Below are 72,033 nucleotides of genomic sequence, written 5' to 3'. Positions count from 1 at the left end.
GAGTGGAGGCGGGGAGGGAAGTTAGAGGTCATTTGTGAAGTTTCACCGAACTGGTCACTATTTAAATCGGTTTCCTTGCGAGCAGTGGATTACAAGTTGTTTTTGGTGATGACCCCTTTTTTCAGCTGCGTTTCCCTGCACCGAGGCAGCACCTTGACAATAGCCTGTTTTTGGAAAGCAGAGATTGTGACGTGCAGCCGCACATACTGGATCCTGGCCCTGTTGCTGGCTCCGAGGAAATTACCCTGGACATTCAAACTTTCTCATCCTCAGAACAAGTTGGAAAGATCCAACTCAGTGAAGTTTCATAGTTACCTGGGAAATGTTAGAGGATTTGAAATCCTCCTTCACCATGTCCCTAGCTGCATTTCCCAAATGGCTGACAACCCCTGAGCGGACCTGCAGGACCTGGACCCATCTCCACTGCCCCCTTCCCCCAGGGCCTGATGTGTCCACTGACCCCCTGTGCACCAGATCAACCCCCAAACCACCAACACCCAACAAACCAACCACCATCCCTCCACCTAAACATTCATTCACCATCCCCACGTTTGATTTGTTTTATTCTTGTTACATGTGCTGAGATACAGTGAAAAGTATTGTTCTGCATGCTGAACAGTCAAATCATACCTTACATAAGTAAATCAGGGTTTTAGAACCGATGTGGAATATAGTGTTACAGCTACAGAGAAGGTGCAGAGAAAGATCAACTTTAATACGTGAGGTCCATTAAAAAATCTGATAACAGTGAGGAAGAAGCTGTTTTTGAATCTGCTTGCACGTGTTTTCAGATTTTTGTATCTTCTGCCCAATGGAAGAGAGTGTAACCAGAGTGGGAGGGGGTCTTTGATTATGTTGGCTGCTTTCCTGAGGCAGCGGAAAGTCTAGATGGAGTCAATGGATGGGAGGCTGGTTAGTGTAATGGACTGGGCTGCATTCACAAGTCTCTGTAATTTCTTGCGGTCTTGGGCAGAACAGTTGCCATACCATGCTGTCATGCATCCAGGTAGGATGCCTTCTATGGTGCATCTATAGAAATTGGTAAGAGTCCTTGCAGACATGATGAATTTCCTTCACCTCCTGCAGAAGTAGAGGCGTTGTTGTGCTTTCTTGACGTTGTATCGATGTGGGCGGACCAGGACAGATTGTTGGCGATTGTCACTCATAGCAACATGATTCTCTGGACTATCTCCGCCTCAGCACTGTTGATGCAGACAGGGGCATACCTGCAGCTCTGATTCCTGAAGGCAATAACGTATGTATTTTGCTGACATTGAAGGAAAGATTGTTGTCTTTATGCCTTGCCACTAATCTGTCTACCTCCTTCCTTGTCGCTATCTCACTGTTGTTTGAAATCTGACCCACTATGGTGGTATCATCAGGAAATTTGTAAATAGAGTTAGAGCTGAATTTGGCCATACAGGCATGAGTATAGTAAGGGGCTGAAAACACAGCCTTGCAGGGCACCAGTGTTGCGGATTATTGTAGAGGAGTTGTTGTCACCTATCTTACTGATTGCAGTCTGCAGGTCAGGAAATCAAGGATCCAGTTACAGAAGGGCGAGCAGAGACTAAGGTTTTGGAGTTTGGAGATGAATTTTGTTGGAATTATGGCATTGAAGGTTGAGCTAAAGTCAATAAATAGGAAAGTCTGACTTAGGTGTCCTTATTATCCAGATGTTGCAGGGATGAGTGTAGGACCAGGGAAATGGTGTCTGCCATGGATCTGTTATGACAGTTAGTGAATTGTAGTGGATCAAGGTAATCTGGGAGGCTGGAGTTGATGTGTGCTATTACTAACCCCTCGAAGCACTTCATAATGGTGAATGTCAGAGCCACTGGGTGGTAGCCATTAAGGCACGCTGCCTGATTATTCTTTGATACCAGGATGATAGTGATCTTCGTGAAGCACGTGAGTACCTCACATTGCAGTAAGGAGAGGTTAAAGATGTCTGCAAATACACCCATCAGCTGGTCCGCACAGGATCTGAGTGCGTGGCTGGACACTCCATGTGGGCCAGTCACTTTCCATGGGTTCACCCTCAGGAAGGTCAATCTGACATCTGTGGCGGTGACTGTGGGTACAGGTGCAACTCGGGCTATTTAGGCAGGTGACATCATTTCACTGACTTTCTGTTCAAAATGAGCATAGAACGCATTGAGTACATTGGGTAGGGATGCATTGTTGTCAGCGATACTACTTAGATTCACTTGGTAGACTCTTGTATCATGTAAGCCGAGCCACAGTCAACGTGTGTTTGTGTGGTTCATCTGGGACTCTGGTTTAGTCTGGTATTGTCCCTTGCTACCCCTGATGACTTTGTGAAGATTGTACCTTGATTTCCTGTAAAGGTCAGGGAACCGGACTTGAACACTTCAGACCTGGACTTCAGTAGAGAGTGGATCTTCCAGTACATCTGTGGTTTCTGGTTGGGAAACAGTCAGCTTAATTTCTTTGGCATGCAGTCCTCTGCACACATGGCACTCTATATAACCCTTTACTCACTTGCCACTCAACCTCCACAATCAGATTATAGACTTACCCTTCCACTGGAGCTGTCAAAGTGATTGTCTGTGCTGCTGCACATCTAGTCATAGAAGAGGATACAGTGACTGCTGGGCTATGGACTCTTCCAATGCTGGTTACAAAGTTTGCTGAACAGGTCTTCTTTGTTTCCAAACACGATGCTCCTGTCTGGGAATTTCCAGCGTAGAAGTCACCTAAATATTATCTGTTTCAATGTTTTTGTTTGATCTCAGGGTCCCAGAAAAGGATTTCTGACCCTGGTTGGTATTTCTGGACCTTCAAGGGGTCTAAACCTGGTTGTAAATGTCCCTCAAGTTTTTGTCACATCACTTCCAACCACCCTGATCAACATAAATAGTCTTTCTTTTCATAGAATCCCTACAGTGGGGAAGTAGGCAGTTCAGCCCACTGGGTCCACACTGACCCTCCTACCCCTGTAATCCTGCATTTCCCATGACTAACCCACCTAAACTGCACATCGCTAGACACTATGGGCAATTTAGCGTGGCCAATCCACCAAACCTGCATAACTTTGGACTGTGGAAGGAAACCAGAGCAAATCCACACAGACACAGGGAGACTGTGCAGACTCCACACAGACAGATGCTTGAGGTTGGAATCAAACCTGCGTCCCTGGCACTAACTACTGAGCTACTGTGCCACCTGATCATCTTTCCCCAGGATTTTAAAACTTCACTGAAAAAAAGTTTCATTTTTCACCTGTGTTGTTAGGCTGTGGATTAATTAGTAATCCATGAAGATATCAGGACACTCCCAGAGGTTGGCAATGTTATTTAACCACCCTTCCCATTTTACCACTATTCATGGAGCAGAAATTGGAGGTGTGGGGGAGTTGTGTGAAGGTTCTGTGCAATTAAATGTAGTTCTTAAACTGAAGGTTATATGAATGACTCATTGCTTCTGAAATGCTTCTTTTGCACATTTTTAATTCAAGAAACACCAATAATTTTGGTGAAGAAATGTCTGTAACCTTTCTACGTGACAGTTTTGTAAGTGGAGTGGAGGTATGATACAACTGAGCCATTCATTGTTGAATAGAAGATCAGCTTAAGATGGTAAGTGTCAACTCTATCCCTAGACCATTAGTGTTCAATACAGTAGTTAAGAACATCAGAAATAGGAGCAGAAGTAGGCAATTTGGCCCCTCAAGCCTGTTGTGCCATTCAATAGTAACATGGCTGATCTGACATTCATCATGTCCACTCTCCTGTCCTGTCCCCATGACTATTTATCCCCTGACTGATCAAGAATCTCTCTATCTCACCCTGAAATATACACAAGAACTCTGTCTCCACATGCCTCTGTGGCAAGGAGTTCCAAAGACCTACGACCCTCTGAGAGAAGGAATTCCTTCTCTTCTGAGTCTTAAATTGATGCAACTTTATTTTGAGACCATACCCTCTGAATCCAGACTTCTCCATGAGTGGAAACATCCTCTCAATGTTTACCCTGTCAAGACCCTTGAGAATATTATAATAAATGCTTTTATTAACATGAATCAAATTCAAGTCACTGGTTATTGTCATGCAATCTGCTACCATGCACTGAAATTGTGTCAGCTGGAATATTGAATTTTGCATTGGTTCAATGGTCATAGTACCACCAAGAATGATTCTAGTTTTGTGTCATTCATTGCACACTGTCTTCTTCCATGTTCGCAAGAGGCCATGACAAACTGATTTTGGAACAAGTCTTACAAACTACCAGAGATCCCAGGTTCGATCCCAACTTCACACAGCTGGGACGGCAGACGGTACAGTGTTTGGCTTCAATGCTTATACTCAGCGGTTGAGAAATTGGCAAGGTTTCCTACTCTTAAAATCTATCCTGAGAGTCTAATTGGGAAGTGCATCTAGAAACGTCACTGTTCCTCACTGCCTAGTAGCCTGCCAACATTGCCAGTCTGCTACCTTACACATGAACTGTCAGTTGAGTACAGAACTAGATGACTGACTACCACCTGAACAACTTGATCCCTGCAGGATGCATCTTCTAGAACTGAAGAGTGTAAATTTGTAATACTTTTTGTATAAGTCTCAAAACAGGTATGACACTGACAAAAAAAAATTACCCTCTGCTAAGCAGTTTCTATTTTAATACTTGTGTTGCCACAAACATGCCTGAGTGAAACATTTAAGTAACCCCCTTAAATCATAATAGAACAACTTCCTACATGTTGCCATTTTATAAGCGGGCAACTAGTAGTGAGTGGTATGTTTGCCAGTTTGGTAAGTCAGGGAGTTTAAAAGTTAAGCAGCAGCTGGAGACACTGTCGAACATCCTACGAGGGTGAGAGTTACATGGATAGCATGTTTAGCAAGGTGGTCACACCACAGCTCAAGGGACAGGAGGAAACAAGGGAATGGGTGATGATCAGGCAGTCAACAAGAATCAGAGAGGTACTGCAGGAGTTCACTGGGGTCCTGCTTACAAAGCAGTTTTCTATTTTGGAAACTGATGCATGGGCCTTGAAAAAGGACATCATCACAAAAAGACATATAAAGGTGATGTCCCTTTATCTCTTATTTTATCTATGCACAACCTGACCTGGTCAAATGGTTGGGTGAAGAGCTACAACCAGTTTCAATCAAATTTTCCATTTATACAGTTGGATGTAGCTGCTAGACTGGGTCTGCAGCAGGTGGTGAGAGAACCAACAAGAGGGAAAAACATACTTGACCTCATCCTTACCAATCTGTGAGCTGCAGATGCATCTGTCTATGATGGTATCAGTAAGAGTGACCATTGCACAGTACTTGTGGAGATGAAGCCCCACCTTCACACTGAGAATAACTTCCATCATATTGTGTGGCGCGACCACCATGCTAAATGGGAGACTTTGCACAGATCTAACAACTCAAGACTGGGCATCCATGAGACACTGTGGGCCATCAACAGCAGCAGAATTGTACTCCAGCACAATCTGTAACCTCATGGCCCAACATATCCCCCACTCAACCATTACCATCAAGCTAGGGGATCAACGCTGTTTCAATGGAGAGTGCAGGAGGGCATGCCAGGAGCAGCACCAGGCATACCTGAAGATGAGGTGTCAACCTGGTGAAGCCACCAAACAGGACTACTTGCACGGCAAACAGTGAAAGCAACAAGTGATAGACAGGGCTAAGTGATCCAACAACCAACAGATCAGATCTAAGCTCTGCAGTCCTGCCACATCCAGTCATTAATGGTGTTGGACAATTAAACAACTCACGAGGAGGAGGCTTCACAAATATCCCCATCCTCAATGATGGAAGAGCCTAGCACGTCAGTGCAAAAGATAAGACTGAAGCATTCGCAGCAATCTTCAGCCAGAAGTGCCAAGTGGATGATCCATCTCATCCTCCTCCAGTGGTACCCACCATTAAAGATACCAGTCTTCAGCCAATTCGATTCACTCCACGTGATATCAAGAAATGGTTGGAGACACTGGATATTTCAAAGGCTGTGGGCCCTGACAACATTCCAGCAATAGTACTGAAGACTTGTGCTCCAGAACTTGCCACTCCCCTAACCAAGCTGTTCCAGTACAGTTACAACGCTGGTATCTACCCAGCAATGTGGAAAATTGCATAAGTATGTTTTGTACACAAAAAGCAGGACAAATCCAACCCAGCCAATTACCGTCCCATCAGTCTACTCTCGATCATCTGTTAAGTGATGGATGTTGTCACCAATAGTGCTGTCAAGCAGCACCTGCTCAGCAATAACCTGCTCAGTTTGGGTCCCACCAGGGCCACTCAGCTCCTGACCTCATTACAGCTCTTGACATCAAGACTGCATTCAACTGAATGTAGCATCAAGTAGCCCTAGCAAAACTGGAATCAATGGGTATTGGGGTGGGGTGGGAGTGTGCAAACTCTCGAGTGGTTGGAGTCATACCTGACACATAGGAACATGGTTGTGGTTGTTGGAGGTCAATCATCTCAGCTCTAGGACATCTCTGCAGGAGTTCCTGAGGGTAGTGTCCTTGGCTCAACCATCTTTAGCTGCTTCCTCAATGACCTTCCCTCCATCATGAGGTCCAAAGTGGGGATGTTTGCCGATGATTGCACAATGTTCAGCACCATTCATGACTTTTCAGATACTGAAGCAGTCCATGTTCAAATGCAACAAGGTCTGGACAATATCCAGGTTTGGGCTGACAAATGGCAAGTGACATTCGTGCCACACAAATGCCAAGCTATGACCATCACCAATAAGAGACAATCTAACCACCATCCCTTGACATTCAATGGTGTTACTATCACTGAATCCCCCACTATCAACATCCTGGGAGTTATCATTGACCAGAAACTCAGCTAGACTCACCACAGTGACCACAAGAGCTGGTCAGAAGCTAGGAATACTGCGATGAGTAACTCACCTCCTGACTCCTCAAATCCTGTCCACCATTTACAAGATAGAAGTCAGGAGTGTGATGGAATACTCCCCACTTGCCTGGACGAGTGCAGCTGCGACAATGCTCAAGAAACTTGACCATCCAGGACAAAGCATCCCACTTGATTGGCACTACATCCACCAGCATCCACTCCCTCCACCACTGATGCTCAGCAGCAGCAGTGTGTAGCAAATCCTTAGATAACAAAGATCCAAACCCATGATCACATTCACCTTGAAGGACAAAGGCAGGAGACATATGGGAACATCACCATCTTCAAGATCCCCTCTAAGTCACTCACCATCCTGACTTGGAAAAATATCACCGTTCCTTCACTGTCACTTGGTCAAAATCCTGGAATTGCCTCCTTAATGGCATTGTGGATCAACCCACAGCAGGAAGACTGCAGCGGTTCAAGAAGGCAGCTCACCACCGCCTTCTCATTGGCAACTAGGAATGGGCAAGAAATGCTAGCCAATCAGCAACGCCCACATCCCACAAATGTGTTTTTTTTAATTCCTTCACATTTGTGAAGACCATATAGGGCTTCACATATTATAGGAATTTGGCATCCTTGTGCTCATTTAACAATCCTGACCTGTTCACCAATGTACCACTCAAAGAGTCAACAGATATTTGCACTGCAGCAATCTAGACCTGCCACATTTTGTGAATCAGTATTCATTAAACATATGAACTCAGTAACCTGTACAGTTGAGTTCAGTTTTAATGACACCATCTATGCCCAAATAGCTGGTTTTGCTATGGGTTCCCAGCTCCTGCAAACATCTTTTTTGGATTCCATGAGAATTGTACGTTCAATGAAATCCCATGTAACCTTCTTCTCTATGCATATTTCTGATTTTAAATTAGATGTTTGTAATACAGGAGTCTGCAGCTGTATGCAAGAATTTCCACATGTATCCTGGATGGGCTCCATCCTGCACTCAAATCCAAAATTGAAATGTAACAAGTGAGCTCCCTTTTCTTGACACCTTAAGTTGAGATATTGGCCAAGTGTTCTCTACTACTGTTTACCAAAAACCTACTTTCACTGGCCCGTATACACATTGGGATTCCTACAGTGCTTCACATTATAAAATTGGCCTTTTACTTAACAACCTTGTAGATAAGGTTTGAGCCATTTGTTGAACATGCAAGCTTGATGCTGAAAATAGAGCACATCAAGGCCATGCTATGGGATAACAGCTATCCTGATCAGATCATTGTTCTCTGTATATCACATAAAACTCATGAACAGCCCTAAGGCTGTCATTTTGGACCTGCAAAGTACCCAGTCTTCCAGGGTACATTATCTGAAAGGTTTGAGCAGCAGTTGAAGCTCAATGAGTCATGCTGCTATGATGCTGTAGTCATGAGTGGTGTTTGTTTATAACAAGATCCTGCCATCAAGCCAAAAAGATATCTATCTACCACACAAATGCGTATTATGGTATGTTAGTTTCAGTACCAATATGATGCCAGCTACATAGGCTGTACTTCCCAAAGATTGGCAGACTATATCAAACAGCATGACCTTTCAGCTGGTTACAACAAGCAGGCACTGACAATTCCTATCCAGCCCATGCATTCAGTAGTGTCCAATATTAGATGTAAATCTCCAACTGAACAACAAATGGTTTTTAATTCTAAGTGTACAAAGAATTATACTGTCAACCAATTTAGAATTATTAGGTGGGCTTATTGTGGCACATTTGTGAGAACTGGAAGCTGCATACATTAACATACAAAGAAAGAACATCAAACACACTCAAAGTCCCTGCTTCAGCTCAACACAATAGGTGCAGCCATTATCTGGTTTATTACTCTGGTCAAGATATTGTCCTATCATAGTAAGCCTGCCTGGTTTAGAATTTAAACAAAGCTTATGAGTTAACTGTCAGTCATCATTGACATCAGCAATCAACACTCTGTTTTCCCTTTACTTTGGTATTTCTTGTCAATTGTCCTCATGAGTATAAGATGAAAGCCTTTGACAAAATGTTTTTTTTCTCAATATTCAAGTTCTGTGCTGCCAAACAACTGTCTAACAATTAAATTGATACATAAAATATATCTTGGGAGGAGGGGAGGTCTCATAATTCAACAAATGTGCATTTGCAAAGTATAGTTTGACACTAAGGATTCTGTTATAGCTTGCACTTTTTAAGAACTTGATCAGTTGGGTTTAAGAGGAACATTCTATACATGAGTAGAGTCCTGAGAGCTCCTCAAGGCTGCTTGGCAATTCCAATTGGATGTAACTCAACTGCCTTTCCCTGTCACAGAAAGCTGAACACTAATCAGTGCAAAGCTCAGTGTTTAAGAGACAACAAGGTGCGGGGCTGGATGAAATCTTCTGATGAAGGGTCTAGGCCCGAAACGTCAGCCTCTCTGCTCCTATGATGCTGCTTGGCCTGCTGTGTTCATCCAGCCCTGCACCTTGTTGTCTCGGATTCTCCAGCATCTGCAGTTCCTATTATCTCTGATTCAGTGTTTAAGAGACGCGTTTTCACCAGCATAACCTCTACAGATTTCAGATGTCACCCACGCTGCAATCTCAGGGGGATTTCCGGATAAACGAGGAGAAGGGTAAACTAAAGGGGTCAGAGTCATCAATGTTTGTTTGATACACTGAACAAACCAACCTCCAGGCACCATCCTTCACAATCACCGAAATATTGACTCCAGGGAGATAAAGCCACGGCAAAAAAGAACAAACCAATTTCAGGGAAAACATTTTCTCAAGAGATTCTTGTGACTCAGTTCCTGATGGGAGACATTTGGGTACATATTTATTATAAAGGCGGTGATGTAGTTAAAATGCAAGTCTAGTACACGCTTAGATACAGGGAAGCCTCAATAAATTGTATAACATCTAAAGAACTCCAAAGCCATTTGTCAGACAAATGTGGGAAGTGGCAAATGATACTATTGTCCAAGATTGAAGCTTTTGCCAGTTGTTAAGCTACAGACCCAGGATGTAATTGTTGTTTATTTCCGATTCTCGTTCTCAAATCATATTTCAGATGGTGGAAGCTGTTTTCCCTGAATGAGTGGATTTAAAAACCTCAAAAATAACTCTGCGACACAGGGTCAGGATTTGACAGCGAGATTGAGTACTCTTGTCTAATTGCAGTTTATTTCTTTTCTAAATGGATGAACCCATGTTTTGTGTCAGAAATATATCTGAATACATGTATTCACACATGTTCCACAATAAATACTGCTACAAATACATACCGATATTTAAAACATATTAAAAAGAAAACTTCCCCCAAACTGTTTATGGTGGGTTGGGAATTTCCGAAAGGCAATGACTGTTATGGTAAATGCAACATACAGTGTGCGGATCTGAATTTCTTTTAAGCTTTGGAGCTAGTCGGAGGGGCTCTTATGGCATAATGGTAGCGTCCCTACCTCGGAGCCCGAAGGCCCAGGTTCAAGTTCTCACCTGCTCTAAGGATGCGTAATAACATCTCTGAATAGGTTGATTAGAAAATATCTTGAAACTAGTTGTGGCTGTGTATTTGAAACAGAAATTGCTGGAAAATCTCAGCAGGTCTGGCAGCATCTGTGGTCACTGCCAATTCTGAGGAAGGGCCAGTGGACCCGAAAAGTTAACTCTAAGTTTCTCTTCACAGATGTTGCCAGACCTGCTGAGTTTTTCCAGCAATTTCTGTTTTTGTTTCAGGTTTCCAGCATCGGCAGTTCTTTCTTTTTATTTTTGTGGCTGTGTATTTAAGGTGTTAATGTTTCATCTGCCGTTGTGAGAGCACTTACAATCATTCACAACAGTGAGATCTGCTAACGTGGCCCCTTTTCCAACCGAGGTGAATCAAACAATCATTGTTCGAAAACAGCCTCACGACAGTGAGTGCTGAGAACGGTGTCGATGGTGCAGTATTACCAGGAGGTTAGCTGTGAGAGAGCAAAGCTATCATCAGCGCAGTTCACAGTCATAATCATAACCCCATCAATGACTCACTATTAATGGTGAGTGGACTTATTCACGCCCTGTTGTTCTGCTAAGTAAATTTAAAGAAAGCACAAAACGCTCAGCAGGCATCTGGAAGAGAATGAAATGTTAATGTCCAGGCCACGACAAGCTTCCCGTGTCTCTAGTTCCCCGATTGAAACCCTGAATATTTCAGCATTTCCTGAAAGCAAAATCCCGCGGCTGCTGGAAATCTGAGATGGAAACAGGAGGTGTATGTGGAGGGAGAGAAACAGGCAGAATGTTTGGACTAGACTGGGACTTATGCAGAACTGCAAGGGGCTCGTTTTCAGTTCGAAATTAACTTTGTTTCAGATGCTGCCAGACCTGCTGCGTTTCTCCAGCAATTCCTGTTTCTGTTTCAGATTTCCAGCATCCGCAGTTTTTTTTTTTATTTTAGCAATTTCTGCTTTCATTTCCGATTTCAGGATTTTGAAGTTAAAGTTGTGAATCAATCTTCTTTACATTTTATTTTTCTGTTTTAAGAAACCCCTGATAATGAGCCTCCCTCTTTAAACAGCATAAACGAAACCGTCCAAAATAAACCACCCATACCCCTGCCTCAAGCGGCTGCTTTGTGGGTAAATTTGTTTCCTCTCCTTCCCACTTCACACATGTTCTGGTGGTGCGTCCATACAAGTTTCCCATGGGTTTTGGGGCATACGCGGCAGAGAGATGAGAAGGAGAGTGATTCCCCCGATGAACAGGATGACAAAGGCAGAGATGGCACAAGTGAATGACCAGGAATAGTGATACTGAATCCAAATGGTCTCCTCGCTATCAATCATCCGTTTGACCGACTGCCGCATGACCTCCACGGAGATGATGATGCACAGGCCTGGAACACAGGGAGGTGCAGTGAGTCAGCAGGGAGCTGTAGGTGGGAGACACACGCGGGGTCACTCTCTTGGCACCGAGTGGCCCCATTGTATTGTCTGATAGACCTTGCAAATGAAAGCATTGCGGCACTGGGAGAAAAAGAAAAGTGCCATTGTCATTGTTTCTTCACCCCAACTTTTGTTTTAGGTTCAAGAATGTGTAAAGTGTTTTAGCTATCCCTCTGAATAAACCCCCAAATTGACCAAGGGGACAACTCATTCTGGACATAAGTGATTCAGCCTAATGCTCTGTGGAGAAGGAAATCTGCCATCCTTACCTGGTCTGGCCTACATGTAACTCCAGACCCACAATAATATGGTTGACTCTTAACTGTGCTCTGGACAACTAGGAATGGGGAATAAATGATTGTCAAGGGGATCAAGGGTTACGGGGAGAAAGTGGGAGAATGGGGTTGAGAACCTTATCAGCCATGATTGAATGGCGGAGCAGACTCGATGGGCTGAATGGCCTAATTTCTGTTCCTATGTCTTATGGTCTTAAATGCTGGCCAAGCCACATCCAGTGACTGAATATTTAAAAACCTACATGTTGAAGGGAGGGGTTTGTCTTGTCCTTTCCTCCAGAGCCCGACCAGCAACCACAGTGAGAAAGACAAGAGCATTGATAGGGTGAATAGCTAAGGTCTTTTTCCCAGGGTGAGGGAGTCCAAAACAAGAGGGTATATATTTAAGTTGAGAAGGAAAATCTTTAAAAGGGGCCTATAGGGACAGCTTTTTCACACAGAGGGTGGTGCGTATATGGAATGAACTGCTAGAGGAAGTGGTAGAGGCTGGTACAATTACAACATTTAAGAGGCATCTGGATGGGCATATGAATAGGAAGGGTTGAGAGGGATATGTAACAAATGCTGACAAATGAGACTAGATTAATTTACGATATCTGGTCAGCATGGCCAAGTTGGACTGAAGGGTCTATTTCTATGCTGAACAGCTCTATGACTCTAACTGTCCTTGTCCCATACCCACTGCATCTACTTTAAAGGAAACATAACTACTGGTCCAGACTGAGGTCCCATCTGGTGTGGAGTTCCCTGAAGGAAACCACTTGGTAAACTGATCACCTGGTTCAAATGGGTTGAGGAAGCCATTGCAGAGACTGAAGCAGGAACCAGCTGAGACTTGCACTGGCTCCTTCCCTGGAGTTCCTTTTATTACAACTACCAAGTGAGTCGTGAATATAACCAACATCAGCGAACCAAGTGGTTCCAAGATGAGGTACAATCACAAATGAGCCCCATAATTAGATGCACGGTTGCAACTGTCCTCCAACAGCACCTTCCAAATCCACCACCACCTGGAAGGATAGGGGCAACAGATACATGGGAGCACCACCTCCTACAAGTTCCCCTCCAAGTCATTCACCATTCTGACCTGGAAATATATCACCGTTCCTTCAGTGTCACTGGGTCAAAATTATAGTCTCTAATGGCAGTGTGAGAATCCCTACATTGGAGGTACTGCAGCAGTTCAGCAAGGCAGCTCACCACCACCTTCTCCAGGTATCTTGAGCTGGGCAATGAATACTGGCTCAGGCATAAGCACACATGCATGAATGAACAAAAATAATATTGAAGTGTTGCCACCCTCACCTGGTAACTGAGGAACAACTTCCTGGTAACTATGGAACAACATCCTGCTGAGATTAAGGGTCAGATTAGACTTGTTCATGTAACTTTATTTAAAAGATGTTGCTCACAAAGGGACTGGAAAGTGAACTTCTAAAGTGTGATGAGGACAACAGAGTAAAGGAATAACTAAAAAGGAGGGTAAAATTAAGTCAGCTTGAAATTAGTAAAGAAAGAGAAACAAAAGAAGGAAAATAAATTAAGGAATATAAATGAGACAAAAGTTAAAGCATCGTTATGTGAAGGACCTCTTGTGGCACAGTGGTCGTGTCCCTATCTCTGAGCCAGGAGGCCTGGGTTCCAGTCCCCTCTGCTCCTGAGGTGTGTAATAACATCTCTCAGCAGTTGACTAGAAAATATCTAAAAGCATAATTATACATGTAAAGTCACCATTGATTCATTCATTATGCCAATGAGATCCAGCTCCTTCCTGTTGCAATGACACCCCTGTGGGTCAATACTAGAGACAGGAACACACCGCACAAACACCAGGTAAGACCCTTTAGCAGCATTGCCTAGTATTTGAACTGAACTCCGGTCTTCCGCATGACAGGTGGGATTGATATCCACCCTTTACCCCTGAGCGAGAGGGCCTTGGTTCAATCCCACCTGCTGTAGGAGTATGTGTCATATTATCGCCAAACAGCTTCGTGAGAAAATATCTACTTCACACTTTCTTTAAGCACCATAAGTGAGCACTAAGCCCTTTTTAAGAACATATTGACTATAAACTGTTCCTTTAAAAACAGTCAGTATGTTGAATCACTCTGTTTGGACACGGAATGATACATCTTCAGTGCAAGTGGAATTTTCTGGTCCAAGCAGATACATTAACTCCTATATGTTGTCTAATATATTTTCTAATCAACCAGTTCAGAGATGTTGTGTGACCCGGAGAAAGTGGGACTTTCTGGATCTCCTGGCTCAGAGGGAGGGACACTACCACTGTGCCACAAACGGCCCTATGCTCTGCTTCTTTGTATTGTCAGTCTTAACACAGCGCAGTGTGAAGCATGAAGAATATTTTGTTGAGGGAGCCTCACCGATTTGCCTACCTATTCGCTCAGAGAAAAAAAGGCTTTAATAAAACCAGATGACTTATAGGGCCCACACTCCAAGCCGACGGCAGTGCAGCTGTTAACTGTCTGAGCCCTGCACTGTGGACCTACCTGAAAAGATGAAGAACATGCCAGCTGGTTTCAGGAAATAATCCATCCTCTTGTTGAAAGAGAGCAGCAGACAGATTGTACCGAGCACCATGAAACCGATGCTGATAATAGCGATCGCTGCTGCTGAAATACTGTATTCTGCAGAGAAACAGATGCTGAGAAACTTAGAAATGTGCCCGCAGATTCACTCACTTATAACTAAGCTCCTGTCTTGTATTCATTTGAGAAAGATAACTAACTGGGTTATCCAATACCTAAAAAGGCAGCGCCAGTTTGAAAACACAACTCTCTCCAATATAGTTCTTCTTTCACAATAATCTATGAAATTTAAACAGTGTCAGCAACATCCGGGGCCACCCACTTTTCCAAACAGGGCCTCAAAGAGACATTTAACCCTCTACTTTAGTAGGAAAAGGGTCAGCCTACCCTTTCACATAACACCCTTCCCTGCCTCTTGCTGCATGAACACAGACTGAAGCCCCGCACCATATTGATTCCTTAGATGCCCAGTGTGAGGCTGAGAAACATATGTGGCACCAAGAGATATTTTACAGAGTACGGGGCACAGTCTATGTAGTTGGGTAAACATGGCATCAGACTTGGTGGCTCAGTGTTCAAAAACTTTTCCAGTACAGTGCTGAACCATAATGATTGCAAGAGCCTGAGTTTAAATCCAATGGGCAGCTGAGTAAATGGATTGGAGTTGGTCTTCAGGGCTTTGCCAAGATCTGTGTTCCTGACCAACTTCAGATCTGAATAAAACAAAGAGCTGCAGTTCTGAAGTAGGGTCACTGGACATGACACATTAACTCTGTTTCTCCCTCCACAGATACTGCCAGACCTGCTGAGTTTCTCCAGCAATCTCTATTTTTGTTTCAGATCTAAATGTCAGCTCCACTCCCCCCACTCTACTAGATTAACTCTCACATATTTAGAAAGTTTAAATTTTTAAAAATACATAGCAGTTTTTGTGACAATTAGTAGCAGAAATTGCTTGGTACTCTTCTATTCTTTCAAAAAGTTCTGATTTCTTGTCACTTTCTATATAAGCGAAACATTGTTAAAAGGGGCCAAACATCAATTTTAGCCCACATGAGCTGAATGGCCTCCTTCTGTGCTGTATCTTTGTATAGTTCAATAAACAAAAGAACAAATCAAACACTCTAATATTAGCTCATAGTCTTCAACTTCAGGAACCATGTTTCACAAAATCATCATTTTAATTAAAATCTAACATACATGAAATACCCCAATTGGACATGTAACCACAGACTAGAATGGGCTTAGGTTTAATCCTGGGTTTGTACCTGGGTGTACATGATCACAGCTAGGCATTCTGTAAATGTCAGAGTGTGACACAGTAAATATCTTGGCTGTGTGGGCAAATGGAAGACACTTGCTTCTGCTGTTAGGGGACTTCTGATTGCAAACTGCAAGTGGATGTGAACTGAGCTAGGGATCAGGTTCAACTGTAACCCCACTCCTGATGGAACGGCCCTTTCGGCTCACACATACACACGCGAAGACTGGCCCCGTCAGTGACATACCCTGTAAACTGTTGATACTGTTGGGGAAGATGCAGGGAACAAGGGGGATGTAGGTTATCAATGAATGAGGGCCCTCTCCATCTAACAACTCTCCTTGTTAACTTGTGAGGCTAACTCCATCACTTTTTCAGTCACTGTTCTAAACTGTGCTCTATGTTTATCATTCTTTCTAATAACATTGGATAACAAATTGAGTTGATCCCACAACTGAGCAAGAACTGATAGATTTCAGTCACTTACCTTTCTGAGTAGTAACTTGGAAAATTTCTGCATTTTCTCCTGATGTGAAATGCTTGAAATATGTGCAGTTATATTCTGGACAAAAATGAAATAATAGACATGAGCAAAGTGAAATGGGACATCATTACTGGTGAGTTTGAATTGAACAAGTACACTTTGACCTTTCCAGTCCATTCCCTATGGAACTACAGTCCAGTTTCCCTTTGACATGAGACCTTCTGAAACATCTGAGACTATTGACTACATACTGGTTACACATTCAGGGCAAAATTACAAATTAAATATTGGCCCAATTCTTATGAATACTCAAATGAAACAATTAATGTTGGTCTAATCAATAAGCAATTAATTCGGACCTAATCATCATAGAATTCCTACAGTGCAGAAAAGGCCATTTGGCCTATCACATCAGCACCAGCCCTCCAAAGAGCATCCCACACAGACCCAGCATCTCTTCATCCCCTATTGGGCCTTGATGGAATTCTATAACCATTAGGTCAGAATTAATTGCCTTTGATTAAACCAACATAAATTGCTTATGGATTAGATCAGCATTAATTGCCTATTGTTTAGACTGATATTAATTGCCTATTGATTAGGTCAAAATTAATTGCTTATTGATTAGAACAACATTAATTGTCTACTGATTAGTCCAGCATGAATTGTCTCTTCATTGAAACAGCATTAATTGTCTTGTGCTAACTATAGAAGTTAGTGCTGTGACCCATTCTTGAACTTCTGCTGTTCATGTAGCTTAGGTACACCTGCTTTTCAGGTTTGAGTCCCAGGATTTTGACTGATGACAGAAAACTCAGAATGGTGAGTGACTTGGAGAGGATGATGTTTCTCTGCATCTGCTGCCCTTGTCTTTCTAGGTGGTAGAGGTCATAGGTTTGGAAAGAGCTGTGCAGAAGCTTTCATGAGTTCCTGCAGTGCACCTTGTGCATGGTACCCACTGCAGGCACTGTGTGGTGTTGATACTGAAGGAATGAATAGACAAGATAATGTACGGAAAGCCAATCAAGTGAGCTGCTTTGTCCTGGATGGCACAAGCATCCTGAAGCTGTTGTTGAAGCTGCACTCATTCAAACAAACGGGGAGTATTCATTATAGTGCAGACATTTTTTTTTCTCTATTCATTTGTGGGATGTGGGTGTCACTGGCTGGCCAGCATTTCTTGCCCATCCCTGGTTGCCCTTGAGAAGGTGATGATGGTGATCTGCCTTCTTGAACCACTGCAGAACTCCTGCTGTGGGTTAACCCACAATGCTATTAGGGAGGGAAATCCAGGATTTTGACCCAGCGACAGTGAAGGAATGGTGATATATTTCCAAGTCAGGATGGTGAGTGACTTGGAGGGGAACTTGGAGGTGGTGGTGTTCCCATATATCTGCTGCCTTTGTCCTTCTAGATGGAAGTGGTCACGGGTTTGAAAGGTGCTACTTATTTACTTATGCCTTGTAGATGGGGGACAGACATCAGGAGAGTTCTCAGCCTCTGACCAGCTCTTGTCAGCCACAGTACTTTTCTGGATGGTCCGATGGGGAGGCAACGGGTCAGTGGTATTATTGCTAAGCTATTAATTCAGAGACCTAAGTAATACATTGGGAACCTGGGTTCCATGGCAGATGGTGGAATTTGAATTAAATAAAAATCTGCAATTAGGAGACCAATGACCATGAAACTGTTGTCAATTGTCAGAAAACCCATCTGGTTCACTAATGCCCTTTAGGGAAGGAATCTGCCATCTTTACTAAGTCTGGCCTACATGTAACTCCAGACCCACAGGAATGTGGTTGACTCTTAACTGTTGTCTGGGCAATTACGGATCGGTAATAACTACTGATCCAGCTAGTGATGCCCACATCCCATGAATGAATTAAAAATGAAGCTCAGTTTCTAGTCAATGGTAACCACCAGGATATTGTTGGTGGGATAGTCAGTGGCAGAAATGTTGTTGAATGTCCACAATTTGGACAGAATGGTATGGTATGATTCAGCTGGTCGTGCTGAGGTTTGATGTGCTATGGGACAATTATGCATGGTATGGTAGAAGCATGGTTATAACATTTTCTTTTCTTGAGTGTGTGTGTGTGTGTGAGAGTGTGTTTGCCTGTGTGTGTGTTTGTGTGTGTCTGTCAGTGTGCACGTGTGTGACTGTTTGCCTGCCTGTGTGCGTGTGTGCGCGTGCGTCAAGGTGGTGGTGGCTGAAGAGTTGAAGGGGCAGGTCAGTGGGTGCTTGAGTTTTCACACTTGTTTCCATTGTTTGTGTGTAGCCTCTGCTCGGGCTTGTCAGAGATGCTCAAGATGGGCGGCACTTTGATACATGTTTCTGCTCCAGTTTGGATGGTCTTGGACCAGGCGTTCCTATGAATTAGTGGATATGCTGCATTTTTCAGGGAGACTTTGAAAGTGTAAAGGTAATGGGGCTTAGATATTCCACCATCCTTCTGCGTTAAATCCTCTCCAGCCTGTAACTCAACCCAGCAATGGCAGAAGATTCCACCCCTTGCATAATGTAAACCCATTTCATTAAAAAAGGTAAAAGCAAAATTAATGAGAATGGTGAAAGGCACTGCCTTTTTCTCCTTTGGGCTCCTGAGCCATTAGAATCTGCTTCATTTGCTGGAAGCAATTGTCATTGACCTTTTCTGTCTGTTCTGTTGAAGATCATTTACTAAAAACTCCATTTCTCTCTGCACATCTGCCACTGTATTTCAGCATTTTCTGTCATTATTTTAGATTTCTAGTACCCCCAGTATTTTGCTTTTGGACATCTACATATTCATTAACTTCAGCATTTGGCCAGTTTATATAAAATCCAACTAATATTAACATGAAATCTCTAAATACATAAATCACTCTTGACCCACTTCTTACTTCTCTCCATTAATTTCATAGGAATATACGAACAGGAGCAGGCCATTCAGCTCCTCAAGCCTGTTTCACCATTCAATGAGATCATCGGTGATCTGTTGCCCAACTCCATATACCTGCCTTTGGCCCTTGTCCCTTAATACCTTGCTTTAAAAAAAAAATTGTCTATCTCCCAGATTTAAAACTAACAACTGACCCTGCATTCGCTGCTATTTTTGAAAGACCATTCCAAACATCCATCATCCTTTGTGTGTAGAAGTGCTTCCTAACATCTCTCCTGAATGGTTTGGCCCTAATTCTCACATGTTCCCTAGTTCTGGACTACCCAACCAGTGGAAACAGTTTATCTCTATCTACCCTGTCTTTTCCTGTTAGTATAGAGTCATGGAGTCATACAACATGAAAACGGACCCTTTCATCCAACCAGTCCATGCCAAGCGTAATCCCAAACTAAACTAGTCCCCCCTGCCTGCTCCTGGCTCATATCCCTCCAAACCTTTCTTATTTGTTTATCTATCCAAATGTCTTAAATGTTGTAATTGTACCTGCATCCATCACTTCCTCAGGAGGTTAATTTCACAGACAAACCACCCTCTGTGTCAAAAATTTGCATGTTAGGAATTTTTAAAAAATTTCTCTCCTCTCTCCTTAAAAATATGCCCCCAATCTTGAAATCCTCTATTTGATCAGTTCACCACATAATCTTCTAAATTCTAGAGAAAACAGGCCTACGTTACATAATCTCGTCTCCTAATTTAGCCCCAGATGTCCAGGTATCATTCCTGTAAATCTACATTGTACACCTTCCAAGATAATATATCCTTCCTTCTTTCTCAACTTAATGGACATTTTGAAGATTATAGAATGCAAAGTATGTGATCAGAATTTATCTCATTGAAACAAAAGAAATTCTTAAGCGTAAAATGGGATAGATGCTGATCTGGTTTGTCTTCACTGGGAAGTGAAGAATTCAAGGATCATATTATCAGGATAAGGGATCAGCAATTTAGCAATGAGATAAAGATGCATTTGTTAATTCAGGGGAATGTTGTGTATCTTTGGAGTGTTTCACTCCAGAGCACTATGATTGTTCTATCGTTGAGTGTATTCAAGACTGCAGTTGATAGGTTTTTGCATGCTTAGTAGATCATTGAACATGGGGATATAGTGAGAAAGTGGAGTTAATGTAAACGGTCAGTCAAGACCTTATTGAATGTTGGGAAAGACTCAAACAGCCGAAAAGCCTAACTTTGTTCCAATTTCATATATTTTTTGTGAATATTATTGTTGTTTTCTTTCATAGCGTCTCTTTTTGAACAAAACACTCTCAAATTTAATTTATCTCAAGATATTTCTGAAATTTTACTTCTTACTCTTCAAATTGATTGGAAAAGTGCTACAAAGCATTATACAGCCAATGACGTACTTCTGAAATGTAGTCACTGCTGGAATGCAAGGAATGTGACAGCCAAGTTACACACAGCTGTCTCCCTCAAACAGCTATGGGATAATGATGAATGACTGTGTTGTTGTGATGTCAACTGAGGGATAAATATCTTCCAAATAATGCCAGCGACTGGTCACCTGAGAGGGCAGCGCTTATAGATTCATAGATTCACAGAGTCACATGGCACGGAAACAGACCCTTCGGTCCAAACAGTCCACGCCAACCATAATCCCAAACTAAACTAGTCCACCTGCCTGCACTTGCCCCATGTCCCGCCATTCATTTCATACTCATGTAAATATAGAAGTAAATCTAGAAATAAGCCTGAATCTCAGGAGCAGCTGCAAGATCCACACTGCTCTTGGTCCACCATTTTAGAATCTAAAACAACTTTCATACACCTTCATCCCAACATCATATTTTTGGAGAAACACATAGTCTGAGGAATTAAATTGGGGTCACACTGTAGAAAAAGAATTGGGAAGCACATCCCTAAACGACCTGGCAAAGAGTCTGAGCTTGGATTTTCAGAGTTATTATTGACTATCTTTATATTTATGACCCCTAGTTCTGGTTTCCCTTGCAAGTGAAAACACATACTCTAGATTTACCCGAAAGAATTGATGTGGTTTTCTCAGGATAAAATATGCTGCCAGGTTGCTATGATCTGAGTGTTTCCATATGCTGTTTTGGGCCAGCATTGTGGCTCAGTGTTTAGCACTGCTGCCTCACAGCACCAGGAACCTGGGTTTGATTCCACCCTCGGGCGACTGTCTATGTGGAGTTTGCACATTCTCCCCATGACTGTGTGGGTTTCCTCTAGGTGCTGTGGTTTCCTCCCACAGTCCAAAGGTGTGCAGGTTCGGGTGGATGGGCTATGCTACACTGCCTGAGGTGTGCAGACTAGGTGGGTTAGCCCCTGGAAATGCTAGCTCTTATTTTAACAGCATCTCCAACAGTGTAGCACTCCCTCAAATGGTTTTCTCATTGTCACTCCCCCGATGTCACTCCTTCAGTTTCAATCCCTCATTATTACAGAAGGGAACCTACCTATGCTGTTACATTTATGTTTCTGAATGAGGCTCAAACCCACATCTTCTGACTCAGGTGACAGAGTTTACCAACTGAGCTATGGTTTGCACTTCTAGAATTTTCTAGATCATTTAACAACATCACATCATTTGTCCAACTCCAGACAGACAGGGTTCAGATTTAGGATGACTCATGGACCCTCTGAAGCACAGAATTCTCCAAGTTTAAAATCTGTAACCTAATTAAATTATTGTAGGAACCTGCTACATAGTGACCTGAATTCTTGTCTGTCCTGTACAATAACTCCATCACCAGCCATTGACCAGTCTCCCATGGAAAAGAACCAAAAGCACAACATTCGAAATGATATCAAATCAAACTGTTAAACAATTCTCTTGCTGTACTGATATTTATCAAAATAGGTTATTGTTTGTAACATAATATGATGCGTATTTATAGTTAGGAAGGCATTTGCATTTTCTAGTTGTAAATAACTGCTGAGAGTTCTTGGATGATTCATGTCAATGGTATTTAGCCTGTTCACTGCCCATCACTCATGCTGCTTCCATATACAGTCCAATTTAAATGTGCACATTCAAATTAGGAGATCTTATTCCAGCGCCAAGTACATATCTGGCAAGTTTACATCTTTAAGGTAAATTATTACTAATTGAGTAATCTCCTGCAATGTTAATACATGATCTCAAGGATATTTTGCAAAACAAAAATTAAGTTCATCTAAATCACCTTTCAAACAATGAAGTACATCTTAAATACAGTGACCATTGCAGTATACAAAACAGGACACTGTTTTTGTGCATGAAACCATTGTTCCCTCTGCATTTGGTTTTGTTGTATAGGGTCTGTTCATTTCGATGAGTAGTGCTTGTACATATTCTGTGTAGTCATAAAGACATGGGATCTTAAAGGGAACAACCTGAGAACAGCCTGCACTCATTTTCCATTTGTCATACTCAGGTGCGGCTTTTTAAAAGGTATTAATTCATGTGACATGGGCGAGGCTGGCTGGCCAGCATTTATTGCCCATCCTTAGTTGCCCTTGAGAAGGTGGTGGTGAGCTGCAGTTCATGTGCTGTCGGTAGACCCTCAATGATGTTATGGAGGGAATTCCAGGATTTTACCCCAGCAATGCTGAAGGAACGGTGATATATTTTGAAGTCAGGATGGTGAGTGGCTTGGAGGGGAACTTGTAGGTGGCTGTACTGCCCTTGTCCTTTCTAGATGGTGGTGGTCGTGGGTTTGGAACATTGGTGCCCAGATCCTGTGCTTTTTGGTGAAGTGTTTTTATTTGTTAATGTGATTGGCCAGCATTTAATGCACATTCCAAATTACCCTTCAGAAGGAAAATTAACCAGGATACATGAATGACAGGATTTGTGCTACACCCCCCACACACACATATATCACCTTTCAAATATTGCAATAGAATCCACCAAGGAGTGGAGCAATTTGACATCTTATCAGAAAGATGGCACCTTTGCTACAGCAGTACTCTATCATATTGGATTCCGTGCTGGAGCATATCAATACTTGAGGCAGAGTATATGTGGGTGCTAGTGACATTGATCCACCCTTTCTGATTGTATCTGTCCTTCAACATAGAAATTCATACTGCTTTCTGGATGCTCGGCTGTTTTTAAGTTTATTTTTATAAAGTCAAAACACAATTGGGGTAAAACTTATGGATGTGTACTGTGAGTTCTCAAAAATTATTTCAGGAGGTGCTAACATTTGTTGAACTTCTGCAAAGTGGTCTGATCATACTGCAACTCACTGCCTTGACAGGTGGAAGTGAGAATTTTGAATGATTTCAGAAGGAAATTGGACAGGTATTTGAGGGAAATTAACTTGCTGGGCTCTGAAAATAGACCAGAGGAATGGGACTGACTGAATTTTCTACACAGAACCAGCAGAGACTCAATGGGCTGAATGGTCTCCTTCTATGACTTAAGTGATCCAAGCTCAGCAGACATCATCTCTTTAATCCAAATAATTGCATTGGTGAATGTTCTGTTGGAAGCACAGTCCTGGATTCATTAAACGAAGGATCATTGGGAGAAGTGACCAACCCAATGGTGAATATCAGTGAAACCAACTTTTCTGTGACGTAATATGGCATCACATCAATGCACCAAACACCACAGGGACATAGACATGTGATCAGCAAAGGCATTTGTTTCTGAGTGTTGTTTAACAGATGACTACAAATTCAGACCCTAATACTGCAAATTATTTGGGACATTATGTGGGTAATTGCACATCACTGAGATAACAAGGAAAAGGTTACACATCCCAGGATGTCCACTTGATAAATCCCTGCAGGCAGTGCCTGTGATACACTTGCTAAAAGGTTTGAGGCATTTACTGGTTGGTGAATGACCCGTAGGAAGAGTAGAGCTGACACATCCAGAACAATTCGCTGAATGAACAGGACCAGCTCTTGATGGAGAAAGCATCTTGGAGCTCTGCTGACTATTAGTTGTGTATGGAATGCACTGCCTGAGAGTGTGGCTGAGGCAGCTCAAATTGAGGCCTTAGAAAAGGAATTAGATGGCTATTTGAAAAGGAACAATGTGCAGGATTACGGGGAGAAGGCAGGAGAATGGCACCAAGTGAACTGCTCAGTTGGAGAACCTTACAGACACGATGAGCTGAATGGCTTCCTCTTCACTGCAAGAATTGTGATTCTGTGTAAACACTAGACAAATGTCAGGTTGTCATTAGGGATTATTATAACGTGAAAGATTTCAATACTCCCTTTCGACATGCAGAGGAGACTGCTTTAGGTGGAAAACCTGCCTTTAAAAAAAAACCTGATGCTAGGGTGGGTATTGTGGATGGTGGGTTTTAAAACAAACATTATTCAGCCTAGTAATCTACAGTGGTTGATCTAAAAGGTCAGCCAAAAATCCATTTAAACGTAGAATCTGTTAGCTGTTCCATTTTAGCCTTTTAGTGTTACTAAATGATAATTATTGGATCTTGGGGTGTTACAAAAAGTTTCAAAGCAACAAGTTGCATACTTTGTTATATTGAAACATTGAGATATTTCACCAGAAGATTACAACATTGAGCCATACAAGGGGATATTAGGCTTGTTGAAGAGGTATGATTTTAGAAGTGTGTTAAAGGACGAATGGAAGACAGAGAGGTTTAGGAAGGAAATTCTGGAGTTTAAGGGTCCAAAGAGTGATTAAAATTATTGCTGTTCAAGAGGCCACATGAGTTGAATGCCGAGATCTACCAGTGGGATTAGGAGGTGGTTGGTGGCTAGAGTTGATGAAAGAGAGGGAGGAACCAGACATGGAAATACCAGAAAAAAATTTAAACTGTGATGTTACTTAACAGTGATTACAGGATTCTGTGGTGAGAGAACTTTCAGAAATGATGATCTTGGATGAAATTAACAGGCACATGATTAATCACTGAAAACCATGATGGATTTATTGAAGGCAAATTGTGTTTTACTGACTTGATGAAGTTTTTGATGTGGTCGCAGGATGATTGATGAGGGTAATGTCATTCATGTGAGTTACATGGACTCCCAAAAGGTGTCAGATAAAGTGGCGCACAGCAGGCTTATCAGTAAAGTCATAGTTGGCTGCATGACAGAAAACAGAATAGTGGTGGCCAGTTGTTATTTGGACAGGAGCAAGCTGAACAGTAAGGTTTCCCATGGTCAGTACTAAGGGCCACTGCTTTTTTAAAATATCTATTAATGACTTGGACTTGGATGTTGTGTACAACTTCTTCAGTATTTGCAGATGACACAAAACTTGGAAATATTGTGAATCATGAGGAAGAGAGTGATAAAGTTCAAGAGAACATAGACAGGGTGGTTGAATGGGCAGATGAAGGTCAATACAAAACAAAATATGAAATGTGTTGTTAATCTGTTCTAACATGGGTGGAGGAACAGACAGAATTGGGGATATATACACAAAAAACATCAAAGGTGATTTGACAATGTGGATTAAAAGGCAGGTGTGATCCTGGACTTTATAAATAGAAATAGAGATCACAGAAGCAAGGAATTTTCAATGAACCTGTATAAAACACTGGTTTAGCCTCAATGGGAGTATTTTATCAACTGTTGTGCTCTCTGCATTTAATGACGATGTGAAGGCTTTAAGGAGGATGCACACAAGATGAATAGGAATCATTTTAGGAATGGGCAACTTCAGTTTAAAAGATAGACTGGAGACACTGGTGTAATCGTCCTTGGACGAGAGAGTGTTGACAGTAGATTTCATATAGAGGTTAAAAACCATGGGGAATCTTGACACCATAAACAGGAACAGTTCCTATTGGCAGAAGGGCTGGAAACCAGAGGACACTGAATGAAGACGAACATCAAAAGAACCAGTGGCAACATGTGGAATAAATGTTTTTATGCAGCCTGCAATTAGGGTCAGGAATACACTGTCTGAGAGTGTGTGGAGGGAGATTCACTCATTGCTTACAAATGTAAATTAAATAAGCACCAACAGAATATGGGGAAGAGTGAGAAAGTGGAACAAACTGAGCTGCCTTTCCAAAGAGTCAGCATGGATCTTAGGGCATCCATCAGTTTTGTGATCATTCTGTGATTGCATTTTTCCATGTTTAACCAGGAGACAGTAGAGGCTGTTGGGTGAATGGAATCTGGTGCAAGTGGGACACAGAAGACAGAGTTTTGAATGATTTCAAGTTTACGGAGGGTGCAAAGCCAACAGTGATCAAGTCCAGAAGTAACAAAGGCACAAATGCAGATTCCAGAAGCAGAATACCAAAGGTAAGTGTGGAATCAGGCAATGTTATGGAGGAGGAAATAGGGAGTTCTTATGATGTTCCAGATGAGTGTTCTGAATCTGACTTCAGAGTTAAATGTGGGACCAAAATTGCAATCAATCTGGTTCAGACTCAGCTGGTTGTTAGGGAAAGGGATTGGAATTGGGAGTGGAGTTTGTGACGGTGTCCAGAACAATGGCTTCTGACTTCCCAAAATTTAATTGGAGCAAATTTTTGTTCAACAAATATCAAATAGAGGACAAAATAATTTGACGATAGAGAGTTAGAGGAATTGGACAAGAGAAGTGAAGGAGAGGTGGAGCTCCATATCTTCAACATTGTAGGTGATTCCGTGTGGGTGGGATGGTAAGACAGGCTGGGCTTGTGTGCACAGGACTGTAGAATGGTGAGTGGTGACTTGATTGAAACATAAGATCCTGAGAAGTCTTGGCAAGGTGAATGTGGAAAGGATACTTCCTCATGTGGAAGAATCCAGAAGTAGGGCTCACTCTTTAAGATGAGATCACCTCTTTAAGACAGAGGGTTTTTTTAACTCTGAGAGGGCTTTGAGACTTTGGATCTCTCTTCCTCAAAGGCTGGTGGAGGCAAAGCATGTGGAGGCATATTTTTATGGAGGTAGTTTGATTCTTGATAAGCAAGAGGATGAAAGCTTACTAGTGGTAGGTAGGAACACAGAATAGTCCAATCAGCCATGATCTTATTGAATGTCGGAGCAGGCTCGAGGGGGCTGAGTAGCCTGTTCCAATCCATATGTTTGTACATTCATGTCATTTTTGTGTATGATCAGACATGGGAACGATTTAGTCAGGAAAGTACAGTCCCACTCACCCAGGTAGCATTGGAGCTGAATTAAATGATGTACGAGTTTTAAAGGACACTGATGGTTTGAGGAGATTGAGGGATAGTTTGTCTTCATCATCTTCAGCCAGGATGATTCTAAAGTAACATTACATTAATATGAAGAGACTGTACAGTAGCTAAATTTGCTGTTGCTACAAAGATAGGTAACACAAGCTGTGAGAATGTGCACAGAGATAGATAGGTTCAGCAACTGGACCTATTTTAGCAGATATTGTGAGAAAATGTTAGATTGTCCACTTTGGCAGGAACAATAGAAAAACAGGAGTATTAGTTAAATGGAGAGAGACTATACCAAGTCACCACTTAATTTAGAATGCTGCAGTAGAAAGGATTCTGGGTGCCTTGACACATGAATCACAAAAATATTAACAAGTACTAGAAAGGCAAGTTGAATATTGTCCTTTACTGCTAAAGAAGAGGAGAATTAAACTTGAGAAGTCTTGCTCCAAATGTGTGGAGCATTGGTGGGACTACATCTAGAGTACTGTGCACAGTTTTGGTTTCCTTAGTTAAGGAGAGATATATTTGCATTGGTAGCAGTTCAGAAAAGTTCACTCGGTGATTCCTGAATAAATTCCCCTATGAAAGGTTGAGCAGGTTGGGTCTGTATTCATTGAAGTTTTGAAGAATGAGAAGTCATATCAGAATTTGACAGGGATCGATAGAAAAGATGTGACTATGTTTCCCCCATGAGGAAATGCAGATTAAATGTAAGGGCTGTCCCATTTAATATGGAAGCGAGGAAGATTCTCCACTCGGAGGGTTGGTAGTTTTTGGAATTCCATATCCCAGAGAACAATTGGAGCCTGTGAATTCAGTCAAGGCTGAGTAAATAGGTTTTTGATCAAGAAGGTATTAAGATTTATGGGGTCATCCAAGAATGTGGAGTTGAGGACACAGATCGGCCATGATTTTAGTGAATGGCAAACTGGCCTTGATGGGCCTCCTCCTATTTCTTATGATTTTTATGCAGTATTTTCCCCAACCACAAGATGTTCCCAAAGTTCTTTACAGCCAATGAAATGCTTTTGAGTATAGACACTGTTGTAAAGTGACAACAAAATTAGAATGTGTGAATGTGTGAATTCAAAAATAGTTATAGAAAAGACATATAACTTCAGATCCATGGTCTTACTTCCACTGCATGCAAATTGATGGGATCAATTCATTGGAGCAAACCTGAATAGAAGTTTTACAATCCAGTCAAGATCAGTCAATGTGTTTGATCCCACTTAACAATTATCTTGGACCAAGTAACAACTAAACTGGACTATGCTCAACTCTCAGGTTTTCTGTAGTTCAGTTTCCAAAGGTGACTTAAAACCCAAAGTTTCCAAATTAATTTTGGGAATAGATAAGGAATTGGCTAAAATATAGAACTCAATCATAGTCAAGGCCTGGGGCCATCCCAAAGTATTAACATCCAATTAAATGTTATTAAACTACAGTCACTGTTGGAATGTAAGAAACATGAGAGCCTATTCTTGCAGAGCAAGCTCCCAGAAATACTAATGTAATTAAGAGCAGATACCTATCTCCCATGATTGGGGGTGAAAGATGAATTCTGGCCAAGACCCTGGAGAGAATCCGTATTCCCTTGTTTGAGATACTGCCCTCTCGGGTGGACACCATGGCTGTATTTCAGTTTTAAATAATTTGTTTTACATATTTTATCTACAAGGTGTCAGCTCTGAAGGTGCAGCACCTGCTCAGTCCTACATGTATTGTGAAATCTCTGGTGTGGAATGTGAACTCAAAGCCATCAGACCGAGGGTTAAACAGGCTACCTCTAAAACTTGGCAGACAAATGGACCAAGCTATTTGAGAAACTGGTGAGTCCTTACCTTCAGAAGCTTGGTATAAATTAGTCAAATTTGCAGCTGATAAACTACAAGGTCCGTTCAAATCAAAGCATGGTTAGTCCAGGATTACAGAAAGATTTAAACAGCATGATTGATGGAAATATGATAGTAAGCAAATGCACCTTCACTCCAAATGTTGCTATTGGTCTAACCATGGATTTGAGACTTCGGGTACAACACGCCCACGTCACAATTATTTAGGGCTCTCGTGGTAGCATCCCTATCTCTGAGCCAGGAGGAAGAGTCACCAGATCTGGTTTCTCTCCACAGATGCTGCCAGAACTGCTGAGCTTTTTCAGCAATTTCTGTTTTTGATTCTGAGCCAGGCAGCCCGGTTCAAATCCAAGCTGTTCCAGAGCTGTATGATAACATACAGTCGTGGAGTCATAGAGATGTACAACACAGAAACAGACCCTTCAGTCCAACTCGTCTATGCCCACCAGATATCCCAAACGAATCTGGTCCCATTTGCCAGCATTTGGCCCATATCCATCTAAACCCTTCCTATTCATGTACCCATCCAGATGCCTTTTAAATGTTGTAATTGTACCAGCCTGTACCACTTCCTCTGGCAGCTCATTGCATACATGCACCACCCTCTGCGTGAAAAAGTTACCCCCCAGGTCCCTTTTAAATCTTTCCCCTCTCATCTTAAACATATGCCTATCTAGTTTTGGATTCTGCTGCCCCGAGGAAAAGACCTTGACTCTTCACCCTATCCATGCCCCTCATAATTTCTCTGAAAGGGAGTTTGGTTACGGTGGCTCAGTGGTTAGCACTGCAGCCTCACAGCGCCAGGGACCCGGGCGACTGTCTGTGTGGAGTTTGCACATTCTCCCCGTGTCTGCGTGGGTTTCCTCCCGGTGCTCCCGGTATCCTCCCACAGTCCAAAGGTGTGCAGGCTGGATGGTTTGGCCATGCCAAATTGCCTGTGGTGTTCAGGGATGTGTAGATTAGGTGGGTTATAGGGGGATGGATCTGGGTGGGATGCTCCAAGGGTCAGTTTGGACTTGTTGGGCCGAAGGGCCTGTTTCCACACTGTAGGGATTCTATGATCCTATGAAATACCGACAACACGGTCCAACCAAGCGAAGAGCAGACAGCAACATGTCTGTTAAACTCTTAATGAACTGTATGTTCAGCGCTGCTACCAGGAAGTTATTTATCCAGCGCCGGATTTCAGATGAAGTTGTAGAAACAAAGACCTTGAAGCAATAATTACATACCTGGTGGATTGTCAGAGCCGATGATGCTGAAGGATATGGTTGATAAACCCAGAGACAAGATGTTTGTATTAAAGTCAGCGAGAGGCTGGCATTCTGTTGACGGTATATTTAACTCCCGGACAGCTTAGATACCTTACACTCCAGCACCTGTTCAAGGCGTGTTTGCAGTGAGCGGCTGCTTAGCCTAAGATTCTTTTTTTTAAGGAGTTAATGCAGCCGGAGGGATCTGCCTGGCTATTCTCACCATCTCGTTGATTACAGGGTCTAAACGTTCCCACCGATGTTGAAGATTTTCTGTTTTAAAAAGTACGGGCAATGTTCTCAGCCAAACTCGAGCTTGTGTCCAATACACAACTCTCGCTCTGTTCCCAGTCTGCTCACTGAAATACAGCTTCAGCAAAGGGCAGCCGCACTCCCGGCTCCCAGCACTCTTGGAGACGGAAGCTCTGAAAAGAACTCAGCGTTTTTTTTATTGTACCGTTCAATGGATGGAGAGGAGCTGGTCTGGACATTAACCTGGTGGGTCCGGTCTCTAGAGCCCGCTCGGTTGCAGATTGGTGAAGATTGAGTCTGTTGCTAACTACAATATGAAGGCACGTGGGAGTTGATACAGAGACAAACACAGGTAACATGGAGCAGGAGATAACATAGAACAGTACAGCACAGTACAGGCCCTTAGGCCCACAATGTTGTGCTGACCTATTATCCTACTCCTAAGATCAAACTATCCTGCATTTTACTATCATCCATGTAAACAATGTGGAACTGGAGCTGAAGAAGAGTCCCGACCTGAAACGCCAACTTTCCTGCTCCTCTGATGCTGCCGGGCCTGCTGTGTTCCTCCAGCTCCACACTGTGTTATCTCTGACTCCAGCATCGGCAGTTCTTATTATCTCTACGTGGAGCAGGAGTAGGCCCTTCGAGCCTGCTCTGCCATTCATTAAGATCATGACTTGTAAGGAGAGGCTGGATAGGCTGGGACTATTTTTCAGTAGCAGGCTGGGGGTTGACCTTTCTAGAGGCTTATAAAATCATGAGGGGGCATGGAAAAGGTCAATAATCAACGTCTTTTTACTGAGAGTAGGAGACTCCAAAACTAGGGGCTTAATGTGAAAAGGGAAAGATTTAAAAGGGACCTGAGGGGCAACTTTTTCATGCAGAGGACGGTGCATGTATGGAACGAGCGGCCAGAGGAAGTGTTAGAGGCTGGTACAATTACATTTAAAAAACATTTGCACAGTTACGTGAATAGGAGAAGTTTTAGAGCGATATGGGCCAAAAGCCTGAAAATAGAACTAGTTCAGTTTAGGAAAACCTGGTCAGTATGCACAGGTTGGGCCGAAGGGCCTGCTTTTGTGCTGTATGACTCTATGACTCTGTGACTGATCATCAGTCTGTTCCTGCTTTCTCCCCATATCATTTGATCCCTTTAGCTCCAAGTGCTATAGGCAATTCTTTCTTAAAATCGTACGATGTTTTGGCCTGGCCAGTTTTCTGTGACAGTGAATTCCATAGGCTCACCACTCTCTGGGTGAAGAAATATCTTTTTATCTAACTCCTAAATTTAACCAGTATGCTTAGACTGTGAGGCATGGATCTGGACTTCCCTGTCCTGGGGGATACTTACTCACTATGAATTCCTCCGTAATGGCATTGTGGGTTTCCAGCACATAGACTGCAATGGTTCAAGAAGGCAGCTCACCACCACCTTCTAAAGGAACAACTAAGAACGGGCAATAAATGCGGCGCTGACGTCCCAGGAGCGAATAAAAAGAGGCATAAAAGACAGTGTTTACCTACCTATTACCAATCACACAACCAGGGGCTGTATTGACACTGTCTAAAGACATACACAAAAAGAATCCCTTTACGATGTAAGTTCTGCTCAACTCAAGTGCTGGTGAACTGACCCTGGTAACTTTGGAGAGAAGTTCGGAATGAATTCTTTTGAGACAGAGAAGTAGCTGCAGCCTATTGAGTTCCTGCCTCAGACCTGGAGTGTGCCTGAGGACAGCTCTCTCTTACCTCCTGGCAGATCGGCAGTTCCACAGCCCTTCCCATTCGGGTCCAGACTCCGGACAAAGATCCTCTTGGTGCACAGTCTCCAGAGGCCGAAGTGAGCCTCCTCACAAGTGGAGTTGGTTCTCTCCAGCCGGGGGCTGAGGCCTGCCCAGTGGTCGGTGCTGACTGCTACAATAGCCAGGATAATGCCCACCGCGATCACACAGAAGGTGAATTTTATCTTGCCTGCTTTGCCCTCCTCCATAGTGCTGCGAAAGAGCAGGGAGATAGCGGTGCTCTCAAACCCTGCACTGACTGACGCTCCCCGACCCCCGGGGCTGGTTTCAGGGAGGGGTGGGGTGGCTGGCCAATGCACTCTAGGCTGGCCTTGGCACTGCCCAGCTACTGCTCACTGTTAATGGGAGCCTCAGGCTGACAGAGACCGACACGTGAGCCACTCTACCCCGGGGGGATGTAATTCCATTCCCGGAGGATTGTTACCTTCAGGAATGGCGGGGGGTGGGGGGTATATGGGATGCTTGCTGAGGGTTTGTCGGGAGCCTCCTCTGCGCCCCTCGTGTTACCCCCCCTCCCCCAACTTGTGAGTGAAGTGGCCCCGGCGTTGAATAACTTTCTATTAGGAGCTGTTCCGCTGCCGTGTGTATATTTATATCACAGTTTCACATTTAAGGAACTGTCAGGCCTGAAGGCGGCCGCTGGTCTGGGAGTCAGGTGGCGGAGATCTCCAGGGAGAGGAATAGAATTGCAGTGCTATCTGGGGGAGAGGAGGACTCTGCCTAGTTTCCTCGTCATTCAGTCTGCAGTCCCTCCTGTCTCCGGGGCTCTGCCTGGGACAGTTTCAGGCAGGTCCCACTCTGAATGTGGGACCCTCACTCGCCTTTTTATAGAGCTTTCCTAACCAGCTTGTTCAGAGACGTTGTGACACACCTGTGGACCTGGTGGGACTTGTATCCGGGCTCCTCTAGCTCAGAGATAGGGTCACTACCATGCACCAAAGGAGCCCACACAACCCCGCTCTCCCCCCGCCCCCCCACCCCACCTCACCCGCTTTATTCTACACTGTGTCTCCTTACACCCAGCACTGAGCTGTGTCCATTGCTCACCAACCCAACCAGAAGGGGGAGGGGGGGGGGGGTTTGTAAGAGTGCCAAGCTGTGAGACTGTTGCCAGCGGGTACGCGGGAGGGGCACGGGGTATAGGGAGGGCTGGGGCTTTCATTCATTCAGAGGCTGTGGGCCCCGAGAGGACATGATCCGGGAATAAGCGCAACCCTGAGCTGGGGAGGAGCTTCAGACTCGGTCCCTGACCGTTGGAGAGTCTGGGAGTGGGGCTGGTTTTTTCCAGTCTCATTCCCAGTGTCTGCCTCCACCACCCACCCCCCAACCCATCCCGCAAACCCCACTGGACCTGCGGCCTCTCCCCAGAGGAGGCTCCAATTAAAAAGGGGAACAGGGTGCACTCCTGGTTCCACTGACTGCCCAGTGCTGACAGAATCCAAACAAAACTCTCCAGTGTAATGAAGAGAGTAAGTGATGAGCTGGCGGGTCATGAACATAGAACAGTAACAGCACAGTACAGGCCCTTCGGCCCACGATGTTGTGCCGATCTATTATCCCACTCTAAGATAAAATTACCCTGCAACAACCCTACATTTTACTATCCCCCATGTGCCTATCCAAGAGTCGCTTAAATATATCTGACCATGTTGAGCTAACTTTGCTCCTGGCCTGTCACTCAAACCCTGCTGAGAGGAAAGGCGCCTGTGATGGACTTTGCCCCCACCCTTGTCAGTTTGGTTAATGTCTGTTCCTTGTGTAGTCATCCCACTGGAGCGACCACCAGACTATCACAGAACCTTTACACCGCATCAACTCTCGCGCGCACCGATTCTCAGCATCACCATCATGCGTTAAGTAACACTGGAAACTGCAGGAATTTTCCGAGAAAGCCCTTTCGAGATTCCTTCCTAAGCATCAAAATCAGAAATTGGTGGGGCAAGATAAAAACTCAGCAAATCAGGCAGTATCTGTGGAGGGAAAAAAAACTTTCCGGTCTAGTGACCCTTCTTCAGAAAAGTTCTGATGCTGCCTGACCTGCTGAGTTTTTCCAGCAATTTCTGATTTTCAGCATCCGCAGTTCTTTGGGATTCCCCCCCCCCCCGCCCCCGCCCCCGCCCCCGATTCCTGCCTTATTATTTTCCAGCTCAGTGATGCCCACTCTTGGCCTGAGGCAGTCAATTGGTATCTTGTCTTGTGTTAGGGCACAGCTAATGTCTTCCTCAGCGCTTTCCCGTCCAATATAAGGGGGGTGGTGGTGTGGGGGTGGGGGGGAATGTGATGTTGTAGTCTTCAGCTAGCAGACTGGTACCAGTTAGGTCTCCCCGGCTTGGGTAGAGAAGAGAGCGAGCCCGGTGGAACTTCCTGAGCATCCGCCCCGGGCCCCAGGTTACCGGGTTCTCTCTCCTGTTGTGGACATTATCTTCACCCCTGCGTGAGACTGTCCTTCTGTGACAATTTGACGAATCCCTTTGGGGAAGGAAATCTGCCTTCTTTACCCGGTCTGGCCTACATGTGACTCCAGACCCACAGGAACGTGGCTGACTCTTACTGCCCTCTGAAATGGCTGAGCCAGCCACTCAGTTCAAGGGCAATGGGCAGGAGGGGGCCGGTGGGCGGGCAATAAATGCTGGCCTTGCCGGTGACGCCCACATTAACTGAAAGAATAAGCATTTTGAAAGTTCTCTGGAGTGTTTCTATTGGTCCGCCTCTATAACATCATCTTCTTCTGTGTATTTTAAGGGTGTTTTCTTTTTGATTGCGAAGGTGCCGGTGTTGGGCTGGGGGTGGACAAAGTCAGAAGTCACACGACATCAGGTTATAGAGCAACAGGAGGCACTTCACCTGACGAAGGAGCAGCGCTCAGAAAGCTTGTGTTGTCGAATTAGCCTGTCGGAGTATAACCTGGGATCGTGTGACCTCTGAGATAACAAGGTGTAGAGCTGGATGAACACAGCAGGCCGAGAAGCAGGAAAGCTGACGTTTCGGGCCTAGATCCTTCTTCAGAAAAGGTCAGGTCGTGTGACCTCTGACTTTTTTTTAGTTAGTCTAATTCTCCTGTCTTTGTACGACTAAAGGGACGTGAGATGGTGCTTCAAGTAGTCCCACCTGACTGCCTCCATCTCTGAACCCAGTCAAACGCAGACTCAATGGTTTTTCAATGAACAGACACTGCTTTCTCCGCAGCAGCGGAGACTCCCATTCATCCAGAGATTGCTTTATTATCACAAATACTTGACAGTAACCCAATCCACGTACAAATCTGAACGCGCTACTTCGGAGCATCACTCTCCAGCCACTATTTCCACGGTAACTTAATTCTACATCAGTTTTAGTAGGGCTCCCCACGGACTACACGCAGTATCTAATCATTCACAGTTTTACAGGGACACGTGTGACAATCTAATGGGAGAAACCACAAGAAACACAAACCAATGGAGACACTGAGGGTCCGTACTTCCCATCCCCAGCACTGAGTGGGTGTGGAAGAGCTTCCAGACTCTGGGAATAGACAGTATTCAGATGTCAGTTCACCACCGCCCCCTCACACGCACAGACACAAAGCGGGAGCACGGGGGTGGGGTGGGTGGTATCTCTCGGGGAGGGGGGGTGAGGAGAGGGGAAATTGCCTACTGTGGCCAATAAACATCCTCCCCTCGCCCTCCCTCCCATTCTCACACCCCACCCCCGGGAGGTCGGAAACACCACCCCAGTGTTGGGGGGAGGGAGCGGGGATGGGAGGGGGTTGTGGGAACCGAAGCCAGGAAATGCAATGCAACATGAAAGCCCGGGATGCGGGTGGGGTTGGGGGGCTGTGGCAGTGGGGACACAGACACCGAAGGGGAACCCGGAATCTGACTGTGGCCCCGGGAGATGCTGCGAGTCTATTAAATGTTACAAAATGTTCACCGGGTGGGACTGTATGGGCACATCAGGCTTTCGATGGGGGTGGGGTGGGGGGGGGGCAGGAAGTGGGCAATGCTCCCAAAGCCTTTCCTTTCCCTCTTCTTTGTTTCCTTCCCTCAGCCCTTTCACCGTCCCACCCTGTTCCGGGTGACCTCCCCTCCCCTCCCCCCGCTCCCGCCCCCACCTTTACCTGGTTGCAGTTCCTCTCTCGGTCTAACACTTGTTGCTCATCCAAGCAGGCGCCACAGCAATGAAAAACAAAACCCCGCCAGTGGGGGGAGATGGGGGGATGCAGGGATAGTGGGGTGGAGGAGGGTTGAGGGCAGGCGGTTGGAGGTGAGGGGGGAGTGGAGAGGGAGGGTATGGGATCTTGGGGAGTGGGGGTGGAAGAGACGGTGGAGGGTAAGGGGCTGGGGTGGAAGGGAAGGGAATAGAAGCTGTGGGAGTACGGCGGGGGTGTGGGAGAGGGATTGGAAGCTGGAGGGGGGGTGCTGGAATGTGTGGGTGGAGAATGCTGTTGGAGCTGGGGGCTAGGGTGAGGGGTGAGGCGGTGGGAGGTGGGCCAGTGAGGTGGGGGAGGGGATGGAAGCTGGGGAAGTGAGGGAGGAGGAAAGGGAGGCGGTGGGAGCTGGGGGTTGTGAGGGCAGGCGGTGTGGGAGCTGGGAGCATGGGTAGGGGAATGGTGTGGATCCTGGGCGAGTGGGGTTAAGGCGGTGAGACCTGGGGGTTGGGGAGACGGTGGAAGCTGGGGGAGTGGGGGGACGGGTAAAGGGAGGCGGTGTGGGAGCTGGGAGCGACAGGGGTTGGGGGAGGGCGGTAGAAGCTGGGGGAGTGGGGGTGGAGAAGGCTGTAGGAGCTGGGGGTGGAAAAGGCTGTGGGAGCTGAGGGTTGGAGGTGGAAAAAGCTGTGGGATCTGGGGGGGTGTGGGTGTGGAAAAAGCTGTGGGAGCTGGGGGGGTGGGGGTGGAAAAGGCTGTGGGAGCTGGGGGGGGGGGGAGACGGTGGGACCGGGGGGGGTGAGGTCGGAGAAGGCTGTTGGAACTGCGGGGGGTGGGGGTGGAGAAGGCTGTGGGAGCTGGGAGGGTGGGAGTGGAGAAGGCTGTGGGAGCTGGGGAGACGGTGGAAGCTAGGTGTTGGGGAGGAGGTGGTGTTGGAGCTGGGGGTTAGGGTGGGGTGAGGCGGTGGGTCAGTGAGGTGGGGGAGGGGATGGAAGGTGGGGAGGGGGCGTCAGAGAAGAAGGTGAGTGTTCAGACTGGCGTCGTTCGCCTGTTCATGATGTTGGCCACCAGGTCTTCCTGCAGCTCCTTCTGGAAACAGTTATGGACCTGGAGGAAGCTCTCTTCCTGCTCCGGGTGGTAGCTGGCTCTGGCAGGTCCCTTGGCCGCCTCTCTGGACAAGGTGTACATGGAGATCTCGGTCAGGGGCACCACGCTACTCACTACCTTCAGCCCAGCGGCCGAGGACAGCTCCCGAGCCGGGGAAGGCTCCTCTGACCTTGAGCTGGAGCCGGATCTCCGCCGCTGGCGGTACCTGTAGCTGGACATCCTGGCGTAAGGCGAGGAGGAAGTCTTTAAGTAGTCCCGGTGGGACCTGGTCCTCACCGCTTTGTTCTTGTCAATGTAAATGCTGACAGATAGCACTCCGGCCATCTCCGCCACAATAAAGGATAGCGCCCCGAAATAGAAAGACCAGCCGTAAGAATACAGGCTCTTTTTCTCATCATCGTTTTTATCCCAGGGGTCACCCGTGTTGCTGGATATATACACGATTATCCCGATAATGTTACTCAGTCCTGGAACATAAACAGCATCTGTTAGTCACATTCGGAGGAAGGGTCACCCGACCCGAAACATTAACTCTAATTTCTCTGCACAGATGCTGCCAGATCTGCCAGGCTTTCCCAGCAACTTCTGTTTTTGATTCTGATTTACAGAATGCGCAGTTCTTTCAGTTTTTTATTCAGACATTAACTGGCTCTGCAGCAGATCCCTTCAAACCTGCAAGCTCGCGGTTTTGTAAACTTTTTTTTTCTGGGAATTTTAACACAGATTCGACTGAATCATGCAGCCCAATGCGTTGTCACATTGCTTCCACTCTGCTTCTCTCTCTACGCAGATGTTGCCAGACCTGCTGGGTTTTTCCCAGCAATTTCCGTTTTTAGCCTAGATTTCCAGCTTGCTTTTAAATAACCCGGAGAAGTTGCTTGCTTGTTCCTACCCTCCACTTACTGCTTTGGAATGGGAAAATAATCGGGAAAGATCCGAAGAAAGGTCACTGGACCCGAAACGTTAACCCTGCTTTCTCTCCACAGATTCTGCCAGACCTGTTTGAGTTTTTCTAGCAATTTCGGTTTTTGATTTTCAGCATCGGCAGTTTTTTTTTGTTTGGAGCGCGGTGTTGGGGAATGATAATGTTGCTATCGGGAGACATTACTGTAGTTTTAATCGTACACGCTGTTTTCTACCATCGGTGGGACTCTGTTAAATAAATTGACTTTACTAAAACAATATGCAGTTTAATATTTCTTTCAAATGCATAAAGATTCCAATATACGAACAAGAATATTCTATTTTCAGTGGTATGGTGTGATTCCGTGGTTGTATCTGTGGTACAGTTGCCGCTGGAGATTGTGTGGGACATACAGTACAAGCAAAGCTGTTTGGAGATTGACTGTGTTCCTCATGGGATTGTGAGGCCGTTTTACTTGCCGGTACGTGTGATCATTTGTGGTTCCAAACGATGGTCTGTGTGTTTTAATGCATATTTTTGAGTTGCGTGAGGAACCTGTGACTTTATAATGCCTCTGCGTTGTGGCCCCTGAGGTACAAGACTGCATGAGTGACATAGCAGAGTGTGTGGCGATTAGTACATTCTCTGTCAGAGTCGGGTTTACTCCAGAGTGAGGAATGGGGGAGAATGAGGAGTGGGTGAGAATCAGGAGTGGGCAAACGTGAGAGTGAGGCGTTGGCAAAAGTGAGGATTGTGCAAGAGTGAGGAGAGTGAGAGGAGTGGGTTTGAGTGAGAGTGAGAGTGAGGAATGGGTGAGGATGAGAGTGAGAGTTAGAGTGAGAAATGGGTGAGGGTGAGGAATGGGTCAGAGTGTGGAGTGGGTGAGAGTGAGAGCATGGAGTGGGTGAGGGTGAGAGTGTGCTGTGGGTGAAGATTTAGAGTGGATGAGAATGTGGAGTGGGTGGGGGTAAGGGTGTGGAATGGGTGAGGGGGTGAAGTGGGTGAGGGTGAGAGTGTGCTGTGGGTGAAGGTGTGGAGTGGGTGAGAGTGTGGAGTGGGTGAGGGTGTGGAGTGGGTGAGGGTGAGGGGTGGGTGAGGGTGAAGAGTAGGTGAGAAGTGGGTGAGGTTAAGGTGAGGCATAGGTGAGTTTGCGGTGAGAGTGAGGAGTGGGTGCGGGTGAAGTGTGGTGAGAGTGAGCGTGGAGTGGGTCAGTTTGCGGAGTGGTGAAGGTGAGAGTGAGGAGTGGGTGAGAAGTGAGAGTGAGGAGTGGGTGAGAGTGAGAGTGAGGAGTGGGTGAGGAGTGGGTGAGGGTGAGTGTGAGGAGTGGATGAGGAGTTGGTGAGTGTGAGAGCAATGAAGAATGAATGAATCAATCATAAATGAAGCACTGACCTGCTGCTACAAACAGGATGCCTGCACTGAGGATAATGTTGGTTTTGCTGCTGTACAATTTGCCGGCTCCGACACACAGACCGGCCAGGAGCAACAGGATAGCACTGAGTATTGGGAATAAACTGGAAGCACGGACAATGCCTGAAGAGAGAATCAAACAACTTTATCACATTTTGTATCTGATGGAACTGTTTCAAAATATATTACCTTACTTTTGGGAATTCAAAACAAAATACATTCACTGAATATGACTGTATGTGTTCAGGACAGAAAGGTGTGTACCTGAAGGTAAAGATCAAGTGTGTTACAATAGCTCATTATCTTGTCATTTCTGCCCTGCATGTTGAAGTAGTGACTGAGTCACCAGGATTCCAGGTTAGACCATTGATTTCTGCTGTAAGAGTGTGAGTAAGAGTGAAAGTGACAGTGACAGTGGGAATGAGAGTGTGCATGGTGACAGAGTGTGAGAATGTGAGAGTGAGTGAAAGTGTAAGACTAAAAATATGAATGTGAGACTGAGTGAGACCGAGAGCATGAGTGAGAGTAAGGCTGTGTGAGAGTGAGTGTGAGAGTGACAGTGATTATGGGAGTGAGAGTGAGATTGAGAGAGTAAAAGTGTGAGGGTGAATGTGAGAGTTAGTGGAATGAGAGCATGAGTGAGACTGAGTGAGAAGTGTGTGTGGTGTGAGTGAGTGTGAGAGTGAGAGTGTGTGTGAGTGCATCTGACTGTGAGAGCGAGTGAGCATGAGATGTGAGCATGTGAGTGAGTGCATGTGACTGTGAGAGCAAGTGAGCATGAAGTATGAGCATATGAGCGAGTATGAGTGTGTCTGAGCGCAATTGTGAGTGAGTGTGAGATTGAGAGTGAGGTGTGAATGTCAGAGTATGTGTGACAGTGCAAGTGAGAGCAAACTATGAGTGTGAGGTGTGAGTTAGGTGTGAGTGTGAATGGGAATTAGAGTGAGGTTTGAGTATAAGAGGGAGTGTGAGTGGGAGTGGATTGGGGGTGAGGTGGGGTGTAAGTTTGAGTGCTAGTCAGAGGGTGAGTATGAGTGAGGGTGGGGGTGTTGGTGTGTGTATGAGTGAGAGTGGGAGTGGGGTTGTGGGTGGGTGTGAGATTGGGAGTGATGGTGGCAATGAGAGAAAATCCCTGAAAAGGCTTTTGGTGTTCCTTGGCTCGGTCTGAGGGTGGCAGTTGGAACAGCCAATGCTCCCAGCAGTGCCCTTACCCAGTAACTCTGCTGCAGTATGGACCTGATGGATAATCAACAGATGAGAACAAGGTTCTGGTATTGTCTCCAAGTAATCCCTGTCTAGTGTTTCCAAAGAAAAATGGAGCATTGGCAAAGTTATCAGACACATAATGCTAACTATCGAATTTCCTCCCAGATTGAGTTACTGGAATAGGAGTAGGGTTGTAGGGGAATGTCTATTCTCTCAGATTTATAAAACAATCTGCTTGATCACTAAGGTGATGGTGAGATTGAGCCAAGAGCAAGTGTAATCTTTATGCTGTTAGAAGATGGGCAATAATTTGAACAGGGAGTGTAACCCTAAGACAGTTTCTGTTTACAACATATATTCAATCATCAATGAAGAGGCGCTAAAGGGAATAAAGATGAACACAGGGTCTATTAGCATTAGTGTAGGGGCTAGGTAGGGCTGTATATAAATCATGGAAGATAGCTTGGAAGAATTATATGAAAGTTAATGTTTGGAAGAAACAGCACACATTTCTAAATGATCTAGATTCATCGACTATTCTAGTTCAAGTCTGGCTCCGAGCTACATCACTGATCACTTTCACGTTTAGAGCATTCAGTTTCTTCAATCCTTACGTAAAAGGTATTCTGATCCCTCCTGGTCATAATCATCATCTTCAGGAAAGTAATTGATTCTGAAGCAATTTCCTCTTTGAAGTCCTGAGATGGTAAAAACCAGAAAGAAACCAGTAAGCACCAGTGCAGTGACTGTTCCACCATCATTTCAGGATCCGTCAGGAAGAGCAAAACTTAATAACAGGTTAACTAGAAATATAATTGATAATTGCTGGAGTTTGTTATACATGTACTTGTCTGGGTGCCCTAATAAATTACAGTGTACTGCTGTCCCATTTTTTAGAGATCCCAGCTCGGGCTCTGAGTTTATGAATTTCACTGTTTAAGAAAAGGTGCAGTGGTTTAAATAGACAAATTAATAGTTGTGGAAGTGTTTTGTTAAAGAATACAAGATATCCTTTGTATGAAATATCTAAAACTGAACTGCTACCAAATGTATAATGAAAACCTTCTGCTCACAATGCCTTAGGAAGCAACACATTGAAATGTTATCTTATCTCTTTTACTTGACAGAAACTGACAATGACTCCTGGTTTCCTACTGATGGTGACTGAATAACAGAATATGAGGTTAATCTTAGGAGATTGTGTGATTCCAAAGGTACATGACGACTGTGCAATCAAATTAAAAAATTCTAACTCTTCGCAAGCTAGAAACAAGCATGGATTCTCAAAGTGGGGGCTGTGGGATCATGAGCTGTAATGCTGGGGTTGCAGCTTCAAGGCAGCATCAGCTGCTATGGATCTCTATAGCATCTGGCCTCATAGACCTTCTTTTCCATGTCCCTTGCTGTTACCTCATCTCCCTACAAGCCCCACACCAAACACAGCCCCTATCCCCCAAGGTCACCATGATGTTCAAGCCTCAAATGGAGTCACAGTGGAGTTCCTAAAACATAGAAACATAGAACATAGAAGTAGGAAGAGGCCATTCAGCCCTTTGAGCCTGCTCCGCCATTCATCACGATCATGGCAGATCGTCCAACTCAATAGCCTAATCCTGCTTTCTCCCCATAACCTTTGATCCTATTTGCCTGAAGTGCTATATCTAGTCACCTCTTGAATACATTCAATGTTTAGTCATCAACTACTTCCTGTGGTAATGAATTCCACAGGGTCACCACTCTTTGGGTGAAGAAATGTCTTCTCATCTCCGTCCTAAATCGTCTACCCTGAATCTTCATACTGTGACCCCTGGTTCAGGACCCACCATTGGGAACATTCTCCCTGCACCTACCCTGTCCAGTCCTGCTAGAATTTTATAAGTGTCAATGAGATCCCCCCTCATTTGTCTGAACTCTAGTGAAAACAATCCTAACCTAGTCAATCTCTCCTCATACATCAGACCCGCCATCCCTGGAATCAGCCTGGTAAACCTTCGCTGCAGTCTGTCGAGAGCAAAAGCATCCTTCCTAAGAATTGGAGACCAAAATTGCACATAATATTCCAGGTGTAGCCTCACCAAGGCCCTGTACAACTGCAACAACACATCCCTGCTTCTGTACTCAAAACCTCTCACAATGAAGGCCAACATACCATTTGCCTTCTTTACCGCCTGCTGCACCTGCATGCTTACCTTCAGCGAATGGTGCACAAGGACACCCAGTTCCCGCTGCACACTCCCCTCTCCCAATTTCCAGCCAAAAGTTTGGGAGCTTTATGCTAAAGGGTTTGATGATTTGTGAATTCTCAGTAAATGGCTTTCTTTCTTGCAAGCTTTTGGGGAATTGAGTTAGTGTACATTTAACCTCTGCTTGAGGTAAATAATGAGCTCATTGACTCTCTGAACTTTGCTGTTTGTTCTAACTTTGTACAGTCACTTCATCTTCATTGAATCTTCATTGTGATAAAATCGAGATGTATTGCCCCAGTTGCTACTTCATTAACTTTCTGCTGACTCCAAACTTTTGTTTGTTCTCCCTTGTTCAATCTTCAGACTTTTAACGCTTAAGCTTTGTATCATCTAGTCAATATTATATGATTTACCTGTTCTTCCCTGTTATTTTTTTCTAACCTTCGGCTTTGGCCTTTCATTTGGGTCTCTTGATACATGATTGTACTTGTTTCCTTGTTAAATTGAGCACATTTTTTGCAGTATCTAGATCCAGTAGGAACATACACCAACTGACAATATTTTTAAGATGTAATTAACTCTGTATCTCTCAAGGATCTTCTTGCTCTCGGTTGGAACACTTTCTCTTTTGCATGTAATATCCTACTTGCTTTTATTCAGAGACCATGGAAGATAATTGCAAAGATGAATTTCATCAAATGTAACCCTTAATTTCATCCTTAAAAGAGATTTCCCAATTGCACTACTCTACTATTTATCTTATCTTACAACAGCCTTAGACCTCATTAAAAAAATCCAGTTTCAGAAATGACTGACTCTGAAATTGAAGTAATAATGGCTCAAAATTGAGCTTTGCAAGGCGGTTATGTTTTGAAATGTATATTTAACTCAATTAAAAAAAAGGTTCATGAATTCCTCAGTTTGGAAACATGCCAATGCCAATTGCCATAAAGAGAGAAATTCAAAGAGAGACACATTTAATGAAGAACATACAGACCTTGGAGTGCAGGTTCATAGTCCCTTAAAAGTGGAGTCGCAGATAGATAGGATAGTGAAGAAGGCGTTTGGTATGCTTGCCTTTATTGGTCAATGCATCGAGTGGAGGAGTTGAGAGGTCATGTTGCGGCTGTACAGGACATTGGTAGGTCACTTTTGGAATTCTGCATGCAATTCTAGTCTCCCTGCTATACGAAGATTGTTGTGAAACTTTAAAGGGCTCAGAAAAGATATACAAGGATGTTGCCAGAGTTGGAGGGTTTGGTATATGAGGAGAGGCTGAATAGATTGGGACTATTTTTCCTGGAGTGTCGGAGGCTGAGGAGTGACTTATAGAGGTTTATAAAATCATGAGGGAGGTGGATAGATGTAAATAGACAAGGACTTTTCCCCAAGGTGGGGTTGTCCAAAACTAGAGGGCACAGGTTTAAGTGAGAGGGGAATGATTTAGAAGGGACCTAAGGAGCAACTTTTTCACATAGAGGGCGGTGTGCGTATGGAATGATCTGCTAGAGGAAGTGGTAGAGGCTGGTACAATTACAACATCTAAAAGACATCTGGATGGGGAAATGAATAGGAGGGGTTTAGAGGGATACGGGCCAAATGGTGTCAAATGGGACTAGATTTATTTAGGATACCTGGTCAGCATGGACGAGTTGGACTGAAGGATCTGTTTCCGTGCTGCACATCTCTATGACTCTAATAAGGGTAAGGATTTAAATACCTTTTCAGACTATAGCAGAGATAAAGAACAGCTTCTATTTGAGATACAGAACAAAAGGGCTACTGCTGTGGGAAAGCAGGATCAACTGTTTGTGTTAACCAAGGAGGACGCTTGTGAAAGTTCAACTGCTATTCTAAAAGGGAACATAACAGATGGGGCTCTTGAAGATTCAAATAAAAGGAATTCATTGATGTGTGCCTTACTGGTGATGACCATATCGGGATAAACTTGAGATGAGTGGATTGTCAAAGGGCACTGGTAGATTTGAACTGGCAAGGTGGACTAGCGAACTAAGGCTGACTATTTCTGCTATGAATTTAGGATGCAGGTAATCAGGAAGGCTAGGTTGGATGCTATCCTTTATTATGAGAGGAATTTCACATAAATGTAAGGAAGTCATGCTTCCGTTACAAACAGCATTAATGAGATCACATCTCATATGCTATGTGCAGTTTTAGTCTCCTTGTATAAAAGAGGACGTAAATGAGTTGGGGACAATTTGGAGGAGGTTTACTGGATTGATACCTGGAACAAATGGGTTGTCTTATGAGGACAGATTGGACACACTGGGCTTGTTTCCACATCAGTTTAGAATGTTGGTTAGTTGATTGAAGTGTTTAAGATCCTGAATGTCTTGTCAAGGTGAATGTGGAATGGATGTTTCCTCTTGTGAACTATTTTAAAATTATGGGTCATCCTTCAAGCATGAGGTAAGGATAAATTCTTTCTCTCAGAGGGTTGCGTCAGACTAGAACTCTACCTTAGAAGATGGAATTGAATATTTTTAAGGCAGAGGTGGATAAATTCTTGTTAGGCAGAGGAATCAAAGGTTTTCAGGTGTGGACATGAGTATAAAATTTGAAACAGAAACAGACCAGCCACAATCTTATTGAAAGGCAAAGCAGGCTCAGGGGGCTGAATGGCATTCTCTAGCTCTTAATTTTCTCCTAGTACATAGATCGATCAAAAGGTCAGACTTAATGTAAAAATATTTCATAAAACATATTTCAGATGCATTAAAGAATGCAAAACTTACTTTTCCCTTTAGCAGAAAATGGGATGAATAGGTAGTAGTGTATTTTTTTGTGGTACAAGCTTGATGGATGAAGGGCCTCATCTGTACTGTACGATTCTACAATCAGAATCTGCCTGTTAATTAATGCTTAATGAATGCTCAGTTTAGGTTGTATGTTACAGTAAAAGCCTTAAAACACATGGTCTTGTCAACAGCTTTATTTTGAATAATTGTTTGGTCTATTAATCTATTTTAAAAAGTTATTAGTCTCTTTGGGAAACAATAGTGACAGATTTAGAGACATTTAGCATGTTCACTCACTGCAGAACAGCAATTGTGACATCAATGAAATGCTGGGTTAAAGGACCTGAGGAAAATACAGACCTGAGGAAGTTATACTTCAATCGTACCGTACTCCAACCAGATCACCATATCAGTTCAGGTGATCAAGACATCAATTTCTGGCAACAATAGGTACAAGACTGTTTCAAAGAAGTCAAAGATTGAATTAGGAGGAAAGCTGACAAACCATTAGGAGATGACTGAATTGGGAATCTGATGAAAGTGCAAAGGCTGACAAACAGGATGGAAAGCGTAGCTCTGCAATATTTGATTCAGATTACACAATGCAAAAAGACAACATTTTCAACCAGCAAAAGGCAAATTTAGGAGGTAGTTCAGTCAGTTCTCCCTTCCAGAGATGGAAATCCTGATAGACTAACAGTGTCAAAGGTCCCACCATTTAGTCAAGGGGTTGGGGCCCAGTTATGACGGGAAAACAACAAATGCTGGAGATCACAATGTATCAGACTGCATGCGCGGAGAGAAAGCAAGCTAATGTTTCGAGCTGAAGTTCAGCTCTGATGAAGAGTCACCTAGACTCAAAACGTTAGCTTGCTCTCTCACCATGGATGCAGTTTGACCCGCTGTGATCTCCAGCATTTGTTATTTTCATTACAGATTCTAGCATTTGCAGTAATTTGCTCTACATCCAGTTATGAGGGGAGTTGCCTGGAGATACTGTCAATGCAAATGTCCACCTGAGGTTGATGGAAAGACTTTATTATAATTTTTATACTTCAATTACCAAACAGTAGCTAATGAAATTATCAGGTAATGTGATTACTAGGAAGCCAACAGGGCAGTGAAAGGGTGCAGGTGGGGTTAGGGTTAAACTCACAATAATATTTTTAGGCTTGTTATGTTGCAAAATAGTAATTACTTAGTCTGGAGTAAGGAAAACATTGACCTTATGAAGAAACATCTTATTGTGGCTTAATCTTGCCAGGAGGCTGCAAGAAAGAACAAGGTCATGTGACATTGCATCACACCTGTCATGGTGTATACTGTGCCTCATCAGTGTTTTTCTGCCTGTCCCAAATTGCCCTTGAGAAGGTACTGGTAAGCTGCTTTCTTGAATCACTACAGTCTATGTGCTGTAGGTAGGCACGCAATGCGCTTAGGGAGGGAATTCCAGTTTATTGACCCAGCAACATTGAAGAAATGGCAATATATTTCCAAATCAGGCTGATGTGGGGTTTGGGTCTTTGGAATTTGGGGACTTGCAGTTGGTGGTGTTCCCATGTATCTATTATCCTTCTCCTAGATATTAGTGGTTGTGGGTTTGGGATGGTGCTGTCTAGGCTTTTGGTGAATATCTGCGGCATATTTTGTATTTAGTACACACGGGTATACGTTGCTGTAACTAACGTTGATGGTGGAGGGAGTGAATGTTGTGGATGTGGTGCCAATTAAGTGGGCTGCTGTGCCCTGGATAGAATCCCCATCGTGCAGAAAGAGGCCATTCAGCACATTGTGTCTGCACTGACCCCTGTAGAGCATCCTACCCAGACCTAAACACCAACTCTATCCCCATAACCCTGCATTTAACGTAGCTAATCCACCTAGCCTGCACATCTCTGGACACTATGGGGCAATTTAGCATGGCCAATGCACCTAACTGGTACATCTTTAAACTGTGGGAGGAAACCAAAGCACCCGAAGAAAACCCATACAGACACAATGATAACGTAAACTACACTCAGACAGTCTCCTAAGGTTGGAATTGAACACAGGTCCTGGCAACATGGATCCTAACCACTGAGCCACCGTGCTGCCGTGGTGTCAAGCTTCTTGAGTGTTGTTGGAGCTGCACCCATCCAGGCAAGTGGGTAGTACTCCACCACACTCCTGACTGTTCACTATAGATGGTAGATAGGTTTTGGGCAGTTAAGCTGTGGTATTCCTAGCCTCTGCCCTGCTCTGGGAATCATAGTATTTATATCACTAGTCGAGTTAGGTTCATTAACAGCATCTCCCAGGATGTTGATAATGGGGGAAATTCAATGATGAATGATGAATAGTGAGAGATTCACTACTGAATGTCACTCTTTCCATGTTCACCATTCGATGTTGTTCAGGTTGTGATAAATTGGTTTGTGGTTAGATTGTCTCTGGTTAAAAATGGTCATTGCCTGGTATTTGAGTGGCACAAATGTTACTTGCCACTTTTCAACCCAAGCCTGGATATTGTCTACATCTTTCTACATGTGAACATGGACTGTTTCAGTATTTGAGAAGTCATGAATGGTGCTGAATATTGTGCAGTCATTGGCGAACATCCCCACCTTATGGCTGACCTTATGGTGAAGGGAAGATCATTGATGAAGCAAATGAAGATCTTTTGGCGTAGGATCCTACCCTGAGTAATTCCTGTAGAGATGTCCTGAGGCTGGAATGACTGACCTCCAACAACCATGACCATCCTCCTATGTGCCAGGTATGGCTCTAACTAGCAGAGAGGTTTCCCTCTGATTATCACTGACTCCAGTTTTGCTAGGGCTCCTTGATGCCTTGATGTCAAGGGCAGTCACTGTCACCTAGTTCAAGTCCCACTTATCCCGGAGATATGTCATAACATCTCTGAACAGGTTGTTTAAAATAATTATCACAGAGTCAGATTTAATCCCTAATACCACAGTCAGGAGAGAGGGGTCACCAACAGAGAGTTGAAGGTCAATCTACAGTTGAAAACTGGAGGCATTGTGTGTGTGTGTGTGTGTGTGTGTGTGTGTGTGTGGTGTGTGTGTGTGTGTGTGTGTGTGTGTGTGTGTGTGTGTGTGTCTGTGTGTTGGGAGAGAGCATGAATGGGGGGTAAATCTATACTTTTTGGCAAATTAAAGATAATTAAAGATAACTAGCTCTGCTAAGTTGTTATGCTATAATCATATTTTGATGCCTTTTTAGTAACTCTGTGTTCTGTCTCCCAGCTACTTCGGTTTTATTGGTGAGTACTACTATGTTGTAACCATCTCGGTTTCTTTGCAATCCAAATTCCAGATGCATGCTATTTCATTGTTAAACTATTTTCTTTTAAACATGTCTTTGTAATAGAATTGTCTTACATGAAACAGGTCAAATAAAAACACAGGAAGTGTATAGTCCAATACTTCTTTTCTTTTGCATTCCACAACCACTCCCCCCTTTCAATTGCTTTCTTAGACGTACAGTTCCACAGGTGATTTGTATTTACTTGTGTGTTGGACAAGCAGAATTTATTTATGAAACAGATTGTTGCCAGGTTTCATGGGGTTGGGATGATCTTATGCTTGATCCTAATTCTATTCAATTGTCTCTGTCACACATCTGTCGGGTGATTGCTCAAGCATTGCATATTAGTCTGCTCTAGAGCCCATGGTACTAGGGCTAGTACATTAACATGGGCAGAGGATTGGCTAACAAATCAAAGACAGAGAGAAAGGAGACATTTTCAGGATTTTGCCCTGTAAGTATTGATCACTTGGATGAAGGAAATTAATGTACAGTGCTATTATCATGTTTACAGATGGCATAGGAACAGGTGGGAAGACAAGAAGTGAAAATGACACAAAGAGTCTGCACAGGGTTATAGAGATAGTAGGAACTGCAGATGCTGGAGAATCTGAGATAACAAGGTGTAAGCTGAATGAATACAGCAGGCCAAGCAGCATCGGAGGAGCAGGAAGGCTGACATTTCCGGCCTAGACCCTTCTTCAGAAATGCTTTAAAATCTCTTTGCACAGGGTTATAGACAGGTTACATAAGTGGGCAAAAAATTTAGCAGAGGAATAAAATGTGGGAAAATGTGAGGTTATGCACTTTGGCAAAAAGAATAAAGCAGCTGAATATAATTTAAATTGAGAAACACTGCAGAAAACAGCAGCACAGAGGATTTGCATGAATCGCTAAAAGCTAGCATCCAAGTTCAGCAGGTAATAGTGAAGGCAAAAGAAATGTTACCTTTCATTTCAAAGGGCATAAAGTATAAAAATAGGAAGTATTGCTAAGATTACACAAGGCACTGGTTAGACCACTGGAATATTGTGAATAATTTTGCTCCCCTTCTCTAAGGGAAAATGTACTGGCATTGAAGGCAGCCCAGAGAAAGTTCACTAGATTAATCCTGGGTTTGGATGGTTTTTTCTCATGAGTAGAGGTTGAGTAGATTGGGTCTGTGCTCACTAGAGTTTAGGAGAATGGGAGGACACCCTTTGAAACTTATAAGATTCTTAGGGGACTTAATAGTGTAGATGCTGAGAGGTTGTTTCCCCTTGTGGGCAGTCTAGAACAAAGGACATAATTTCAGAATAAGCGGTCACCCATTTAAGATAGAGATTAGCAGGAATTTCTTCTCTCAGTTAATGTGTGGAATTGTTGTAGATGTGGGATGTTATAAATATTCAAGGCTGACATAGATATATTCTTAATCAGTAGGAATCAAGAATTAGGAAGATAAGGTAGAAGAATAGAGTTGAGGGTTATCACATCAACCATGATCTCATTGGATGGTGGAGCAGACTTGTCGGGCTGAATGGTTTATTGCTGGTCTTTTATCTTAAGGTCTGATGGTCACACACATTCAGATCCTTTAGGATTCTCTGAAGAGTACATTGCTTTGGATTGCTGAGCTAAGTGCCTCCCTGTTGACCTCAGCAGCTTCGGCAGTCCCCCAGATGCAAGTCTCCTGATATGACACAGCTGACCACCGAAGCCTTGAGAATTCCTGGACAGGCTGGTTCAGTCCCAACTTTACAAACAGTGCATGATCTGCATCCTGGAGTGCTTTCTTTTACATGGTTGACTGATACCATCAATTTTGTGCAATATAGACTAATCTCCCTCAGCATTTATTAAGGGGAATTAAACAGAATTGAAAACTTCAAATGAATGTTAAACCAACTTTTTAATGTAAATATGGATATGAGAATTTATAATGAGAATAGTCGACAGGAAATAAAAGGTGTAAGATTTTTCAGTATATGATGGTGTTACAGTGAAATAGCAACATATCCTGAGATTTAGACCTGCAAAAAAAATGGATTGTTAGAAGGAACACAAGAGCTGCCCTCCAGAGAGCCCTAAGTAGCTGGAAGATAGAAAGCTGAGACAGTATACTGCTAATACAGGCCGGAGAATATACATGTAGCATGCCAATTTTTAAATCAGCACTTTTTTAGTATCTGAAAACATTGTTATATTAACCATACAAATGATCCTTCTCATATATTCTCTATTAGCAGACATAGGTCCAAATTACGATCCTTATAAGGTCATACAATCATAGAGCATGGAAACAGACCCTTCAGTCCAACTCATCCACACAGACCAAGTTTTGCAAACTAAACTAATTCCACTAGCCTGCATTTGGCCCATATCCCTCTAAATCTTTGCTATTCATGTACCTATCCAAATGTCTTTTAAATGTTGTAACTGTGCCCGCATTGACCACTTCCTCTGGCAGTTCATTTCACATATGAACCACCTTCTGCATGAAAAATTTGCCCCTCAAGTCCCTTTTAAATTTTTCTTCTCTCACCTTAAAAATATATCCTCTAGTTTTGAACTCACCTACCGTAGGAAAAAGACCTTTGCTGTTCACCTAATTTATGCCCCTCATGATTTTACAAATTTCTAAAATTTATAAATTGTAAATTATAAAGGTCACCCCTCAGCCTCCTACCCTCCAATGAAAAAAATCCCAAGCTAACCAGCCCATTCTTATAACTCAAACCCTGCATCCCAGCAACATCCTGGTAAATCTTTTCCAAATCCTCTCCAATTTAATAATACCCTTCCTATAGCAGGGTGGCCAGAACTGCACACAGTACTCCAAAATTGGCCTCACCAATGTCCTGTACAACCTCAATATGGTGTCCCAGCTCCTATACTCAAAGGTATGAGCAAGCATGCTAAACGCCTTCTTAATTACCCTATCAATATGTGATGCAAACTTCAAACTACCCAGAGCCCTATCACTAACTGTACAAGTCCTGCCCTTGTTTGTTTTACCAAAATGCAATACCTCACATTTATTCAAATTAACCTCCATCTACCACTCCGCAGCCCATTGGCTCAAACAATCAAGATCTCTTTGTAATCTTAGCTAACCTTCTTTACTGTTGACTATACTACCAATTTTGGTGTCATCCGCAAATTTACTAACCGTGCCTCCTATATTCTCATCCAAATTATTTTTATAAATGACAAACAAAAGTGGACCCAGCATTGCTGTGGAACATCACTGCCACAGGTCTCCAGTACCAAAATCAACCCTTCACCAACACCCTCTGGCTCCTACCATCAAGCTAATTTTAACTTCTGTCTCTGCAAGCTTAAGCCCATTTCCCATCCACACTTTACACTCACTGGCTTCTTTTAGGGCTTAAAGGAGTCAGGTATGTTCCAATACAAGGTCGTGTATTTCCATTAAATTCCCAAGCGTGAAGCAAGAGGAACCAATCAAGGAATGTTCTTAGAATTACTGCATTGTGTTTGGGGGGTTAAGTTACCAAATGCACCTACAATAATTTATGCACTAGAGAAGAGTTGTGTGATTCAGTTGTTAAACAATTTTGCTTCACAAACATATGCCTGTGATGAAAGTAAGAGCTGGAGTTGGAGAATTTCAATGCTGAAAGAAAAGGAGTTAAGCAGATATATGAGGTGTGAATTGCCAACTTGTTAGTGAGAAATCCATTTTACTGGCCTGTTAAAGCTGGTTCCTCACCCTATCCCAGTGGAACCCAAAATATCAAGACTGCATTCTCATAGGATCACAGAGTGATAAAGCACAGAAGGAAGCCATTTGGCCATTTTCACATGTTAGATATTTCATTGAACTATCCAAATAATCCCATCTCCGTGTTCTTACGCAAAAGACCTGCCAATCTGTTCCATTCAAATGTTAATCCAATCAAATTTGTCTCCATCGATCTTTCAAGCTGGTCAGTCATGTGTCCCAGATCACAACAACTCACTCTGTCAAAAATATTTTCTCAGGTCACCTCTTGTTGTTTTTGCAAATCACTTTAAATATCTGGTTATCAACACCCCAGCCATTGGAAATCAGTCCTCTTTGCTTACTCTATTTAAATGCCTCTCTCTTCTAAGGAGGACAATCTCAGCTTCTCCAAAGTACCCACATTACTGTAAATCCTCATTCCTGAAATGATTCTAATAAGTTTCTTCTGCACCCTCCGAAACCCTTGATGTCCTTGCTCATGTATGATGCTCAAAACTGAACATAATACTCCAGCTGAGGCCTGCCTAGTAATTAATGGAGATTTAGCACATCATCTTTGTTTTCAGGTTTTATGTCTCTAATAGTAATATCAAGAATCCAACAGAGAAGCAACATACTGTGGATGCTGAAAATCCTAGAAATACTCAATAGGTGTGGCAGCAGCTGCGGAGAGAAACAGAGTTAACATTTCAGGTCTGTGACCTCTCATCAGAACTGGGAAAAGTTGAAAATGTAGTAGATTTTAAACAAATGGAAAGAGTGGGAAAAAGAACAAAATAAGGGTAGAAGGTGGAGGGATTGAATGACAGAAGGTTGATGGTAATGGGACAAATGAATAAATAAAAGATGGGTCTAGTGGAGATGTGAGTGGCAGGATCATTTATAAATGATGCACAAAAGCAAAACTAAAAGGGAAATGAGAGAAAAAACAACAAAGATAATGGAAACCAAATTGGAACAGAAATGATGATCTAAAGTTGTTGAATTCAGTGGTGAGGTAAGAAGGTGGTAAAATGCCTGATCAAAAGATGAGATGCTGTTTCTTGAGCTTCTGTTGAGCTTTATTTGAAGAGTACAACAGGCTGAGGACAGAGAGGTTTGAGTGACAGCAAGATAAAGAATTACATTAAAATGTGAGTGGAAACTTAGGGTCATGCTTGATAACATAAGGGAGTTATCAAACAAAGTGATCACATCCAATGGAAAGGAGACTCCACTATGAATGCCGTATGCTACACAGAAAGTGATTGTGAACTATTTTGAAGAATGGTCACTGGACTTGAAACGTTAACTTCGTTTTTTCTACAAGATGCTGCCAGACCTGCAATTTTTGTTGTTTGCTTGTTTCAGATCTCCAGCAGATCTCTGCAGTTCTTTTATAACCTGAAATATTAACTGTTTCTCCTGTACAGATGTTCCCAGGGCAGTCAAGAATCCACTATTCTTTTTAAATGTTTTCCACCTTTGATGTATAGATATGTTATATGCATATGCACCCTCAGGTTTCACTGTTTAAAATTGAATCACATACTTCAAAATTGCCTTTCCTCATTCTTTCCATGAACATAAATCACTTTACACTTACTTGCATTCACTCACGTCTGTCTGTTCTAGCATTTTTGTCTATGGTCTCCTGAAGTCAGTTACTCTTCACCTCACTAGCACACTTCCAATTTTCAGATTAAACTTTTGTGTATGCGCTGTACACCCAGGTCCAGAATAGTTATACCTGAAAGAGTGTTGCTCCATGCACCAAACCCTGGCAAACTTCATTATTTCTTCCTTTCAGTTAGCAAAACAACCATTCACCGCTACTCACTGGTTTTGATCTTAGCCATTCTATACAATGCCCTCCCTTTAACCCCATAGGCTTTCATTTTGACACAGCAAGTCCATTATGAATTTGCCTTATCAAATACCTATTCAAAATCAGAGTAAACTGCATCACAACAGAGAGATGGTGAAGTAATGATACTATAACTGGATGAATAATGAAAAGGTGCAGGCTAATGCTAATGCTGGAGGAATATGGGTGCAGGCTTGGTCTACTCCCACTCTGATTTCCTATATTTTCTAAATCCTATGACAGCAGCTGGTGGAATTTGAATTTTAAAATTATTATCAGTGATGGTGACCACCATCAAGATTTTGTCCTTTAGGGAAGGAGTCTACCATCCTTACCTGGTCTGGCCTGCATGTGGCTCCAGACCCAAAGCAATGCAATTGGCTCTTAGTTGAAGGGTGATTAGGGATGGGCAACAAATGTTCGCCATGGTGTATGATGCCCACATCCCATGAAAGAATAGAGTGAGAAAAACTGCAACCGTCCCTGTTACTTTATCAAAAGACTCAGTCAGTTGTTAGCAATGAATGTTGGTAGGGTTTGAGAAAATGGAACTTATCATCTACAGTGTGCTCTTGGTGGCTGTGACACTGACAACTGAGGTTGGCTTTATCAGGAGGTATTGCAATTCATGGGCACACCATCCGTTTGTTTAACTGAAGGTTTATCTTTGGTGAGGTAGAATCACAGAGCTAGACAAAGAGGCCATTCTGGTCATCCTGCCTGTCCTATCTTTCAAAAAAAGTCTGGACATTCCCTTCCATTTTTTCCTGCTAATGGTGCCTTTCCAACAATATCTCCAATTCCTGGAAGTGAATCTGCATTCTGCTTCCAACAGCAAGTCAGGCAATGTGTTCCAGATCCTAACACTCATTGATTTAAAACTATCTCCTCAACTTTCCTCCAACTCTTGTTGTTATTTTAACAGGCAAGTGTTGTGTATAACCTAGCTTGGTGTGTGCATTATCGTACAATTACAACAAATTAATTAATCCATTGAAAATTGAACTGGAATACAGAGACTAAGGGTTAGAAAAAGTTCCCTGCAACTTTAATGGTATTTTCTGGAGCGTTATACAAATCTGTGTGTTGGCTGTGGTTAGAAATCGGTTTATGGGTTTGTCTTTATTTTTTCTGGAGAAGGAGCTGCAGAAAAGATCTGTACCTTACAGCAAAGTCTGGCCTGATTCCTACGCTGTTTGAGTCATGTGGAAAGTTGGCTTTGCAAACGGTGAAAGTTGCTGCAAAGCGCAGTTACTCGCTAACATCGGGTGAAAGAATAGGCCGGTGCCTTGCCATCTAGTCTCTCAGCCAGATTCACTCGTCAAGAGGGGATCGGTACTGTGGGATCTTCCCCGGCAAGAACTGGCGCCTTCTGGAGCTCTAAGCGATTCCAGTGTAAACCTGCAAGCTCCGATCACCAATATCTCTGAATGGGTCAGTGGGCACGTAACTGGCCGGAGGTAGCAGGGCTCCGGTGTGGAGCTGGGGCTGAGATTCAGGACCTAGATTGGATGAAAGGCCGGATAGCCTGGCATACTGGGTGGGTGCAAGCCCAAGGTGTGAAATGCCGCCTAAGATTGGTGCCAGTCTGCCTGGTCCCGGACAGGTCAATACTCCGAGAGAGCGCGGAAGGGTACATCAACGAGAGAGCTGTTTGTTTACGAGGTGAAGGTGCTCCATCAGGAATTGAATATTTCCCAAATCCATATCTGATGCTCCACTGAACAACCCTTTCATTGTCCCTGTCCCCCGTGCCATCAAGGCTGCTAATAAACCCAAAATGATATCATATGCACGCCCTTCTGGTGTTTCAATACAAACAGGAATCTAGGAATACTGAGCGGGAAATATGTAACGAAAACAGCTTTTGCTGCAGAATCTCAGCTGGCCAAGCAGCCTCTGAAGAGATAGAAACAGAGTTCACGTTACGGGTCCAGTGATCTTTCTTCAGAACGGCCCCACAGATGCTGCCAGACCTGCTGAGGTTTTCCAGCAATTTCTGTTTTTGTTTTTGATTTCCAGGCATCCACAGTTTTTTTTTGTTTCGGGAAAATTTGGGGGTGGAGGGGGGAACAAGATCCTACTAGCACAGGCAGGGGTGTGGAGGCGAAAGAGTGGCTGTGGTTTGGGGCTGGTTCGGAAGCTTTTCTTCATTCTGTTTATAATAATGTGAATAAGTGTTGCAACACCTTTACTGACGACATCAACTGTCATGATGATAAGATACTTCGGGATTCGGGAGAAAGTCATAGGAGATGGAATTGTCGAAGTGAGTCCCACAGGCAGGAGCTGAGGGGAACGGCTGTCACATTGAAGAGGAGTTGGAGACAAACAGAAGGAACAGAGGGTAATGCTAACGGGTTATGTGAGGCAGAATCGGAGGGAAGTCTCAATCACAGCAGCAGCTGTCAGCATTGGCCAAGGTGAGCCGAATCTGTTGGTTCCGGGCTCTAACTGTTTCGAAGACAAAGAACAGAGAGCCACCATTTAGGTCCTCTTAGTGACAAAGGAGTGTATCCCGCCTTTGATGAATCTTACATAAACTGATTTCATAAGCAAACGCCTTTATTTGCGCTGGGGCTGGCCGAGCACATGATGTGACTCTGAGCGGGCACACTGTTCTGTAATAACACAGACACAGAAACGCTCGTATCCCGAGCTCTCTCTCTCTCCCCCCATCCCTATAGACGGAGGAAGAATAAAACCAGCCAGGAACAAATCAGCAGACGGGGGCTGAGGTGTGTGTAGTGAGTGTGTATAGTGTGTATAGTGTGTAGGGGGTGGGGTGGGTGGGGTGGCGGTAGGGAGAGGACGAGGAGGAGGAGGAGGCCAGAGAGCGGTGTACGCGCGGAGCCGTGAACAACTCAGCCGGAAAATGGCAAAACCCATTCTATTCAAACGCCTCACCTCCCCAGTCCCTGGCAAAGTCTGCTTTCAGTTTGACAACTTCTTCCCCTTAATCCTCAGGTAGGAAGAGAGTTCTGAATAAACTCAGTTTGCCGCTGACTTTAGGTGTGCGCCTCTCTGTGAATTCCTGGTGTCTCTCTCTCTCTCTGTGCGTCTGTGTGTGTGTGTGTGTGTGTGTGTGTGTGTGTGTAATCACCCGGCTATTGGGGTGAATCTTGTTAAAGCAGACAATCTGGACGAACTGACCAGTCCTGCCCCACCCCCGGGCTCCCGGGATGGACGCAAACACACACACACACACACATACACACACAAGTTCACAATTCAGGTTTTGCACCAGAGTCAGTCCAATGAGTGTATTTGGATCCCCCCCCACCCCCCCTTCCCCCCCCCCCCCCCGGCCTGAGAGAACCGCCAGGTGAATATGTTCAATAAAACACACTACCTTCAACACAGCAAACCCTCCAGAGCCCCGAGTGAATCATCGAGCCTTTCTCCTTTTTCACTTCGTTTTCCTCGCTGGTGCCGTTGGTACTGTTACAGATATAAGCCCGGGAGTGCAGCCAGTAATCCGTGCCGATCGCTATACTCATCAGGCTGAAAGCTGCGAAAGCGCCCATGATGGTGAACAGCATCTGTACGCCGGGGTCACACCAGCCCATGGTGTCTCATAGCCCGGCCAGCGAGAGGCGGGGAGATCGAGAGAAGCGGCGGATTCCCCTGGCAGGCCCCCAGCTCTCCCTAAGGCCGGCCCTAGGGGAACGGGCAGCTCTCCCGGGCCACATCCCGCTCCACCCCGCTTCCCATCTGGCCTGGGGCTGCCTGCTCTCTTACTCTCGCTCCCTTACCGCACCAAACCCCAACCCCTTCCTCCTCCTTTTGCCTCTGTCCCGGGCTGGGCTTACTCTCCGGGACCGCGGCCCCTCCGGCAGAACCGAGCCATTGGAAAGGAGCAACGCTGCTTCAAACTTCAATGTCCTGCTTCACAGCTCCATTTCCTGTTGCTCCTTGTCTCACTCACCGAGCCTCCTGGTGCTTGTGGGGAGGGGGGAGGCAATGTGACGGCGAGAGACAGGGAGAGGGGGGCGGGTGGTTTGGAGGGGGGTCTGTAATGAGAATTCAAAAGAGGCTCCGCGAGCCACTGCCTCCTGTATCTGTTCCTCACTCTCTCCTTTGTACGTGAGCTTAACAGCAAACCTCACTGAGAGATTCCAGCGCCAGCTCCTTCAACCGCTGCTCAGCATCTCCCGAGTTCTCTATTGTGGCTCTGACATTTCCAGTGTTTCTTTCAGCAGCCGCTGCCCGGTTAGAAGTCGTGCCTAGTGGCATCGCGGAGTACCAACATCGTGTGAAAAAAGAACCTAAATCCGCGTTCGCAAGGGACGCGTGTTTGTTCTGGAATGTGGAGCTTTTAGTTCAGATTGGAGTTTGAAGGGAGAGCATTCTGAAAGGAGGTGAATTGGAAGAACTGCCCGGTTCTATGAAGCAGCCAACATCATCCCGATGGGCCGAATGCCCACCTCCACTCCACTCTGTCTTGGAGATACCGGAATAACGGGCAAATTTGTTGCTGAAACTGCAAAGCTCACCCACGAAGGGACTCAGCATCCCATTGGAAAAGGTGTGGGTGGACTGGGAGTCACTGCTCAGTCAGAGGGAGGGCTGGTCACTCGGAGGGTCCCTTCCACAATATGAAGAGGGATGGTGCTGCATTTCTTCCTACCGACACGAAGACTGTTACCCGCCACCCCACCCCGTAACGCCCCCAGGCGGAATTCACCGGGAATCGCTTCTCCTCAGTCCCAACACCGCCCCCCCACCTTCCAACCTTCCCCTCTCTCTATATATCCACCCGGCCTCTAAGGGTCCTTATGCTCACAGCCGGGCCTCTGCTGGTGCCCAGTCACCAATTCCTTCAAGGTTCCTGCTACAGCCTACCCCCAAAAGGCTGATGATACCGTCCAAGACCCCAAATGCCATCCTCAGTAATTCATCCTGAGGTGAATAATCGAGATGGTATTGAAGAGGAAAGCTGTGGAAGAGGGAGTCAGGTGCTGATAGGGTTAGATATGGGGAGCGGAGAAAGGGGGTGAATCAGCAGCATGGGGGCTTTGGGCCGAAGGGTCACTCTGTGAGCTGGATATCCCGTGTCGCCTTGTACCTAGTGAGGAGATGGCGGGGTGGGGAGTTTAACTTTCCATATTCCTAAGTGTTTTCTCGTTTAAGAAACAAACATTGCGTTTGATTTAATAAAACAAAGAACCGCGGATGCTAAGGATCTGAAACAAAAAAACAGAAATCGCTGGGGGTAACTCAGCATCTGTGGAGAGAGAGTCACAGAGTTAACGTTTCGAGTCTGGTGTGAATCTTCATTAGAAACCTGCTGAGTTTCTCCAGCAATTTCTGATCATATTTGATTTCGCTTCCTCTGGCTATGAAAGGGTTTTTTTTATTTGTTGTGGTTGTTGTGCTGGCGCTTGGGAGTTGGATCGTGGAGGAGATGAACCGGGCAGTTTTTCGCCACTGGACGCGGGGGAGGTGGCGGGGGGAGGGGGAGGGGGCTTGCAAGGTGCCCAAGATCGCCCCTATCACACGTTTTCTTTGGGAACAGAATAGCGGTGCTGGCGGGGCCACCACGTAAGCCTGTTAGACCGACAGCTTTGGGATCGTTCTGTGCAGTGCAAAGTTCCTCCCTCGCCCCCTTGGCACTGCCAACCTAGACCAACTTTTCTGGCTTCAGATAAACACAATGTACTCATCCAGTCAACAAACAAGAAACTCACTCACTCAACCTAAAGCTTGGTGCAAATAATAGGTATTTTCCGTCAAGCTGCCCGAGTGTAGCACACCTCTGGAGTAGGTGGGATTTGAACCCAAACCTTTTGGATCAAAGGTATGGACACTACTACTTAGTCACAACGATGTTCCTTCCATTCTCGCTTTTTTACACAGCCGGGAGTGCTCATACACACAGGAAAAGAACGGGTCTTTTTCACCATCACCTAGTCACCATGGTATTTTTTTTCATCTATGAACCACCACTAGTAAATCTCCGCGCTTTCCAATTGATTATTTTACCCGTGAAGGGCAATGCAGGCTGTCAAAGTTGAGGGAGAGGGAGGGCTCTACTTCAAAATGCAGTTGGAAGGGCAGATAATGGAGTGTCTTGCAGCAGACTGACCCATAACAACGAGCAGGAACGACATTGAATCACACTGCATCGACTGTTCTGTGTTCAAACTCATTGTGCCAAAAGAGATCAGTCCAGGGGTTGGAATTTTTCATAGGTTACTCCACTCCCACCTTTTACACACACACACACACACACACAGACACACAGACACACACACATACAGACATACACACACACACACTCACACACACTTGTTTCTGTCTGAAAGGTGATATTTCAGATTCCATATTAAAACTAATTGACAATCAAGCGGAGAGACAACTTGCGTTTCAAGTTCCAATATCCGACGAGTAAAAAGCTTTGGGATTTAGAAACAGTAACCTGCCCCTCTCTTACGGGGCCAAGGCTGACTGTCCTTCTCCAGCTGTTGTAAACCTCTCAAGGTCTCAGCCCCTCCCTATCCCTGTAATCTCCTCCTGGGAATCTGTATCTCTCCAGCTCCGGTTTCTTGTCCCTCCCCACATCCTCCATTTCGACTTTGCCGGTCTTAAACTGCACCCCTCCGACCCCCACCCCGTGCTTAGCTTTGAGGTCCCTGCCTCTGTCGACCTTCCTTTGACCAGCTGTTGAGTAGCACCCCCGGTGTCTGCTTCTTTGCTTCCGCTTTTCAAGCCCCTTGCAGCACGAGAGGCGCTTTGACAATGCAAGCTTTCTTTTTAATTATCCAAACCTCTCTTTGTTGTGTCAATATAACGCAAATTCTTCCAGTGCCTGAGAAATAAATGTCTTAGTGTAAGCGAATGCATGTTGAAAATGTCAAAGAAATAGTTTTCTTTCCAAGAGCATTGGCTCCGTATTAACCAGGCGGCTGATGTGGTAAATTTACATTAAGCACTCGAGAACCGTCTACAGTACGGCTCAAACATGGACCGTTCCATTGAAATGAAAGGGGGCTGTCTAATGTTTGACAAGCCTCTTATTGTTTAGACTACGAGTCAGCGATGCTGTTTGAAACTATCCGAGATATCCGTTTATTTCAGCAGCTAAAGGCCCAGTTTGAGGTTACATTGCAATGCAGGAATATTTTCTTCTAAAGAAAAAGACAGAATTTGCCTTGCAGCCGGGGTCGGGGGGGCGGGGGGGGGGGGGGATATTTAACGATCGGGGATCGACAGATTGGGTCAGTGCTGACTTGACTGCTGTGAGCAATGGATGGGAGACAGCGCTTTATGACAGGGGCTGCCCATTGTTGGCCGGGGAGGAGGAGGCACAGGCTGCTGTTATGGAATAGGCGAATGGGAGGTGATGCGAAGGATGCACACGCTGCCGGCGTCCCGGTTCCTTTCTAAAGGCCACAATTTTAACAATTCTGTCACGTGTGGTGTGGTGAACGCTGAACAGCAAATCTTAAATAAACACAAGTTGTCTGCCGCTCATTCCCAACGCAGACACACACACACCGACAGACAACACATACACATTTATACACACAGACAGACACACTGACACACAGACACAATGACACACAGATATACACACATTGACACACAGGCACAGACAGTCACACACAGACTGATGCACTGACACAGACACGCTTACACAACATAGATACACATTGACACACAGACACAGACACACACACAGATACTTAAACCCAGAACACAACAACACCACTGATTCCATTTAAAAACCACAAATTAATCCAGTCAGGCCAATCACAATTTTAAAAAGGAATGTAAGATACATTGGATCCTTTTTAAAGGCAATCTTGTAAAATGACGCCAGTTTACTTCTGCCTTATAGGTCTGCAATAAATTAATATTTTAAAAAGTCCAGTCTTAGTAATAAATGAGCAGCATTCCGAATGAATATGTCTGACGGACCTTCACATTTGTTACTTGAGGATTCCAGACCCGATATAAACACACCTGTACATTCCATGCAGGAATTTGAAAAGGATTGGAGATCTCTGGGGTTGGTGGAAAGGATGTGACCCCTCTGAGGGTATATCGGGTCAGTGTGATTTCTGAACTGCGACACCCACTCGTCTGTGTGCCATCTACTAAAAGCCAGACTGTTGCCAGGTAACAATGGTCTCCTCCCATTTAGCAGGCTAAAAAACAGCAAGCCCTGAGAGTCGTGTCAGAAAGCATTTCCCAAGAGGTTCAGAGATAGTAGGAAATGCAGATGCTGGATAATCTGAGATAACAAGGAGTAGAGCTGGATGAACACAGCAGGCCAAGCAGCATCAGAGGAGATGGAAGGCTGACGTTTCGGGCCTAGACCCTTCTTCAGACTGAAGTGGAATGGGCGGGCGGCTGACTCCAGTCCTGCTGAGATAAGATTCCTGTCTCTGGAAAGCATCCTATTGAGAATTCCAAACACAGGAATAGACGCCCAGGAGAACTGGTCCCCACTGTATTGGGATGAGTTATAGCACCAACGAACCGCTGATGTTAACTGTGTTAGAATGGGCTTCAACACTGAGATACTCCCGAAACAAAATAGATTTCACTGCTACACGGTCTTTTAAAATAGACTAGAATACCTGTAGAAGCAGGACATTCGGCCTATCGAGTTCGCACCGACTCTCTGAAGAGCATTCCACCCAGTCCCTCACCGCTACCCCATAACCCCGCATTTCCCATGGATAACTCACCTATCCTGCACATTATGGGCAATTTAGCCAATCCACCTAACTTGCACACCTTTGAACTGTGGGAGGAAACCCACGCAGAGATGGGGAGAATGTGCAGGCAGTCGTCCGAGGGTGGAATCGACCCCGGGTCCCCGGTACTACGAGGCAGCAGTGCTAACCACTGTGTCACGTGTGTGTGTGTGTGTGTGTGTGTGTGTTCAAAACACAACTGAAAAGAAGCCCCATCATTCTGAATGGATACTCTGGGGGACGTATGCGTGTGAATGAGTTTTAATAGGGGAGGGCGGGGTGCGAAAATATTAAAAAGTTGCACTAGTTCAGTAACGTTCAACAAGCCATTTACAACCACGAAATGCTGTTCTGGGTGACGTCACTGCGGTGATGGAGAATGTATGCAAAGCAAGCTCCCATGAAAAGCGTCTTGTGATGTTAATTCACGGATAGATATTGCCTGGGACGACACTGTGCGTTTATGTTGCGCCTTTGCTGTAATAAAATGTCCTAGGGCGCTTCCTGGGTTTTTACCAAAGATGTATCATGTCATATCTACTTCATATCAGATGGCCAGGAGCTCAGTCAAGTGCCGAGGAGGTGGTGGCGTAGCATTGACAATAGGCATCGATTTTCGTAAGAAAAACCATCTCTTACCCTACTGTCATTCAGGGAAGGAAATCTACCATCTTTACCTGGTCTGGCCTCCATGTAACTCCAGACCCACAGCAATATGGTTCCTTCCCAAATGCCCTCTGAAATGGCCGAGCAAGCCACTCGAGGGCCATTAGGGATGGATAGCTGATGCTAGACTTCCCAGCGACGCCCCATTCCATATGAAATAAAATGTGATAGATTTTAAGGAATGTCTTAAAATACAAAAGTGAGATAGAGGGACAAGATGTTTAGAGAAGAAATTTCACTCAGCACACAGAGGCGCGGGCGTACACACACACGAACACAGATAACACAGTGTGGGACTGGAGGAACACAGCAGGCCAGGCAGCATCAGAGGAGCAGGAAAGTCGACGTTTTGGTCGGGAGCCTTCTTCTGAGGCCTTTCTTCCTGGCCTGCTGTGTTCCGCCAGCTCCACACTGTGTTATCTCTGATTCCAGCATCTGCAGTTCTTGCTATCTCTGAGTGAGTTACACACACACACACACACACACACACACACAGACAGACACACACACACAGACACACACACACACACACACAGACACACACACAGACACACACACACACACACACACAGACACACACACAGACACATACACACAGGCACACACACACACAGACAGACACACACAGACACACACACACAGACACATACACACAGGCACACACACACACAGACACACACACAGACATACATACACACACAAAAATCCTCCCCCAACTGAATTGCGGACAGGATCCGTATTCTTTCAGCGCTTTCCAGCACCTTTTCATTTTATTACAAGTTAGTTCAGGTTTGTGCCACAATCTAATCGGCCGCAGGATGGTTTCTGTATTGAAAAGGTCACAAGAAGAAAAAGAAATATTCTCCACGTGACTGGCAAATGTTAAAAGCCTCCACACTGAAAGCCCTGTTGACATCAGATATCGACCTGAAGCTCCGTTCTCTTCCCAACTTTCCAAACCTCAGGGTCTCTCCTGAAAACAGCAAAAGAAAATCTATGCTGCAAATCACAGCTGGTCAGGCAGCTCCTACTCAGGGTCTCTCTCTCTCTCACTTTGCTAACCTGAACTCTGCACAAACTCCAAACCGCTCCACACATCTGCAATTCCGCTAATCCATCATTCAGGCCCTCTCGAAATTCCCTGACCTCCTTGCTTCCCCGCATTGAAGATAAAATCCTACCCTTATTTATAACCCACCCCCTCACCCAGTGAGTCCGTCTTCAACCCCAGCCCAACGCCAGCGGCCGCCCATTCCTCTTTCTTGTTATTGCAGCCTGCTCAAAGGTTCCACAACAGCTGTCCTCTGGTACAGAGCATTTGTTAAGAGTTTTAACCACGGGACATGGTGTTCTGAGCATGAACCAATCTTCCCCTCTCCACAGGTGATGGGAGAGCTGCTAAGTTTCCCCAGCAATTTCTGTTTTAATGCCCTGGTTTAGGGTAGAGAAGTTAACCGTAGCTCTCCTACTGTCCTCTCCATACTGACACCTGGAAACGTTGGGTCTGTAAAGTTTGCTAAGCAGCAGACTGACGAACTGAACCACTCTCGGGGGTTCAGATACTGTTCTAAATATCTGCAGCTCCCGGTCCTCTTCACACGATGGGCTCAGTATATATGGAGCAGGTGAAGTAGACATCGTGAGGTTTTGACATGTTAAAAACCCAAATTAATCGTTTATTCCGGGAATAACAAACCCGCCATCATTAACTGCCCTTAGGGAAACGTTAGGGTTAAAAGCTCAACGGAACGGGCGAGGCAACAGTAACTTCTTCGAGCATTCCTTGTGAATGTTTTAAGTACTTTTGTACTTGTAATAAATGGCTGAGCAGATTGACCTTTTAAGAAACACACCTGGAACGTTACTTCTGTTCAGAGCCCCGCAGTGTGAGTGACAATGATTGTTCACGCTCTCCCACAGACGGGTCTTGTGCAGGTGTGGGACAAAGAATTCGGTTTGAACACGGTCCTTTTTCACTCTGGAGCCTGGGGTTTGAGCTTGAGCCAGACTGATGGGTGAAAGCCTCCAGTCTCTACCAGCAGCTGGATGGATCCTACAGGAAACGATTCTGGGCAGACATGAGTCCAGTCCACAAAATAATGGGCAGAATTCATGGTCACTTGGCAATCAACTGGCAAGGTCATTTAGAGAAGTGAGTTCGCAGCCTGATATGACTGGCTGGCGAATGTTCTTCCGAAATCGGGACTGAGACAGGGCGCACAGTTTACGCAGAGACATTGCTTCGTTCCCTCTCTCTACTGGCACACTGCTTCTTCTGTGCAGAATTGCACTCTCAAACTCTTCCAGCCGTGGAATGGTTATATCTCATAGACATTTTCTAATCAGCCTGTTCAGAGACACATCTCTGGAGCAGGAGGGCCTTCTAGCTCAGAAGGTGGGACCGTATTCGTGCTTCACAATCTCCCGAAACTGGGGGGGTTGGGGGGGTGGGGGTGGGAAGGCATAACTCGCTGCATGTGCACGATCTCTCGGGAATCTTTCCCATTGGAAAACACACGCTGCCTCAATCTTACCTCACGGTGAACTGCGCACCACCTTTGGCCCATCAAAGGTTTCGGTGGTAAATCTCAGGCTGTCCTCCGCTTGTGTCTTTCCACTGTCCAGCCTCGACCTGTTATTCTGCTGCACTTCACCCCGCTGCCCCCCCCCCCCCCCCACCTCCGGCCCCAGGCCACACACACCCCCAGCTCCTGCCGTGCTCTATCTAGGAACATAGGGATTAAGGAGGGTTTAACATGGATAAACATTCTCCAAGCCGCCAATTCAATTGTCAAGCAGAAATCTACCAACTCCTTTTCGATGAATGTAGTTGTTGAGTCTTGTGGGCAGAAAGTGTGTGAGTTTCTCTGGAAGCCTGTTGGGCCTATCTTTATCTTTGTTTATGCTAACAGCCCGGCGCTAGTTGGTGAGAGTGCTGACAGGCTCAGCGCGATTTCTTTTTGAGAAGCATGTGGCGTGCATTACAGATGTGAGGCAGCTTGTCAATGTTGTCACACGCTGCTTTGGGACAGCGTTCAGCAAAAAGGGGCGCTGCCTGCCTATCTCTGCAACTGCATTAGCTCTGCACCGAGGAGAATAAGTTCCCAGCTGAAAGCGCAGCTTATATTGTAATCTTAGTAGTTGGCTGCAAGTGGAGAGGGTATGGAGGCGATGGGACTTAACATCTAGCAATCTCTCACTGAACCCAGAAAGAAACGGGGGTGGCGGGATGTTGGATAGTGTGGGATATTTCAACACTGCTAATCCTGGGACTGGGATCCTATTACAAGGCAGTTTTCTTCCTTAAAAACCTGTTTAAACATATTGACATTCCCCTGGAGCTGGGGTGAAGAGGGCCAATCGAACCCTCGGATTAGGGAGTAGAGGAATTGGGATGTCATGTTGCAGCTATACAGGACATTGGTCAGGCCACTTTTGGAATATTGCATTCAATTCTAGCCTCCCCGCTATAGGAAAGATGTTGTGAAACTTGAAAGGGTTCACGAAAGATTTACAAGGATGTTGCCAGGATTGAAGAGTTTGAGTTATAGGAAGAGGCCGAATAGGCTGGGACTATTTTCCCTGGAGGGTCGGAGATTGAGGGGTGACCTTACAGAAGTTTGTAAAATCATGAGGGGCACGGATTGGAGTCGAATAGCCACGTTCTTTTCCCTGGGGTAGCAGAATCCAGAAGTAGAGGGCAGATGTTTAAGGTGAGAAGGGAAGGATATAAAAGGGACCTGAGGGGCAACTATTTCACACAGAGGGCGGTGCGTATATGGAATGAGCTGCCAGAGGAAGTGGTGGAGGCTGGTACAACAATAACATTTAAAAGGCATCTGGATGGGTACATGAATAGGAAAGGTTTAGAGCGATATGGGCCAAATACTGGCAAATGGGTCAAGATTAATTTAGGATATCTGGTCGGCATGGACGAGTTGGACCGAAGGGTCTATTTCCGCGCTATACAACTCTATGGCTCTATGACAGTGTGACTACGCCACAGGAGTCCTCCTGTTACAAGGTACAGCTGGCTTATTTCAAGCAACTGGCCAGGATAGAAACCGAGAGGGAAGCTGGATTTCTGAGCTTAGTGGCTGCTCTAGGCGATGTACTTTTTTTTGTGAGGCAGGGAGTGTAACGCGTGCAGTGTGTTTTGTGCCCGCTGTCTGCACGAGTGAAACCTGCAATCACGGTTTATCCTGAGCTGGGATTTCCCAGAGGGAAGCGGGAGCCGTCGGCCGTGCTGACTTCCCAGCCGCTCTAATGAGAACTCCGCCGACAGTTTCAGGCTTTGTCCCGATACTCTTCAGTGGTTCCAAATAATTGGCCAATCTGAGCTAACAGGCAATGATTACTGACAGTCAGGCAGCAAGATTGCCCTGGGAACTGGACCCAACAGAATTGTTTCGACTGTAGCTGTGTCCAATTAAAATAGAACAAGAACACGTTTTAAAGAAACATTTATCATGAACCGCTTGCCAATAGAATTCCATTATTTAAAAAAAAATGTAAGTAAACCTCTAGAAAGTAGCACGGGGAGGATTGTTTGTGCTGCGCATAGAATGATGAGGTATTTTAGTAACAGATTGTTATTTAGGAACGGGTATGAAATGACTGTATGGGGAGCTCGAGGCGAAGTTAACTTTTTGGCACAGGGTTCTCAGCTCTCTGCACCGCACACATGGTGTCACTTTTTCGGGCAAATTAATCCGTCAATGGGAACATCTTTGGGCATCAACTGGACAGAACAGCCAAGGGTTGGGGGGGCGGTAAATTTTGTCTGACGCTGGACTTCAACATTACCGATGCAATTACATTTGCACTTTGCAATGAGAGGTTACAGTGATAGGAAAGGGGCTGGGACGTGCCGTTGTGCGCTCGCCCCCTTCCGTTCTGACGCCGCACTGCGATCATCTTCCGGTTTCATTGGCACCCACAGAATGGTTCAAACCAACTCACGGGGTCACGCATTCTAAAGATAATATATTCTAATCACTTTGTACAGACCGCAGGGGCCTGGTCAATAATTGTAGACGCGTGGAGGGGAGAAGGGCAGTGATTATCTGGAGGGGCGAAGCAACTGCATTTCTGGAGGGATGTGGAGGGAGTGTGATGAAGGGAAGAGAGTGTGTTGAAAGAGAGAGTGCACGAAAGTGATACACGTGACACTGTTTTGTCTACAATGATATATGTTTGGGTGCACAGGGAATATAGGAAGCAGGGAACAGTTCACCAGATAGAGTCATAGAGTGATACAACACAGAAACAGACCCTTCGGTCCAACGCTTCCATGCTGAGCAGCCATCCCAATCTGTCCTAGTTCCATTTGCCAGCATTTTGCCCATATCCCTCCGAACTCTTCCCATTCATATACCCATCCAGATGCCTTTTAAATGTTGTAATTGTACCCGCCTCCACCACTTCCTCTGGCAGCTCATTCCAAACACATAGCACCATCTGCGTAAAAAAGATACCCCTCCGGGTCTTTTTAAATCTTCCCCCTCTCACTTTAAACCTATGCCCTCTAGTTTTGGACTCCCCTACCCAGGGGAAAAGACCTTGGCTATTCACCCTATCCATGCCCCTTATGATTTTATAAACTTCTATAAGGTCACCCCTCAGTCTCTGATGCTCCAGGGAATAAAACCCCAACCTATCCAGCCTCTCCCTGTAACTTAAACCCTCCTTGTAAATCTTTTCTAAATCCTTTCAAGTTTAACAACATTCTTCCTATAGAAAGATGATCAGTATTGAACACAATATTCCAAAAGAGTCCTCAGCCCCGCTATTACACAGCCACAACATGACATTCCAACTCATATACTCAATGTTCTGACCAATTAAAGCAAGCATGCCAAATGCCTTCTTCACCACCCTGTCTATCCGTGACTCCATTTTCAAGGAACTATGCACCTGTGCCCCTCAGTTTCTCTGACAACACTCCCCAAGGCCCCACCATTAACTGTGTAAGTCCTGCCCTGGTTTGCCTTACCAAAATGCAACACCACATATATCTAAATTATCATTCATAGAATCCCTACAGTGTGGAAACAAGCCCTTCAGCCCAACAAGGCCATACCAACTCATAGCATCCCACCCAGACTCATCCCCCAATAACCCACCTAATCTACCCATCCCTCAACACTATGGGCTTTTGGATCGTGGGAGGAAACCAAAGCATCCGGAGGGCACCCACACAGAGAATGTGCAAACTCCACACAGACAGTCACCCGTGGGTCCTTGGTGCTGTGAGGCAAAGTGCTAACCACTGAACCACCGTGCCACCCATCTCTATTTGCTCTGGAATATTATCCATGAACAATGAGGTGATCTGTTGTTAAGTAGCAAGTTTCTCTTTGATGATACCAAATTGTTCTGATAGGTCCCCAGAGTCTAACCAGGCTTCTACCTTTGGTCAATGCAGTATTTGTTCAATGGAATGCAATATGAAATGTCATTGTGAATGTAGAGCTATCCATGGTGCTGAATAACATAACGTAAGAACATAAGAACTAGGAGCAGGAGTAGGCCATCTGGCCCCACGAGCCTGCCCTACCATTTAATAAGATCATGGCTGATCTTTTTGAGACTCAGCTCCACTTACCCGCCCACTCACCATAACCCTTAATTCCTTTACTGTTCAAAAATTTACCTTGCTTTAAAAACATCCAGTAAGGTAGCTTCAACCGCTTCACTGGGCAGGGAATTCCACAGATCCACAACCCTTTGGGTGAAGAAGTTCCTCCTGACCTCAGTCCTACATCTGCTTCCCTTTATTTTGAGGTGATGCCCTCTAGTCCTAGTTTCACCTGTTAGCGGAAACAACCTCCCTGCCTCCACCTATTCTATTCCCTTCATAATCTTATATGTTTCTATAAGATCTCCCCTCATTCTTCTGAATTCCAATGAGTATAAGCCCAGTCTACTCAGTCTTTCCTCATAATCCAACCCTCTCAACTCTGGAATCAACCGAGTGAATCTCCTCTGCACCCCCTCCAGTGCTAGTATATCTCTTCTCAAGTAAGGAGACCAAAACTGCACACAGTACTCCAGGTGTGGCCTCACCAGGACTCTATACAGCTGCAGAATAGCCTCCCTGTTTTTAAACTCCATCCCTCTAGCAATGGCAGATAAAATTCCATTTGCCTTTTTAATTACCTGCTGCACCTGCAATCCTACTTTTAGCGATTCATGCACAAGGACACCCAAGTCCCTCTGCACAGCAGCGTGCTGCAATTTTTTACCATTTAAAACATAGTCCATTTTGCTGTTATTCCTACCAAAATGGATGACCTCACACTTATCAACATTGTACTCCATCTGCCAGACCTTTGCCCACTCACTTAGACTATCTATATCCCTCTGCAGACTTTCAGTGTCTTCTGTGCACTTTGCTCTACCACTCACCTTAGTGTCATCTGCAAATTTTGACACACCACACTTAGTCCCCAACTCCAAATAGAACACCGATCAACTGGC

The 72,033-nt window shown here is 44.7% G+C and overlaps 2 protein-coding genes across 2 annotated transcripts; both read right to left on the bottom strand.

Moving 5' to 3' along the window:
* Window positions 1–11,444: 11,444 nt before the first annotated feature.
* cacng1b (calcium channel, voltage-dependent, gamma subunit 1b) lies at window positions 11,445–32,788 on the bottom strand. The gene is made up of 4 exons (XM_048610991.1): window positions 32,548–32,788; window positions 16,406–16,480; window positions 14,619–14,756; window positions 11,445–11,763 (listed from the first exon to the last, which is right to left on the bottom strand). Exons 1-4 carry the CDS (start codon window positions 32,786–32,788, stop codon window positions 11,534–11,536), a joined length of 684 nt encoding a protein of 227 aa, XP_048466948.1. The 3' UTR covers window positions 11,445–11,533.
* Window positions 32,789–37,752: 4,964 nt separating this feature from the next.
* On the bottom strand, window positions 37,753–58,746 carry LOC109937782 (voltage-dependent calcium channel gamma-4 subunit). The gene is made up of 4 exons (XM_020536286.2): window positions 58,530–58,746; window positions 41,965–42,048; window positions 40,127–40,267; window positions 37,753–38,297 (listed from the first exon to the last, which is right to left on the bottom strand). The coding sequence occupies exons 1-4, from the start codon at window positions 58,744–58,746 to the stop codon at window positions 37,753–37,755; spliced, it is 987 nt and encodes a 328-aa protein (XP_020391875.1).
* Between the last annotated feature and the right edge of the window lie 13,287 nt (window positions 58,747–72,033).

Source organism: Rhincodon typus, chromosome 23 (assembly GCF_021869965.1).
Source record: "Rhincodon typus isolate 14 chromosome 23, sRhiTyp1.1, whole genome shotgun sequence".
Lineage (NCBI taxonomy): Eukaryota > Metazoa > Chordata > Chondrichthyes > Orectolobiformes > Rhincodontidae > Rhincodon > Rhincodon typus.
This window is presented reverse-complemented; position numbering and strand designations above follow the sequence as displayed.

What these genes read in the sequence shown, in the direction of transcription:
- cacng1b (XM_048610991.1), bottom strand. Translation starts at nt 32,788, where the DNA reads ATGGAGGAGGGCAAAGCAGGCAAGATAAAATTCACCTTCTGTGTGATC. An exon ending in AACTGCCGATCTGCCAGGAG is followed by an intron (nt 16,481 to 32,547) that starts GTAAGAGAGAGC and finishes ATTTTTGTCCAG; the next exon opens with AATATAACTGCACATATTTC. An exon ending in CATGTTCTTCATCTTTTCAG is followed by an intron (nt 11,764 to 14,618) that starts GTAGGTCCACAG and finishes CCTGTGTTCCAG; the next exon opens with GCCTGTGCATCATCATCTCC.
- LOC109937782 (XM_020536286.2), bottom strand. Translation starts at nt 58,746, where the DNA reads ATGGGCTGGTGTGACCCCGGCGTACAGATGCTGTTCACCATCATGGGC. An exon ending in GAGGGTTTGCTGTGTTGAAG is followed by an intron (nt 42,049 to 58,529) that starts GTAGTGTGTTTT and finishes TTACCATCTCAG; the next exon opens with GACTTCAAAGAGGAAATTGC. An exon ending in CATCCTGTTTGTAGCAGCAG is followed by an intron (nt 38,298 to 40,126) that starts GTCAGTGCTTCA and finishes TTTATGTTCCAG; the next exon opens with GACTGAGTAACATTATCGGG.